The 72,089-nt window shown below is 44.2% G+C and overlaps 1 protein-coding gene across 1 annotated transcript; it reads right to left on the bottom strand.

The window, feature by feature from the left end:
• Positions 1–23,028: 23,028 nt before the first annotated feature.
• Positions 23,029–69,314, bottom strand: LOC147624491 (syntaxin-52-like). Its single transcript, XM_086819499.1, has 6 exons — positions 68,972–69,314; positions 33,118–33,219; positions 32,840–32,949; positions 23,596–23,696; positions 23,455–23,499; positions 23,029–23,335 (listed from the first exon to the last, which is right to left on the bottom strand). The coding sequence occupies exons 1-6, from the start codon at positions 69,187–69,189 to the stop codon at positions 23,204–23,206; spliced, it is 708 nt and encodes a 235-aa protein (XP_086675625.1). The 5' UTR covers positions 69,190–69,314; the 3' UTR covers positions 23,029–23,203.
• Positions 69,315–72,089: the final 2,775 nt, after the last annotated feature.

Raw genomic sequence — 72,089 nt, 5'->3', positions numbered from 1 at the left:
AGAAAGGGTAAATCAAATTGTGTGCCATGATCAAGCTAGGTGTGTTGAATGACCTATTGAACATCGAGAATGCTTTACTACCTTAAAACTTTTGGGAAATGATAAAACCTTTGGGTGGGATGGGATGTCAGTAAAACTCTTCATTAAGTTTTGGGAGAAACTCAAGAACCAAGTTACCAAGATTGTTTCTAAGGATTTTAGGGAAGAGGAGCTTGAAAAAGGAATCAAAGATGGAATTATTAAATCGATCCCTAATCAACTTGCTTGTGATTCCTTTGGGCATTGGAGACCCTATTGGAGTGGAGATAAAGGAAGCAACCCACACCTACATGTAGTAAGCAAGGATAGATAAAGAGAAGCACAACACTCAATGAGTGAAGTACAAATGAAGGGACATGATAAGGTCACACACACACTCATAATAGTGTGTATGCTCAGGGAAAAACCCTCCTAATAAGGAGGGAAAAAGTAGCCTGGCCCATTATTAGCCTACAGTCACACATTACCACCACATAAATGGCCACACACCCATCACTTGCTTAATGTTATTTATAAAGATCTTGCTAAGATGGTTATTTATAAAGATCTTGCTAAGATGGTTATTTATAAAGATCTTGCTAAGATGGTTACAATCAACATCTCTCCCTCTTCTCCAAGATAGTGTGAGCAAGAGACAATTTGGATTTATTAAGTAAAGGTCTATTTTTTAATGACAATATCATGAATGTCTTGGTTGGGAAGGAATGGGTTGTTATCTTTAAGTAAAAATGTATTTTGTTAGCAAGGTTTTGTTAAAAATGGGATTTTCTAGGTAGATTTCTCAATGTGTTTTCACTCTTGGAAGAGGTGCTTGTTCTCATCTTATGATCAATGGCTCCATGGTTGGTTGTCCCTTTGATGAGATATGTAAGATAAGGGTGCCGTCTTGGCTCCTCTGCTCTTTGATGTGGCCACTAAAGTACATAGTAAACTAAAAATTTGGGACTATGTGCTCCTCTACTCTTTGATGTGGCCACTAAAGTACATAGTAAATCAAAAATTTGGGACTATGTGCTCCTCCCCTTTTATGCCATAATTATTGTGATCAACTCTATCATTCTCTTGTTGTAGAATCCGAAAATGCCACTAGCTTAAGCTTTTTGAAGTCTTTTCTTTGGAGAAATAAGATTTACTAAGAAGCCCCAACATTGGATTGCTTAGAACAAGGTCTCTATGCCTAACATCATGGGGGGGTTGTGTAAGATCCTTCTTACCAATAATATAATAAATTGAGTGTGTAAAATATTGTAAATGTGTAAATTCTTTGTAAAATTCTCATAAAAACGGCAAAGGATGTCGCATCTTTTCTATTCTTTCCCTGATCTTTGGAAAGATATGAGTGGGACAAAGGATTTGCATTTAGGTCAAAGGGAAAAATAGTAGAATTAATTTGAAAAGATAATGAAACTCTTCTAAATAAATTAGAAAAAGCCTTTTTGAGTAAAATTAACCAGGTTCATATGCTTAAAGTAATGAGAAAAATCCATGTGTGTACATGTGTGTGCACACTTGCATTTAATTTAGGTCAAAGGAAAAAATGGTAAAATTAATTAGAAAATAAAAATAAAAATTTAATAAAATTTGACAAATACGACTTCTTTGAGAGCTAGTGCAAGTTCAACTAAAGAGTTCTATAGAGAGAGACTTAGAAGGATACATACCACATGATAGTTTTTAAGCTGAAAATATTAGAAAGGGTAAATCAAATTGTGTGCCATGATCAAGTTAGGTGTGTTGAATGACCTATGAATATCGAGAATGCTTTACTACCTTAAAACTTATGGGAAATGATAAATCCTTTGGGTGGGATGGGATGTCAGTAAAATTCTTCATTAAGTTTTGGGAGAAACTCAAGAACCAAGTTACCAAGATTGTTTCTAAGGATTTTAGGGAAGAGGAGCTTGAAAAAGGAATCAAAGATGGAATTATTAAATCGATCCCTAATCAACTTGCCTGTAATTCCTTTAGGCATTGGAGGCCCTATTGGAGTGGAGATAAAGGAAGCAACCCACACCTACGCGCAGTAAGCAAGGATAGATAAAGAGAAGCACAACACTCAAAGTAGATTGATGAGAATGAGTGAAGTACAAATGAAGGGACATGATAAGGTCACACACACACTCATAATAGTGTGTATGCTCAAGGAAAAACCCTCCTAATAAGGAGGGAAAAAGTGGCCTGGCCCATTTTTAGCCTACAGTCACACATTACCACCACATAAATGGCCACACACCCATCACTTGCGTAATGTTATTTATAAAATTCTTGCTAAGGTGGTTACAATCAACATCTCTCCCTCTTCTCCAAGATAGTGTGAGCAAGAGACAATTTGGATTTATTAAGTGAAGGTCTATGTTTTTATGACAATATCATGAATGTCTTGGTTGGGAAGGAATGGGTTGTTATCTTTAAGTAAAAATGTATTTTGTTAGCAAGGTTTTGTTAAAAATGGGATTTTCTAGGTAGATTTCTCAATGTATTTTCACACTTGGAAGAGGTGCTTGTTCTCATCTTATGATCAATGGCTCCATGGTTGGTTGTCCCTTTGATGAGATATGTAAGATAAGGGTGCCGTCTTGGCTCCTCTGCTCTTTGATGTGGCCACTAAAGTACATGGTAAATTAAAAATTTGGGACTATGTGCTCCTCCCCTTTTATGCCATAATTATTGTGATCAACTCTATCATTTCTTTGTTGTAGAATCCAAAAATGCCACTAGCTTAAGCTTTTTGAAGTCTTTTCTTTGGAGAAATAAGATTTACTACTAAGAAGCCCCAACATTGGATTGCTTAGAACAAGGTCTCTATGCCTAACATCATGGGGGGGTTGTGTAAGATCCTTCTTACGAATAATATAATAAATTGAGTGTGTAAAATATTGTAAATGTGTAAATTCGTTGTAAAATTCTCATAAAAACGACAAAGGACGTCGCATCTTTTTTATTCTTTCCCTGATCTTTTGAAAGATATGAGTGGGACCAAAGGATTTGCATTTAGGTCAAAGGGAAAAATAGTAGAATTAATTGGAAAAGATAATAAAACTCTCATAAATAAATTAGAAAAAGCCTTTTTGAGTAAAATTAACCAGGCTCATATGCTTAAAGTAATGAGAAGAATCCATGTGTGTACATGTGTGTGCACACTTGCATTTAATTTAGGTCAAAGGAAAAAATGGTAAAATTAATTGGAAAATCAAAATAAAAAATTAATAAAATTTGACAAATACGATTTCTTTGAGTGCTAGTGCAACTAAAGAGTTCTATAGAGAGAGAATTAGAAGGATACATGATAGTTTTTAGGCTGAAAATATTAGAAAGGGTAAATCAAATTGTGTGCCATGATCAAGTTAGGTGTGTTGAATGACCTATTGAACATTGAGAATGCTTTACTACCTTGCCCCAACATTGGATTACTTAGAACAAGGTCTCTATGCCTAACATCATGGGGAGGTTGTGTAAGATCCTTCTTACCCAATAATATAATAAATTGAGTGTGTAAAATATTATAAATGTGTAAATTCGTTGTAAAATTCTCATAAAAACGACAAAGGACGTCGCATCTTTTTTATTCTTTCCCTGATCTTTGGAAAGATATGAGTGGGACAAAGGATTAGCATTTAGGTCAAAGGAAAAAATAGTAGAATTAATTGGAAAAGATAATAAAACTCTCATAAATAAATTAGAAAAAGCCTTTTTGAGTAAAATTAACCAGGCTCATATGCTTAAAGTAATGAGAAAAATCCATGTGTGTACATGTGTGTGCACACTTGCATTTAACTTAGGTCAAAGGAAAGAATGGTAAAATTAATTGGAAAATAAAAATAGAAAATTAATAAAATTTGACAAATACGATTTCTTTGAGAGCTAGTGCAAGTTCAACTAAAAAGTTCTATAGAGAGAGAATTAGAAAGATACATGATAGTTTTTAGGCTGAAAATATTAGAAAGGGTAAATCAAATTGTGTGCCACGATCAAGTTAGGTGTGTTGAATGACCTATTGAGCATTGAAAATGCAACCCACACCTACATGCAGTAAACAAGGATAGATAAAGAGAAGCACAACACTCAAAGTAGATCGATGAGAATGAGTGAAGTACAAATGAAGGGACATGATAAGGTCACACACGCACTCATAATACTGTGTATGCTCAGGGAAAAACCCTCCTAATAAGGAGGGAAAAAGTGGCCTGGCCCATTATTAGCCTACAGTCACCATTACCACCACATAAATGGCCACACACCCACCCATCACTTGCTTAATGTTATTTATAAAATTCTTGCTAAGGGGTTACAATCAACATCTCTCCCTCTTCTCCAAGATAGTGTGAGCAAGAGACAATTTGAATTTATTAAGTGAAGGTCTATTTTTTTATGAGACAATATCATGAATGTCTTGGTTGGGAAGGAATGCGTTGTTATCTTTAAGTAAAAATGTATTTTGTTAGCAAGGTTTTGTTAAAAATGAGATTTTCTAGGTAGATTTCTCAATGTGTTTTCACACTTGGAAGAGGTGCTTGTTCTCATCTTATGATCAATGGCTCCATGGTTGGTTGTCCCTTTGATGAGATATGTAAGATAAGGGTGCCGTCTTGGCTCCTCTGCTCTTTGATGTGGCCACTAAAGTACATAGTAAATTAAAAATTTGGGACTATGTGCTCCTCCCCTTTTATGCCATAATTATTGTGATCAACTCTATCATTCTCTTGTTGTAGAATCCAAAAATGCCACTAGCTTAAACTTTTTGAAGTCTTTTCTTTGGAGAAATAAGATTTACTAAGAAGCCCCAACATTGGATTACTTAGAACAAGGTCTCTATGCCTAACATCATGGGGGGGTTGTGTAAGATCCTTCTTACCAATAATATAATAAATTGAGTGTGTAAAATATTATAAATGTGTAAATTCTTTGTAAAATTCTCATAAAAACGGCAAAGGACGTCGCATCTTTTTTATTCTTTCCCTGATCTTTGGAAAGATATGAGTGGGACAAAGGATTTGCATTTAGGTCAAAAGGAAAAATAGTAGAATTAATTGGAAAAGATAATAAAACTCTCATAAATAAATTAGAAAAAGCCTTTTTGAGTAAAATTAACCAGGTTCATATGCTTAAAGTAATGAGAAAAATCCATGTGTGTACATGTGTGTGTACACTTGCATTTAATTTAGGTCAAAGGAAAAAATGGTAAAATTAATTGGAAAATAAAAATAGAAAATTAATAAAATTTGACAAATACGATTTCTTTGAGAGCTAGTGCAAGTTCAACTAAAGAGTTCTATAGAGAGAGAATTAGAAGGATACATACCACATGATACTTTTTAGGCTGAAAATATTAGAAAGGGTAAATCAAATTGTGTGCCATGATCAAGTTAGGTGTGTTGAATGACCTATTGAACATCGAGAATGCTTTACTACCTTAAAACTGGGAAATGATAAAACCTTTGGGTGCCGCTGTGCAGAAAATACAGCAGTTTGTGCAAAAAAAAACCAGAGTGCAGTTTCTGGTAAAATTGTGTGTTTGACAAGATGTCTAATGATGGCATAACACAGATTGTGGCTGAGAAGCTGGATAAGAATAACTTCCATGCTTGGAGGTTCAGGTTAACGAATTTCCTGATGGGAAAAGGCTATTGGGACTACATAGAAGGTGAGCATGAAGAGGCACCAGAGATACCGGATATAAATCCGACTGTTGCAGATGTGAAAGAGTTTAAAGACTGGAACCAAGGAGAAAGGAAAGTAATGTATTGGCTTTCCATTAGTATACAGGACACCATGATTGGGCACATTCAGGATGCCAAGTCCCCCAAGGAGGCGTGGGACACCTTGGTAAAGCTTTATGAAACAAATACCAAGGCACGTAAGATACAGTTGAAGAATGAACTTCATACTGTGGAGAAAAAGAGCATGTCTGTGAATGACTATGCATTGAAGATAAAGGGTATTGTGGAATCCCTTGCATCTATTGGTGTGTCAGTAGTAGATGATGATGACAAGGTGGAAGTCTGTCTACGTGGTCTCGGGCCACAATACAAGGCGTTTAAGACGTCTATTCAGACTCGGAAAAACATTCCCAACTTTACAGATTTGGTGTCTATTCTGATTATCGAAGAGAAGAACTTGGGTGAAGACCAACAGTCTTCACAAAGCAAAAACAGTTCAGAGCAACAGGCCTTTTACACGAGTTCAGGAAGAGAACGAGGTAGAGGAGGCCGTGGACGCGGTCAAGGAGGTGGCCGAATAGGTAATCAGAATTATGGCCAGCTGCAGCAGCAGCAGCAGCAACAACAACAGTCCCAGAATCAACAACAACAACAACATGCAGGTGGAAGAGGCAAATTCAGAGGCAGGGGGAGTCAAAGAGGCCGTGGAAATTGGCAAAGGCAATATAATGATGCACGTGAATGCTATTATTGTGGTAAGCCTGGACATGTGCAGTCAGAATGTTATAAGAAGCAGGCTGACATGCAAAATGGGAAAGTGCAGCAAAACAACTATGCATCCTCAAGCAGAAATAATGAGGATAATGAAAGGTTGTTTGTTATGCAGCATGTTGTGAATGCCATGTCTGAAAATGTTGATGCAGCACAAAAAGATAATGTATGGTATGTGGATTCAGGCGCGTCGAACCACATGACGAGTCATGGGGAGTGGTTCAAGGAGATGAAAAACGCGAAAAGACCAGGTTTTGTGGAAACAGGGGATGACACTGCTCATCCAATTGCCCACATTGGAGATGTGCCATTGTCTATGCAGGATGGCAAAGTGAAGTACCTTGCAGATGTACTTCATGTACTGAACATAACAAAGAATCTGGTTTCAGTTGGCCAGATGATTGAGCAGGGTTTGCAGGTTCGGTTTAACCCTGATGGATGTTATGTTGAAGATTTTAAAGACAAGTGCAGATTGGTTGCAAAAGGCAACAGAGTGGGCAAAATGTTTACGTTGGATGTAGACATGCCTGAGATGAGTGCTGCGATGTTTGCAAATGGTTCAGGAATTGTTGCAGACACAGACATATGGCATAAAAGAATCGGACATGTGAATGTGCAGAGATTGAAGTCTATGCAGACAAAAGGAATTGTGACAGGGCTGCCAAAATTTAAAGTGGAAGGTATGCATAAAATCTGTGAAGCATGCCAATTTGGGAAGCAAACAAAGCATGTGTTTCCACGTAACAGATATGTGAGCAGAAATGCACTAGATGTTGTGCATTCAGATGTATGGGGTCCTACGAAGACCATATCTATGGGAGGCTGCAGGTATTATGTGACTTTCATTGATGACCACACAAGGAAAGTGTGGGTATATTTCATGAAGGAGAAGAGTGAGGTGTTCACTCACTTTCAGAATTTTAGAGTTTTGGTTGAAAAGCAAACAGGGAAATATGTAAAGTGCCTGGAGGGGGAGAGTACTTCTCCAATGAGTTCTCTGAATATTTGAAGAAGAATGGTATTCGGAGACAGTATACATGCAGATACACTCCGCAGCAAAATGGAGTTGCTTAGCGGAAAAACAGGCACATTGCTGAGATTGCGCGAGCATTGATGGAAGAGAAGAATATGCCGCATTGCTATTGGGCTGAGGTTGTTTCTACAGTAGTATACATTATGAACAGGACTCCAATTGCAGCCATACATGATGTAACTCCAGAGGAGAGGTTTACTGGCAGAAAACCAGATTTGTCTCATCTGAAAAAGTCTTTGGATGCATTGCATATGTGCATGTGCCAGATGAGCTGAGAACTAAGCTGGACCCGAAAGCTGAAAAATGTGTGTTTACTGGATATTCCCTTGAGCAAAAGGGATACAGGTGTTATAACCCTGCTACACGTGAGCTGAGGGTAAGCAGGGATGTTGTGTTTGATGAGATGAGCAACTGGTATGTTGCTGAAAAAGAAGCTGTTGGGGCTGATGTGAGTGGAAGTGTGGTTGCACAGAATACAGGTCAGCAATCACAGTCTTTGAGTGGACCAGGAGAGTCCTCATCTAGTGGGTGTGTTGATAGACCATGGAGTGGCAGGCTGCGTCATAATACCAGTCCTGCAAATGTGATTACTACATCACGTAAAGGAAAAGAGAAAGTGGTTGAGCCCCTTGGTATGCCTGACATTTCTGCAGGGCATTCTCATGTTGATGGAGAGTCTAGTGGCTCAGATATGAGCCTTGATGAGGAGCTTGGGATCCCAGCCATGAGAACACCTGGTGTAAAGAAGGCTATGGAAGCCATGAATGAAAAGCTACGAAGATCTGGGAGAGTGAAGAACCCTGTGCAGAGATTTACCTATGATGGTTATGTGGCACAACACTATGCATATATGGCAAAGGTTGTGTAGGTTGTTGAGCCCACATGCATTGATGAGGCTGTTGGAAATGTGTGTTGGGAGAAAGCTATGGATGAGGAGATGGATGCACTATATGGAAATGAAACTTGGGATTTAGTGCAATTGCCTGAAGGCAAGAAAGCCATTGGATGCAAGTGGGTGTACAAAGTTAAACATAACAGTGATGGAAGCATAAACAGGTAGAAGGCTAGATTGGAAAGGATATGCGCAGACATATGGGATTGATTATGAGGAAACTTTCAGCCCAGTTGCCAAGATGGCAACGGTGAGAGTTGTGATAGCAGTGGTGGCTGCGTCAAAGCAATGGTCTTTACATCAGATGGATGTAAAGAATGCATTCTTGCATGGGGATTTGCAAGAAGAGGTGTATATGTTACAGCCACCTGGTTATGAGGATGAGGGTCACCCCGAGCATGTTTGCAGGTTGAAGAAAGCCTTGTATGGCTTAAAGCAAGCACCAAGAGCATGGTCTGACAAGATTTCTGAATATCTTGTCACTATTGGCTTTCATGTAGCCAATGCAGATTTCTCATTGTATGTGAGACATGGTGATAGAGGAGTTGTGCTTGTTGTCATCTATGTAGATGACTTGATCATTACGGGGGACCATGATGCAGAGAACTTTGATGTAAGGATCTTGCTTAGACAGAAGTTTGAGATGAAGGATCTAGGGGAGCTCAGATATTTCTTGGGCATTGAGGTGATTAGGTCACCACATTACTGCAGAGACAGTATGGCTTGGACATGTTGTCCAAGTATGGTATGACAGGCTGTAAGCCTATTTCTGTGCCATTGGATCAGAATGGCAAGTTGAGTGCAGATTCAGGAGAGATCTTGGAGGATCCTACTATGTACAGGAGCATAGTAGGAAGTTTGATCTACATGACGATCACCAGACCAGATTTGAGCTATGCTGTTGGGTTGGTGAGTCAGTTTATGCAGGTTCCACGGAAACCGCATTTGGATGCAGTGAGACGCATACTGAGGTATGTGAAGTCTACTTTATATTGTGCACTATTCTATGAGACTGGGACAGAGATATGTGTACATGGGTACACAGATGCTGATTGGGCTGGTAGTATCTCAGATAGAAGATCTACCAGTGGATTCATGTTTTCTTTGGGGAGTGCTGCTGTGACTTGGAGCAGCAAGAAGCAGCCTACGGTTGCTCTATCAAGTACAGAGGCCGAGTACAGAGGAGCTGCTATGGCAGCATGTGAGGTAGCTTGGTTGAGAAAGCTACTTGCAGATTGGGTCTATCAGTGGATAAACAAGTTGTCATTTTCTGTGACAACATTAGCAGTATACAGTTGGCTAGGAACCCAGTCTTTCATGCTCGTACGAAGCACATAGAGGTCCACTACCACTTCGTCAGAGAGAAGGTCTTGGCAGGAGAACTTGACCTTGTTTATGTCAGCACAGAGGATCAGGTAGCTGACATCTTCACCAAAGCATTGGGTACAGAGAAGCTCCGCAGATTCAGGGCTTCGCTTGGTGTACATGAGATGGAGTTGAGCTCGAGGGGGAGTGTTGAGATATCGAGCTCGTCTAGTGAGGCGGTGGCCACTGATGACCCCCGCTTGGGGATAGGCCCCACACTTACACCACTGGCATGGTTGGTGAGATCTTGGGTGATATGCGGCCAGTGGGATAACAGGCTGTGTGACAGCCATTCTAGAGACTGGCATAGTTATAGCGCCAGCTCATTTAGTCGGGTTCACACTATTGTTAACCCGTGTATGTATTGGTTGAGTACCTTTCATATTATGAGTACTCTTATTCTTGTATATGGGTGTTGAGTGTTGAGTAGAGAAGAAGAAGATTTTCAGCCTCTCACCTTGTGTGTTCTCTATTAGGGTTTTGTGAGTGTGTGTGTGTGCTTGCAAGAGCTCAAGCTCTCTTCCCCCTTGCATCTTTTCAAATATGCCCAGGCATTCCATGGCACAATAATCAGTAGAGAACTCCACATGGCGCATGGAAAGGTGGCATTACAATACCACAGCCCTGAGTGCCTCTAGATTTTGGAAGATGCCGAAGTCAAAGACAAGCTGGAGAAGGTGGGCCTCGGCGGACATGGGCCTCGGACAGATGGCACAGATTCTCCCCCAAAATATAGACACAGAGCTATGTGCAGAGTACATAAAGACATACGACAAAGCCACCAAGACGGGGAAAGAAGATGGCACCACGGAGCAAGTGTTGATCACAGAGGACTTGATATGTGAGGCTCTGTAGCTACCACCACCAGTGAAAATATATACACATACCTTTGAAAAGATACCCCTAGATGCAATGCTGAAGAACAACTCGTACAACTTTAATGGAGCAGAATATGAAAATATCAAGGATGCAGTCACATAAAAAGCATGCAGGGCAATGTCACCTAATGATGCAAGTGAAGCCAGTGGACAGGTTCAACAGGGTACCACTAAATAGAATAGCCACAGGTGCATGAGAAAAAAGAGGATGATTGGGCCTACTACATCCACAGAGAGATGGAGAATTATCTAAAGGCCCATCAGTTGAATATCTGCAACCTGTACCTGATGACACACATGTACTAAATCATGTGGCTCAGAGGCCTCTCCCAAATCCAAAACCAGAAGAACGAATGTAACTGGCACTCTTGGTAGAATAACCAACACTAACAACTGCAGAAATGCAAGAAGGACAAGATGTGCTCATGGAGACTAAAGAGATAATGAAGGAGATCAAGAGAGGACGGAAAAAGAAGACTAAAAAAAAGATGAGGGGAATCATACCAAATGTCACTGAAGAAACACAGAGGATTGAGGCCGAATTAACTCAAGAAATAAAGTCATACCAAGAAGCACTAGGACAGCAGGAAGCAAGTATCAGCAGAAGCAGTGAGGCAACACATCAAGAGAGGACGGAAGTACAGCACCTGACTCCTCCTCAAAGCCCGACACAATTAATCTTCAAGAATCTATCTCCCCTAAATAATTCAACAATGTCAAACAAATCTGTGAGGCTGTAGACAGAGCTTGAACCAAAAGCATTACCAGCAAAACAGAGCCCCAAGGACTTGAAGAAGCTACATCGCTCCTAGTGCAATTCATAGAAGAGACACTGGATACAGGAAAACGACCACAGGCTGAAGACACACCAAGTCCCAGCAAAAGGAGACATCTAGAGGGTGAAGAGGTGATACTAGAAACATCCTTCCTACACAATTTGGATTATGAAAGATTCTTTCAAGAAACTATGGAAGCAGGTTCAAGAGAACCAACCAAGTTCAGACATTGCATGAACACCTCACAGCGCTAGAAGCAACCCATAAGGATGTGATCCTAAAGAGCTTAACGGCTACCGAGGCACAGGAAGCCAGATACCAAGTGCTAGAAAACAATAATCTGGTTCTAAGCGAAACAATTGTGCAAAGAATTAAAGAGAATACAGATTTGAAAGCGCAGCTGGAGCAAGCCAAAGAGCAGCGTCAGAAGGAAGTCACACATAACCAAGAGCAAGCAGCTATCCATGCTTAGTAGCTTCTATAGGAGCTCAAGCACACTTCCCTAGCCAAAAAAGAAGAGCTACAAGGCCAACTCCACACACTGTCCTTAACTCTGAAGGAAACAGAAACCAGAGTGAGCCAATTACAATAAGAAAGAGAACAGATCAACAAAGCAAATGCCAAGAAGATTAGGGCACTCAATGAGACCATTAGCACCAATCAGTTTGATATGCAAAGAATGATGATTACACACCAAGAAGCTATGGTGCAAGTCACACAGCAGTTACAAGAAAGAAAGTCAAAAATTGGTTGCAGAAAGACGTCAAAGGATTACAGAGGCTCAGGGAAGAGAGGCTACCGCCAGATGAGCACAAGAAGAAGCAACACGGTGCTTTGAGGAGCTAGATGCTACCAAGATGGTCAGGGAAACAACTATTTCAAACCTTCTCGGCACCAAGGACTCGCGCATCCGAGAGTTGGAACCCAACTGGCGATCCAAGAATGAAGTCAACGACAAGAACCCGCAAACAAGATGCGCATACTCCTCGAGCGAGCCTCGGAGAGATAGGTCAGTTTGCCAGTAACTCCTCGGGCGCCTCCTCAAACTCTGACTCTCTTTTCGTCTACACTAACCCTCCCTTTGCTTCAATATGATATAAACCTTTCTAAGCCTAAGAGAACTAACACTCATTAGACAAAACATCAAACGTGATGCTGATCCCACCATCATCATGGGAATTTTTTGGGGGGACATAGTATTAACTGATCCTCAAGATATTTACTTTTATCCCTTGCACCCAATTGTGCTCAACCTTCGTAGTTGGTGTCGGGTACTCCAGAACTAGCGTCAATAAATTAGACTTGTTTGTTCTAGATGATATTCCTAACACACCGGCCCAACTACAAGGTTATAGCCCAAAGTTATGAATGGATCATAAGCCATGGGTGGCTAGAGGTATATAATACTCACTAGCACTTAAATCTATGTGAATCCTCTTTATATCATCCTTTTAGTATTCTAAAACTATATCAAAATATCTACAAACATCTAGAATCCATGTTAACCAACATCCTTTATACTTTTGATAGAACACATATTGAGTATCCCAACATAAATCTGGAAGATATAACTGAGCTCTGAGACTTTATGAAACTCCACAAACCCAGCCACCCACCCCCAAGTTCAGGCCATGGTCAAGAAGAAACATCAAGTTCATCATTTAACCCTACTTACCCCGTATATTCTAATGTTGCCAGTAAATTACTTACTCCATATCCAAATGCTTTTTTTCTTATTTATTAAAAATTAAAAACAAACAAAACACAAAACACAAAAACAAACAAAAACCGCTCCAGTGTATTTGCGTTTTATAAATTTCTGAAAATATTAGATCTCTCTCTCTGTCATATATATATATATATATATATATATATATATATATATATATCTTAAAAATAACAATTAATCAATCAATTACTTAATTCATTAGTTAACTTATAATAATAATAGTTAAGAAACCTAACGCAGGGTTATTACTATTATTATTAATTTATAATAATAGTAATAATAATATTTTAAAAAACCCTGCTCCTGCGCATAGCCCGTCCACACACGAGCGCCCCTTGCGATCGTCGCCTCTTACTCCTTGTGCCGCCCTCAAGCACGCCCGCCTTGGCCCTGCACACAGCCAGCCCCAGCTCCTCCCACTTGCTGTCGGTGCCGCCTCTCCAGCGCCATTCGCCGCCCCTGCTCCAATATATGGCTTGGCCTCCTTGAACTCTCGGATATGGTGTTCAATCTTTGAGAAGCTCGATCACTCCTCGGTTGTTATTCAATCTGAGGATTGTGGCGGCGCGTGTGATGGTGGCTGCCCTTCCAATGGAGATGCTAGCAGGGAAACCATGGATGGAAGACCCCAACAAGCAGATTGAAAAGGCGGATTTTAGGGCATAGCAGACGAATGGCCCATCATGATTTCGAAGATATGAACCCTAGCAGAGGACGGAATGGTCAGAATTTCCAAGAGGGGACTCCTACCAACAAATGTATTCGCAAGATTTAGAGAGGACAACATTAGCAGGAGGCCACGGATTCAGAAGCTTGGGGATGCTTGAAGGTTGGTCCCTAAAGAGCAACATCAAGTCATTCCAATGGAAACCAACTTCCTTGTGCTAGCAGTGATCAGTCTTCACAGAGTCTTGCAGATCCTGGATCGATGCCTCCTAATACCAAGCTACCAAGCGCAATATGGTTTCTCCATGCATCCCTGGACATAGATCCCAGCCTTGTAGTGGGATTGTTTGAGCTCCCAAGAGATGGAGACATACCCTAAGCATGGCCTTTCTCTCTGTTTCCATCCCTTCTATGACAACGATAAGCAAATGCCAGTATTAATCTTACACTGCTTTGTAGCATACATAAAAGGCACCATTGATCACTGGAAGCAAGTATGAGGTTGGGGATGAATGCAAGTATGTGGTTAGGGATTAGAGCGGGAGAGGGGAGGAAACAATCTATAAAGTCAACAGAGTAAGAGTGGTTGAGCAAGAGAAGAGAGCTAAAGGGTGTGAATGAGTTTGATTCTCAAAGCGGGAGGATGAGAGAGCGAATGAGAGAACGGTCTGGTCTCATTTAGTCTCATTAAATGACATACAATTGTGTGGTTTACATGCTTATTCTTTTTTTCATACTTGTATGTGTGAGACAGCAAGAGTATATTCGAAACGGTATCACAACCATACACAGTCTGTTGCCATGCCTTAAACAATATAATAATCTTGACTCCCCAAGCAAAGGGATGTTGAAGAAAGCAGCAAAGAGAGTCAAAGAAAAAAGCAAAGAGAGTTAAAGAAAGAACTGGAGTTGGAAAAGTCTCTGTTGGAGAAGTGCATCACACAGACACAACTCAAGAAAAAAGCAAAGAGAGTTAAAGAAAGAACTGGAGTTGGAAAAGTCTTTGTGTTTTGGAGAAGTGCAACACACAGACACAACTCCATCCATTGCCCATTGCCCATGTGCATCACATAGGCACACCTTCCGTCTATTGTCCATGCAAATCACCTACAGATTTCACCACGGACATCATAATTTTTTCACTTCTCGTATCTCATGGCACACAAACACACATACCTATAACTAACCTCGTCAACACATCACCTATCACTTTACATGCTACCCTCGATAAGCTACCTGTCATATGGGCTCTCCAAAGCTTCCCACCACTTTGTCCTACATTCGGTTGCAAATCGGTTCCAAACTATAGTAGTTAACCTCAGCTGGCTAACTTTATGATGTATCCTTGGCTATCCACACGTCCAGTGACCTAAGGACGCAATCACCATTAGAAAGGGGGACATATTAACCACTCGATTGGTTAACATGGTTCCATCTGCTCGACCTAGTGTAAGGCACTTTGTCATCAAATTGGCACTTACCTTTTGAAGGCAACACAAAAAAACATATAAAGCAGTCTTACCATGTGCTTAATGTTAAATAGGAAAATTCTATGTACTCCATGGACATAGGTGTTGAAGACTAGTAATAGAGGTCGGACCATTTTTAAGTTTGGCCGACCTAGTTGGAAAACTAGTCACTTGTAAATAAGTCGTTTTTTTATAATAAGCAAGATACAATCATTTCCGTAGAATACTTTAGTGAGCTCTCCTCTTTCCTCTTCTTGCTTGCTTGTATGCCATTGCTTACTTTGATGGATGTTGTTTGACGGATGCATGCTAGATAGGTTTGATTGTAGGTTTTCTTCTTGCATTAGCTTTTTCTCCTTCCCCCACCTTTGTGAGAGAGAACCATTACAAAGATGGGTCTCTTGTTGCCTCCATCAAGGCATAGTGAGTTCTCCTTTCACTTCATTGGCAAAGGAGCATTTTGGTGAGGATGGGATGGGCACGAGCTAGCACACTTACATAGAGAATAGGAAAGTTGTAGTTTGCGGCCCTAAGGTTTGAAAACATTTATGTATTGTCGCATTTGTGTGATTATGAGTTTCCTAGAGCAACTAGACACTTATGGCGTTATTCTAAAGCAAACCATTTATAAGGGAGTCCAGAGTCGTGCATGATTGGTCAACTATGGTTCATGTGTACTTGAGGAAGGAGGGCTAGATATTGAAGGTCGACTTAAATACTTGGAAAACACATGCCATGGGTGGAGGATTGTTTTGAGAAGAATCACACATGACGAATAGGATAGTAGTGAAGCTTATCTAATTGTTTAGATAGTGTGATGACCCAACATGCAAGTAGACCAAAAGAACCTATGTTCACAAATGGCACAAACACAAGAACCTACTTGCGGATCTAAAAAAGTAAAAAGGGAAAGAAAAACAAGTCGTGACTATATGAGATTCTACCCTGAAAAAGAAGGTAGTATCACAAGAACCTACATGTCCTTGCTTCGCAACCTCTCAATAAGTAGAACCATGAGAGCCTTTCTCCAAAAAACAATAAAGATACGAAGAGTCTACCTGCAAACAAAAAAGATACAAAGAACCTACCTACAAAAGAGATGCACCATAATCAAAACCAACTAAGAAATTTCAGGTACTTCTATATGTCTACAACTAGGTACTTCTATAAGGAAAACATGAAAACATGTCTTGCACGAGAGCAAAGCTCCTCCTTCACCAAACATCTGGACACAAAGCTTACTTCTCGGAACCGAATAGAGCACACACAATTACACCAAAGATGGTAGCAATGCAAGTGACTTAGAAATACTCCTCTGATAACGACTCAAGCTTTAGCATGGCTACATAACTCTCACGACCCAATAAAGCCCTTTCTCAATCAACAACACCATGTGACTTGATACCACTATAGGCCAAAAATGTTTTGCCAACCTAAACTAAAGATTGGTTGCAATAAGATTTATTGCAATCAATGTAGAAGTAGATAAAGCTTCACTACTTCATGTCTACTTGACATTGCTACTCTATCGTACATTCTTGAAGGAAAAAGAAATTATAGTGAAAGCACACAAGAACCTTCATCTAAAAACAATGAAGTATACAAGTAGAACTATACAAGCATCTCCCAAAGCAAGATCTTCACTGACAAAATCTCCTCAACTACCACAAGAACCATTATCACATGCAGATCCTTCCCTACTTCTAGATCCACCACCAATCTATGACCTAATGAATCAACCTCTACGAAAGAATCCTATAATCTTTGTCCACCCATGCAACCAAGAACATCGTGAAAAATCATGTTCACAGGAGCTCCATTGACCCAAGAAAAAAACATAATATTTATACATAAATAGCTAAAGAAGCCCAAAGATAATGAGAACACTAGCAATCTCATAGAGAAAGCATCCAACAAGGACAACCAAGTGGTATCTTCATAACAAGTGACGACGACGCTAATAGCTGAACTCTTTGACAAACGACAAAAAATAATTCGGAGTAGCAAAGCACACCAATCTGATGGTTACACCTTGTTCCTCTAAATCTCTCCTGGACTTTTGCTTCACTAACAATTTATTTTACTTGCTATATTAATGACCAATTATTTTACCCCAATGTAGTGTACTATCTACACAAAATAAAAATGCAACCAAAACACACCATAATAATAGTTATTATTATTATTATTACAATTGAGGTCCAGGCCTCATTGCTCTTATCCAGAGCAATCCTACAAGGCTTCTCTCTGAAGTAAACTATGTGAACCTATGACTACCAAGACTCCAACGAACTTTTTTTCATCACAGTTACATCCCCATCGCACTGTAACGTGGGAAAACTATCCAAGGGTCCTTGGTGCCTTGAGGGTATGCTAGCCCGCGTCGAGGAAGTTTGCATCTATATGGGGAGGAGGTGCAAGGAGAGGCAAAGCACGGACCCATGGTAGGCACACCTAGGAACGCACTCACGCACCGGGTAGGCACGTTAGGCCTTCCGGGGTGCGGGTGCGGTTCCATGGGTGCCGAGTTCCCCGGGGGTTGCCCTCCCCACCTTGACGGCGATCGGGCCGAACGTGGAGTTGGGACCGAAAACGGTGGAAACGACGGACCGGCGAACCGGCGAGCCATGCCGTGCCAATGGGCCGAGATACGGCGGGCCGATGGATCATGGATGGAAGGCAAGTCCTGTGACGAGGCCGTGGGAGCCAAGCCGGGCACGAACGCAAGTGATCAGTGAGACCTGCAAGGAAAACGCGCGAAACGCGCTCGACGGGCCAATGGAGCCGTTTCATGAAGCATGGATTGTGGTGGCCGCCCCGCGGCACGTCGGGGGACTGTTCCGCCCAGCCCCCTGACACTTGGTATCAGAGCATGGTTCGTTTTGGAAGCCTATGGGAGGCGTGTGATGCCAGGACGGCAAGAATGGCGGAAACATCGAAAACAGCAAAACAGCAAGTTGGGTTGAGTCCAAGTGACGGCCACAAGCCGAAACAACACAAAAGTTGCCGATTGAGATTTGAGCCTCAAGACGAAGGAATTTGCCCATGGTTGCTTATACCTATATCAAGCAGTGGGAAGCAAGATAGAGGATGTAGAGGATGGTGTGGTTGGTCGAACCCGCCGGGACCCCGAGCTGCCGACGCGAGGCATCCCGAAACAACGCAGCTCCCGACGGGGGCCTGAACGATGGAATTTGGGGACACGCTATACATGAAAAATGATCAATTTTTTGAGGGGATCGCAACCGCGTAGTCCGTTTGAAGAAATTCCAAAGTTGGCGGACATGCCATGAGGCCAGTGGGACAGATGGGTTCGATATGAGGTGAGATTTCCGGGTGCAAGTCCAGCAAAGGATGTTGGCACATGAGCTGAGCAGAGAAGCATGCAACTGGATCCTTGTGGGGCTGTCAGCACTTCAAACAAAGAAGAGCAACGGGCTTAGGATCTTTCAGAGTTACCACCAAGGGAAGGTGATGCTTTGAAGAAAACGGCGAGGCAGGCAACGAGATAAAGTGGCACTTCATAGACCACCTCAGATGGGGACCGCGAGCTGGTAGCCACTCAAAGGTCAAGCAAAGGAGAAAACAAAGGGACCACGCATGCAAAGACAGCGCCGGGAATGGGACCGGGTTTACCTATGCTAAGAAACTGGATGCGGCGGAATGGGACGTCGTGTTGGTGTGGTCCCCAGGAGTCAGAGTAGAATGCAAGCCGCCGAGCCAATCATTTGGGGAATATGCAAGCGGCAAAGGCGTCCGCTAAGGCCATGGTGTGCCTTGTGGCAATGGAGCCACTCCCCTCTCATCACGATGCAAATGGGCTAGGCCGGAGGAGCCGAAGCCCTTCCAGATCATCAAGGATTACGTCTTGGGCAGATGCAGCAAAGCAAAAGCCCCAACTTCTCCACAGTGCGGAGCGAGGGATAGGCCGAAGGAACCCATTCCCTCTTCAGATCACTAAGGATCAAGCCAAAGGGTGAACGAAGCAAAGCGGGAGCCCACACTCCTTCGCAGTGCAGAACACGGGCTAGGCTAAAGGAGCCGAAGCCCTTCTCAAATCATGCAGGATCAACTCAAAGGGCGAACGCAGCAAAGCGAGAGCCCGCACTCCTTCACAGTGCAAGACACGGGTTAGGCCGGAGGAGCTGAAGCCCTTTTTTCAGATCAACCCAGGATCATCTCGGGTGAGGCAGCAAAGCCGAGCCCGCATTCCTTCGCAATGCTAATAAGCAGGGTGAGACAGAAGGTGTTAACATCCCTTTCACGTTTTCAAGAGCCAAGCAATCAACCTTCACAAAGACCACCGCGCTACGGTACGGTAACTAACCCGGAATATGTAATGATGGTGGCACACATCGAGCATGCACGTGAGGGTAAGGCCAAAGACGCCACCAACAAACCCATGACCCCAATGGCAACACCAATTTCTCCGCCTGGGTGAGGGTAAGGCCTATAAGAGGCACCAAGATCCCTAGGCCATGCGGACCGAGAGTGGTCCCCCCTTGTGGCTGTGTAGCCCGCCGAGGTCCACGTGTCACCACCAACCGCAACACCGAAGACTCGCCTGGGTGAAGGTAAGGCCTGGCAAGGCACCAAGAGCCCAGGGCAACCGAAGCAACACAGGACCGAGAGTGGTCCCCATGTGGTCATGTAGCCCGCCGTGGTGCACGCGCTGCCCGAATAAAGCAGCACGAATAAAACCGAACCTGGGTGAGAGCAAGGCCGAGACGACACGGCACCAAGAGCCCTGGGTCTTTGACAGCAATAAAGGAAAGCGGGCCTTGCAATGGTCCAAGGAAGTGGTTGTGCTAGCCGTCAAGCGGAGCACAAGGTCACCGTGCGGGACGTCAAGCGGCGCACGTTTGTTTCACCACCGGCTACACCCATGGGTTCTAAGTGGGGGCCCATGACGGCCCGAACTGGAGCAATCCGGGGAGGGCGATGTTTCTTTGAGCAAGAACGTGCCAAATCAAGTCAGCAAGGGCTGCAGAGGCATAGAGTTGTGTGACTTGGGAAAACAGGTTTGAAGAAGGGGACTACTTGTGAGCTCTCAAGTGCAGCATAACGACCGTAGTGCCGGGCATATAGCACTCTGTATGAGGGGGTAAGCAGGGATAGCTGGATTTGAACAGGTGGACTTGATTGTACGGCTCAGGAATTGAATGGCTTTGGAAAGCAAGTTTGATGAAGGTGACTACTTGCAAGCGCTAAAGCACAAGACATCCAACTGTAGTGCCGAGCACATAGCACTCTGGGTGAGGGTGTGAACAGGTACAATTGGAGTTGGGCAAGTGGACCCGAGTCGCTTGGCTCGCCAGGAACAAGTTTGGCTGGAGCATGGCAAAGCAAGTCTTGGTGTCAAGGCAAGCTAGAGCACTCAAGTCAGGTGAACCAAGGCCAAAGAGGTGCAAAGGTTCGAATGCCAAAGGATCGTGGTGGTTTCACTTGGAGTTAGGTGGGGCCAATGGCACTTTGTCACAGAGGATCAATGCACCTATGTACCGAACAGGTTGAAGCAGGGCATCAAGGTCCACGGCAACCAGGTGCAGAGTTGAAGTGGCACAAGATGGGGCAAACCAAGCTGGAGTCAGTGAGGTGGGCAACTCTTGTCCATAAAGATTTTGCACAAAGAGCTCAAGGGGCATCAGTGAGCAACAAGGCTCAAGACTGCTCCAACGCAAAGGAATGTGACGTCAGATTTGAAGAAAAGATGTTGCAACCAAAGTGGTGTCAACTCGGCAGACAAGTCTCGACTTCCATGAAGGCTTATGCATTTCGGACAAAACTGCATTGCCTCAGGTAATCACTCTTACTCAGCTCAAACAGGAGCTTCGGCAAGACCATGCAGTCACCTCCCCAATTTTGTGGGGATTGGGGGACTCTCAAGCGGGGGCTTGAAGTCCGGGCCTCTGTAAGAAAAGATAAAAATACAAAAACACGCACCGTTTTTTCTTTGTAACAGGTTAGACATTGACCTTGCTAATGGCTATAAAGCAGGGTTAAGACCTCTCGCGAATATCTACTATCTATCACTATGCACATAGGTCATCTTCGAAGGTGCATATATTCAACCTTTGGTTTCAAAAGCAATTGACGAGGGCATCAATTCCATAAAGGAGGGGTGTATGTGACGTGGGAAAACTATCCAAGGGGTCTTGATGCCTTGAGGGTATGCTAGCCCACGCCGAGGAAGTTGCATCTATATGGGGAGGAGGTGCAAGGAGAGGCAAAGCATGGACCCATGGTAGGCACACGTAGGAACGCACTCACGCACCGGGTAGGCACGTTAGGCCTTCCGGGGTGCGGGTGAGGTTCCATGGGTGCCGAGTGCCCCGGGGGTTGCCCTCCCCACCTTGACAACGATCGGGCTGAACGTGGAGTCGGGACCAAAAACGGCGGACCGGCGAGCCGTGTCGTGCCGATGGGCCGAGACGCGGGCGGATCATGGATGGAAGGCAATTCCTGTGACAAGGCCGTGGGAGCCGAGCCGAGCCGGGCACGAACGCAAGTGATCGGTGAGACCCGCAAGGAAAACGCGCGAGACGCGCTCGACGGGCTGATGGAGCCGTTTCATGAAGCATGGATTGTGGATGGCCGCCCTGTGGCGACGTCGGGGACCGTTCCGCCCGGCCCCCTGACACGCACAAGAGACAATGAACCAACCAATCATACATCATCTCTATATAGATGTTGCAATCTCCATAACGTGTGACAAAGTCCCTACCTCCTCGCAATCCATATCTTCAACTCGATCACGAAAATGTTATCAACATCTAAAAATGTAGTTTGCTGATGGATTTCAATTAGTATGAACAAATCATCAAGGATGTCCACACATCTATATAGAAATGACACCTATTCTATGTTGTTCTATCAATCACGGCGGACACTAAAATCATAAAAATGAGAAAATCGACTTATACAGCCAAATGCTTGTAAAAGCCTTGTGACGATCTTGGGCACCTTAAATTACTCGTGAGAGCAACCAAGTGACAAAAGGCAAATCCATTCTCCTGCTTGTAAGGGGCACTTCCATTTGTTGAAGAGAGCCAATGTCTCTTGCAACCCTTTCCTAGATTATGTGAAATTGCTAAATTGGAAGCATGTAATGCTGAAATCAACTTTCCTTCTACTTCTCCTCTCTCTATCTTGAGCGGTTAGGCATATAGCAGAACAATCAATTCTTGGAGCAAGAATCACCACCCTGAGCTTCTAAAAGGACAAATGCAGCAAAATTTGCAAAGGCATGACAATGTGCACAAGAATAACGCAACAAATGAGCTCTTCGCACACAAGTTAAGCTCTTAGAGCTAAGCTCAAGCTTGGCTTGGTGAAAAGTCTTGACAACATATGTCGGAGAGGTAAGCGAACCATCTTCTTAACAGATAGCGAATAGAGATATCAACAAGAATCCTGATAATATAGGTTCCTTAAAAGAATGCCTCTACCTCTTACAACAATAATTTTAAGACTTCACTCCTCTCCTCACCCTTGCTTGCATCTCCTTACATGGCATTTACCGTTTCAATATCTGATTTACTCATATTTCCATTTTCAATAGTGTTTCCTATAACTATGCTTCCACGCAAGCAACGGGAAGTTCAACAACAAATGGCTTGTAGTTCCTTTCTCCTGCACAAGTCTTGCATTCTGACTTTTCATGTCATGGAGGGATTCATGGGCAGGCAAGGGGCAAGGGCAGCTCAATAACATGCACTATGAGTGTTTTCTTCGCAATTAATGGTAGTTCACATTTGTAATTTTACAATTTATTCCTGGTACAAATTTTAGGTACACAAGTTCGTCGGCGAAAAGCCAATGATACATGAAAGCTCCCATGATGAATATAGTATTACAATTTGGCAAATTTCATTCATGCCATCGTTGGCATAAAAGACCCATAGCACATTCCTTCAATGAGTAGAGTCTTATAAATACCTTATAATAGAAAATATAACCAGTACTAGGATGACGATAGCAAGAGCCATTAATAGTAGTGACACAAGTGAACAGTTACTGCTTGCTTTCTTACTTAAAAAGCCGAGCCGCCTCTGCACAACCTGCACAAAAAATTCAAAAATGTTTCACAGTACTCATGTGCCCGCATGCATGTGCCTATGTGTACTCAAGCTCATGTGTGCATGCGATACAACTACAAGCTAATATGCCAACCACTGACCTTTAACCGATTGTTAGTGACATCAACATCCTGGTCCAGCTCATCCTACAAGGAAACAGCCATGCCAAATCATGACACGGATTTTTGAGTCAACCATACAGGAAAATCTTTTTAATTACATTGTTTTAATAAGGGAGTTACCAAAAGCTGCGTGTGCAGATCCAACTCTTCATTCACAGCCAAAGCAATATGCTTTGTGCTCATAACAGTTTCTTCTAGCTTTACGAGATCTTCATCCTGCTCTGTGTCATATTAGAAAGAGAGGAAGTGTCAGTGCAAAAGCCGCCTCAACATCCAGGTATGAAAGAAAACGCATTGCAACTTTCCCCAAAAACCCCACTTCCCTCATTGAGGTTACTTTTGTCACTAATCTATAGAATACATTTTGTCCCCTTCTTGCGGGTGGCCCACATGCCCAATTGTGGACCGAGTCTGCGTGCCCATACTTTGGTTGACCTGCGAGGCCAGTTTCTGTAGTTTGGACCCCAAAACATTCTTGAGACCAGATTGATATAATCTTAAATGAAAATAGGATGCTACCTACAAAACGTATTGGATTTACAACCGGATTCTTCTTACAGTGGATGTATCTCAATCTAAAGACAGCTACCAATCCGGACAAGAGCTGAGCCCCCCCCGTCTGCGCATCTGCCCCCCCTCCCTTTTCGCGCTGCCTCGCCTGTGCGTTTCCACCAACCATCATCCTCTCCCTCCCTCCCCTGTCTTGCACACTGCCCTGTTTGCTCTTCACTGCCTGCCAGCGCCTCCTGTTCACTCAACCTCTTCCTCATTTCCCTCCAGCCTCCAGCCTCCAGCCTCCCGCCTCCCTCGCCCTCTGTTTCTTCCTGTGAGGTGGGAATACTATCCAAGGCCCCATGGTGCCTTGGGGTATGCTGATGGCTATAAAGCAAGGTTAAGACCTCCCGCGGCTATTTACCATCTCTATCACTCAGCACAAGATCATACTTCCAGGTGAATACACTCGACCTTTGGTTTCGAAGGCAATTGACGAGGGTGTCAATTCCATAAAGGGGGGGGTGTATGTGAGGTGGGAATACTATCCAAGGCCCCATGGTGCCTTGGGGGTATGCTAGTCCGCGCCAAGAAATATGCATCTATATGGGGATGAGGTGCAAGGGAGTGGCATAGCACGGACCCATGTTAGGCACACGTAGAAGCACTCACGCACGTTAGGCCTCCCGCATTGCGAGTGAGGTTCTGTGATGCCGAGTGCCTCCAGGGGTTGCCCTCCCCTCTTTGACGGTGAAATTGCCGGAGCGTGGAAACGGCGGACCGGCGAGCCGTGCCCTGCTGATGGGCTGAGATGCGGTTGGGCCGGCAGATCATGGATGGAAGGCAAGTCCCGGTCTAGGCCATGGAGCCGGGCAGGGCATGAAGGCAAGTGAAGGGTGAGACCCCACAAGGTAAACGCGCGATGATGGGCTTGACGGGCCGGTGGAGCCGAGTCATGAAGTGGGTTGGTGGAAAGGCCGCCTCGCGGCTAGATGTCCGAGTCCCGATCCTCCGGGCTTGTGACACTAATGTGAGGTGGAAATACTATCCAAGGCCCCATGGTGCCTTGGGGGTATGCTAGCCTGTGCCAAGAAATATGCATCTATATGGGGATGAGTTGCAAGGGAGCGGCATAGCACGGACATGTTAGGCACACGTAGAAGCCCTCACGCACCGGGTAGGCACATTAGGCCTCCCGCATTGCGAGTGAGGTTCTGTGATGTGGAGTGCCTCTCGGGGTTGCTCTCCCCGCCTTGACAGTGAGATTGTCAAAACGTGGAAATGGGACCGAAACGGTGGAAACGGCGGACAGCAAGCCGTGCCGAGATGCGGCCGAGCCGGCGGATCATGGATGGAAGGCAAGCCGAGTCTAGGCTGTGGAGCCGGACTGGGTATGAAGGCAAGTGAAGGGTGAGACCCCGCAAGGTAAACGCGTGATGACGCGCTCGACGGGCCGGTGGAGCCAAGTCATGAAGTTGGGTTGGTGGAAAGGCCGGTGGAGCCAAGTCATGAAGTTGGGTTGGTGGAAAGGCCGCCTCGCGGCTAGATGTTCGAATCCCGATCCTCCGGGCTTGTGCCACTTCCTTCGCGCCTGCTTTCCCTTTGCACCTCTTTTCGCTCTCTTACCCTGTTCCTCCTCCCGCTCTATTCCGTCCTCCTTTCCACCACTTCTTCCCCCTCGGTTGCCCGCCAACCCGCTCCGCCCTTGGTTTCTTTGCCAGCCTGCTCAAGCTGTCCTGATCCTCTTCATCTCCCTCAGCCCTATCCTCTTCACCCCTTCGTCATGTGTTCTCAGCTTTCAGGCACGTTCTTTCTTCAGCAAGTGTCGGCGACGTCTAGTCCTCTCACCTCCGACCGAGGCCACTGTCCCTTGCCTTTCTTTTCCTGAAGTGGATCTCCAGCTCCTCGCTTCGACAATCGCCTCCTTGGAGGCCTCCACCCTTGATTGCAAGATTGTGGGTAGCTTCCCGCCGGCGCCCAGACAGCTCAGGGTTCTTTTGCAGACGAGGCCTCCACCCTTGTCTACAAGATTGTGGGTAGCCTGGACAATTCAAGGATCTTTTGCAAGCTAGCCTCATTGGCAATCCTGGCAAGATTTTTGATATTCATCCTTCGGGGCGTGATTACTACCAAGTTCAGTTTCATTCGCCTGCAGCATTGGATGGAGTCATGCAACTCAGCCCCATCACACTGCGTATGGCACAGGCCTCTTTGTGAGGTGGCTGCACGGCTTTGACCCAGCATCCGACCATCTAGATGGCGTCTTCCTGGCCTCAAGAAGGAATATCTTTCCCCTCCTCCCAATGATAGGTGGTGTTATTAGAAGAGTGATTGAATCCCCCCCCCCCAAAAAAAAAAAAAAAAAACGTTCTCTCGGTTCTAGCTCAGACAGCAAGGATTCCTTCTCTTCGCATTTGCATAGCCTGTCCGGAGACAACTGTCCGGAGACAATTCCACATGTCATTTTGCTTCCATGCCTTTGTGGCACTCCCTCTTACCCATTAGAGTCCCAAGGGGGCTCGGCCTCAAACCTGAGCCCCCCCTCCCTCGCAAATGAACCCTTCTTCCTCCGAGCTCCCTCCTTAGCCCTCGTCCCCCGTGGCCGCCCCCCCCCCCCCCCCCCCCCCCGACTTTTTCTCTGTGCTTACTCCCATTTGGCTCCTTCCATCTCATCCCCCTCGGCTTCATTTCAACTTCCTCTTCCCCCCCATCCACCTCGTTGGAGCAAACTCGCCAGCTGCACCTGACCCAGAGAGGAGCCAGCAGTCTAGTTCAGTTCGCAGCTTGATCCACCATTTCTCTGAGCCTATAACGATGACCATTGCTGCCTCCCTATCTCTCCGATTTGTTGGGATGACAGAGGATACCCCATACAGGTACTCCGATTTGTCTCATAGGCCGAGTTCGGTCTTTTGGAAGACGTTAATAAAATCTTTCTTTCTTTCTTTCTTTCTCACTATATCCCCCCCCCCGGGATAACCAGTAGACTATAGCTTTTTTCGATCCCTCGCTGTCGAGGGAGCGGGTGTCTTCGAGGAGACGGTTGGCCCCCATCCGTATATATGTGGTTTTGTATCGCTCCAGGCCCTCCACCCCAGAGTCTTCTCCTTCCCTCTATCGATTGCCCCGGGGACGGAATGGAGCACGGAGTTTGTGTCAACCACCATCCACGGGCAAGCAATAGAGCTTTCACACCATCTACATGATCTACGTATCACTAATGTGCTCACTCACTTCCCACCGCTCTTAGTTATGCGAATTGTCTCATGGAACATTTGGGGTTTAGGAAGGCCACAGTGTTTACAGAGGCGCAGGATCCTCAGAGAGGAGCTTCACAGAGCCGTAGTTGGTGGACCCATCGACATTCTCTTCCTCATCTATCTTAGGGCCGTACTTGTTGCATAAAGATTCTTCCAGGCAAGAATCACACCTTTTGGTCCCATGCTTTTGGCCCCTCCGGGACCAAGCGTGGGTTATGCATTTCCATTGGCGAGCAACTCTTACCCGCAGTGATCGATTCAAAGCACCATTGTCACTGGGAGAGCTCAGAGGGTGATTATTAGGATTGGAGAGGACACAGTGGGCTTCCTGAACCTCTATGCACCGAACACCGCAGCAAGCAGAGCCACTTTTTGGAGCACACTTCGTCAGACCCTCCCGCAGGCTGATTTCTGGTACATGGGTGGTGATTTCAAAATCAGCCATCATCATTTTCATACATTTGAGGCATAGCAGATAAGTCATGATGATGAATAGTAGTAATAGCATTAATTTGTGGCCTTCTAGACAAAGCATCAGCCACCACATTCTTCTTTCCAGGTGTATGCATCATCTCAAAATGAAACATGGAAAGAAAATTTCTGAAATCTTTGGTTGTGGGAGGAAATGCGTGAGACTCTGATGATCCGTTTTAACAATGAAATCGGCACTTAATAAGTAGTGCTTCCAGATTTTTAGGGCATGGATCACATCAAGCATCTCTTTCTCATAAAAAACATATGTGAGTTCAACATTTTGCAACCTTCTACTCTCAAAAGCAACGGCATGTCCCTCTTGATTCAAGATTGCTCCAATGCAGTCTCCACATGCATCACATTCTACCACAAAAGGTTTGAAGACTTGTTTAATGCTCTATAGTCAACACACATTCTTCAAGTACCTTCCTTTTTCTAGACAAGTACGACAGGAGAATAGTTTGGCGAAGAACTGGGCTGAATCAACCCTTTTTCCAAGAGTTCATTTACTTGTGTCATGATCTCTTCTTGCTGAGCTGCACTCTATATGGTGGCCTGTTAGGAGGTGAACTCCCGGGTATAAGATCTATATGATGATCTTCAGGCCTTCGGGGAGGTAAGTGACCTGGTATAGAGTCTACAAAACAATCTTGATACTTGATAAGGAAACCGATTCTATCATTATCCAGCATGATACATTTTCTTCACGATTTCTAACAAAAAGCAAGTAACAAGCAATGGATCTCTGTATTTCTTTGCGAACAGCAATATGATTTACAAGGGGGCTAGTAGCACCGGGTGTGCCTACATGTATACATATATCTGTACTCTAATAAGCTAAGTTTCTTATTTATATTGTCAATCTGAGGGTTATGGCGATATCTCCAAGGCCTGCCAAGAATCACATTAGCACACGAGACAGTGCACACTAAGAAATCCTCATGATCAACATAATCCCCAATCTAGATGCGGAGATTTCCAATGATAGGAGACACATGTGCTTTAGTCCTTGGAAAGCAACTTCATCTTGCATGCTTGTACCAATAGAGTCATACTCTATTCCCAATATCAACGGATATGAAATTGCCTATAGATGCACCATCAAAAAGGAACAAGGCATCATGATTATTAACCTTTCTCCATGTTTTGAGCAACTCTCTACTCTTAGGATCTTACACTGTGTTTCCATGCACATCAGAAATAGCATTTGTAGCTGGCTTTGATGCTTATGGGGCACCCTCTTTTTGCAACCGTGGGCAATCCTTCTTCATATGTCCTTTCTGGCCACATTGGAAATATTTGCCCTACTGTTTTACTTGCTGTTTGGGACATTATTCTTACCCCCAGCTTCTTGTCTAAGCCATATCTGGGCCGGAAATCCTTTCTATCTTTATCCTTTGTCTGTTTTTCCTATTGCCCAGCCTTGGACGACAGGTCTTGATTGGCTCTTTGTTTTGCCCTCTATTGACTGAATTCTTATTTACGAGGGGTCCCTTTCTCATGTAACTCCTCTCTTTTGAATAACAGGATGCAAACCAAACTCAAACTTACCCATCTTCTCCTCTTATGTAATCTTCAAGAAGGGAGCAACTTTAAGCATTACCCGAGTGAGCTTGTCCACATGCATTAATAGTTTCATGTTTCAATTGGACAAGCAAGACCCATTTAGCCATCCACCAATCACACACAATGTCTTTGAGATGCATACCCACATGGGGAAGCATAGACTTCTCTGTAAAGTCACCATCAATAAAAGCAACCTCAAGCTATCAAGTGCCTTACTAATGTCTCTCTTGCCATTGTAGATGTCAAATTTCACATCCTTATCACCTTCCTTGAAAGTATGAAGCCTTCTAGATGAAACAGGTTAAACAACACATTCTTTAGCAAGAGATCTATCTCTTTTCCTTTGCGCATGCCAAGAATGGCTCTCTATACATGAGCCTCATATCCTTGTGCATATGTGAAGTAACATGTTGAGATTCTCCATGATGGGAGACAAGTCTGGCTGGCTCATGCATCACACTCTTGCCCTTATCACGGTTTTCAGCACCTCGCATATGCAAGAACCTTGATATCAACATGTCCCATTTGGGCAACAATAAACTCGAAATCCTTTTTCTCTTGAAACTCTTATGTTAAGCCTCTAAGGCCTGTTGAACCATAGGTAGGTTCAAAACATCAACCAAAATTCCCTTTCCTTGACCCCCTCCTCCTCCCCTTTCATCATGTTTTCCCATAGGCATGCGAGTGTTCACTAATCCTTTTTGTCATGCTAACCAACAAATACAGTGCAAACTTCTTGGTGTCCAGGAGTTGTCCTTCTCTTTGGAAGAGTAAGGAAACACGGCTCTGATACCACTGTACCAAAAACCAACAGTATTTGCACTTAAACACTGTAATTAACCATTGAATTCAGCATAAGCACTCATTTCACAAATATACATCAGAAGATTTGCTTCTTTCCATCATGACACATTTGCACAACATTAGGGACCAAAAGATGGGCTGGTCCCCCCTCCCCCTTTTTAAATTGGCATTTTCATTACCATTAAGAAGTGAAATACATCAAGCATCATCACTTGGCAGCCCAAGACCTAGCCTCGACAAACTACCACTTCTTTCCACAATGCAAGTGAAGACAGTAGTAGCAAACAATATCTTCCAACTGACCGGCACCCCTCGGCCCTTCATCACCGTGAGAACACCACGGAATCCCATTCCCCGTGTGATCACGCATGAATCCATCAAACTGAGATGCTTGACCAGTTTTAAATTCATTCACCACCTTGGCCCAGGCAAAGGCTCAAGTGAAGCTTCACACCTATGAACATTCTTGTCATTTGCCCAAAGAACTCTCATAGCTGAGAGAAGAATCATTGTTTTTCCTTCATCAAAAAACTCTCAAAATCAATTTTCTTAGCCAAACGAAAGAGAGATACAAATTTTCTTTTTTCCCTAGAGAGAGGAGAGAGAAAATGAAGTGGTGCCAGCATGAGGTGCTCTCGTGTGGGAAGTAGTGCCATGTGTCCCCTGAGTCATAAGGTGGTTTCCTATGCCAAAAGCCCAAATTTTGGGGCTTTCGAGTTTTGTCCACCTAGGATGGTGGACATTTGGTGTCCGCCCGGACAAAACTTTGGCCGCTCAAAAATTTAGTGTTGTGTGAACCGGCAACCACTCAATATGAATTAAGGTTTTAAACTAAATACTCACCACCAGCAAAACCCATCAAATGTCCCATTAGGCAAACGAGTGACAACACACTTGTCTGTTAGGGCGTCGCCATTGCCTCGACATCACAGGCTTTTTAACCAGGCATTGCCCAAGCATTCAAAACCAGACATACAAATCAAAATATCAAATCACAAGCACTTATCTTTCAATTTGAGCTCATCAAGGAAAGAAGCCCCATCTACTAATGACGCCTCGAAATACATCCTTCCATGTCAATGGGCTCCCGAGGATCCATCCATAGTACGTGTCAACGGAACACCTAGTATGCCATGCACACATGTCAAATGATGACCTCTCCATGGCCATGTACGTGCACATGGTTTAATCTTAAGCCCGAGAAATTAGGGATTTGTGATAGATGAGCAATTCCGCAATGGGTGTCTACCATGGTAGCTAAGCATCCAAAGACAGAGGGGCTAGTTCTAGTGCCCACAGTTCCCAATAAGGCAGTGGCGGAGACATCATTGGAGATAGTCGGTCTAGTAACCATATTATTGGAGTTTGAACCGATGTGTGGAGCAGAGCACAAGTTCGCCAAAAGATCCATACCGGGGTGGAGCGGTGGAGCATCAATTGCACCCGTGCTCCAAGTTACGTAGAAGGGGATGTCACGTGGACATGCTTCTACCCATTGGCCAGCTCAGAGGTCTAGTATGTGGCCAGATTTATGTGTTTGTAAGGGCTATTCTACAAGATTTTCGTAATATTGTCCAGGCACCCAATGGGCAGCCCAATGTGGACAGAGTTACTGGGTTTTTGTGTGGACACACCTAGTTGGATATTATTATTTAATATTAGGGTTGGTAGAGTTGGTAACCAACTCACCAACGTTAAATAGGTGTCTAGGCTTTAGCCATATTCAGTCATTGATCATCATTGAGTCATCGAGCACTCAAGAGTAGTGCTACCATTGAGTATCTCTATTCAGCATTGTATACATTTCATGTTAGTAATACATGGTAGAATAGGTCATCTCTCTCTATTGTGTATTGAGCATGAAGAAGAAGCAGTTTGAACTGGGTTTAAGTCTTTGATTAGGTGCTAATCACAATTAATCAATTCATAAACACGCTTCCCCAAGCACCCATGTTACACCGCATGCGGAAGCGCTGCAAGGCATTCCTGAGGATTTGGCGTCATGGTCCTTTTCTCACTGACCGTGGTAGTGAGCCCACTTGGCATTATAGACCCCTTGTGTGGTTGTTCCCCCCACCCCACCCCTCCCCCCCCACCCCCTCCCCTCCGCCCCAAAATTGTATGAGGTAGCCTTCTCCCCCTAGAGCCGCCAGCTGAGGGAGAAGACCATCCTCTCACCTTTTTTCAGTTCTCTTGATTCTCGCTCCCCTCTATGGAGCTGAGTTTGTACTTGGCCATTATGGCTGTTTTGTTCAGTAACTAAAAGAAGGATCTTTTTCGCGGGGAAAAAAAAAGAGATTGATGTGCATGGGGGAAAGGTGCCTACTCAATTCCATGGAATTCCAGCAAAAGCAGATAGGTCTGCTTATCCTATTATCTTGGGACCGCATGGCTGAGACAGGTGAAGACTACCCAAAGATGGTATATGGGTAATGTTATCTTCCAGGATGGAAGTAAGCTGTGATACAGTTTGACGGCTGGAAAGCATGAATGCTACGTAACATTTACTTCAGAGAGTGACTCAACTGAGACTGAGAGGTATGCACCAGCGCTATTATACGCTAGCCTGGAAGAAGAGAGAAAAGCTTCATGATTGAAGGGTCAAAGACTTCGAAATCAAACCCAAAGACTTAGTGTTGTTCTATGATACATGACACTGAGAGTTCTCTCCTACTAAATTCCAATGATTGGAACTTATCTATTATAGCGATATTTTACACTCTATTCATGAGTACGTACAAAGAAGAAGGAAAGCATCCGAAGCATACCCCTCATAATCTGCCGTTGAAGTCCGATGATACCAGAGTTATTGAGCCCTGATGTCCTGTTGTTTTCTTTGGGCTCTAAATGACCACCATCTTGTCCAAGAAGATTGTTCCTATGACAGGTATAGCCAAGAGTTTTTGAATGGTTATAAGAACATGCTCACAACCAAGGGGGTAAAACAAGTATTGACAAAAATGTTTTCACTGATAAATCCTCTTTTTCCTAGCTTCCGAAACTTCACCTGCTGTTAAATTGTACAGACTAAATAGAGAAGAGTTACCTATTCGAAGCTTGGGAGGAGTTAAGGCTCATAGCCATCTGGTTCATCCTAGCACGGAGGCTTAGAACCATTTCCTGACGCTTATTGAGATCTTTTTCATTCCTGCAAACCATCCGCTATATTAGTGTGCGCAATACATTTTGTAATCCATCTGTGTTGCCACAAAACCAGCTGGCATAATTCAAAGAAACCGCAAGTATCTCACCCATCCATTAGCACAAGAAGCTCAAAAAAACACCATATCTACTGACATGTTTAAAACAAGTGGTCATCCAAAGCCACACTTTTGCACAGCCTTACAGATTATTTCCCTAACTTTGGGAAGGGGAATCTAGAAGGATCTTTTAGTACAACTGTCATGAAAAACAACAGGAGTAACTGCCTCCTACATTGTAAGATTATGTGATCTAGCCATGAGCAGGTTGAATCGAGCTCTCCACAGAGGCCCTAAGTCTTCGAGTCAGCCTATTCTTTAGGTTAGGGCTTTTGCTTTTACATGAAACACACGTGATTGTAAAGTAAATAGAAACAATGGAAGCCGGGGGATCGGCTTCTTGTAGCGTGTAAGGTACCTACATGTCTTACACCTGTCACGTGCGCTGCATGTGGGTGGCATGTGGACATCTGTACTATAACGGCAAGTTTTGGGATAATTTTGGGTTAGAGATGTGCACTAAGCAATTTCGTGACCCCTAGTCCAAGGACATGTTGCCACTTGCCATTACGGTAGGCCAAGGTAGGTCAGTCAATGCGAAGCCCCAGGTGGATCAGTCAATGCAAAGTCTTGCACAGTCAATCAGTGAAAATCAGCACAGGTTTGTAACCCACCTGAAGTTGAACTGTGTACAGTTTTCCGAGCAACTTATTAGGCCAAGAGTCAAGTGCTGGATAGATGTATGGACAAGCTTCAGGCAAACCGGGAAGTGGCCAAACAGGTTTGGAGTATGGACAGGTTGAGCAGATCAGGCAACAGAAGCAGGTTGCATGGCAGGTCAGGCAAGCCGACCAGCTTGCAAAAGGCAATTTGCCCTATAAATAGGCCCCTCCTCTCCCCACTTCAATCATCTCTCAGATCTGCAATCAAGCACCTACAAGAGCATTTGACATCAAGTAATCATCTCAAGAGCAGCCAGAAATCAACGCAAATCAGCCCAACCTCCAGCTAAGTGCTTGCGTTTAACATCCGACCTGTTCAGACCCCTGCTGTTCAGCCTGCATTAGTCACCCAAATCTCCACAGTTCAAAAGGCAGCCTGCTTGTGGACAAAACCTAACGAGTCACCCACGATACCAATTCACTAAGATGGCACGGTAGCATCCGGGCGTCCCCGTTCAAGTCCTAAGGCATTCAGTCTTATTTACCTGACAATGATAACATTTCACCACATAGCCATGACATCCGCTCTCCTCTTAGGCCAGTAAAACATCCATTTTATCAAATCATAAGTTGGTTACCTCTCTGGATGTCCTGCAGTAGGAGTGTCATGATATTCAAATAAGATCTTCCTCCTAATATCAACACTATCCGATGTTCAAACTCTATTATCCCGGCACAACCACCCATTCTAAATAAAGTGTTGATGACTACCAACCACCTTAACAGGTAGTATAATGCCTGAGTCTTGATCTAAAACTACAGAGCTTCTTGCCTAGACCTGCAGCCAATACCGATTGAAATGCGCATCGGTCTCACACAGCTCTCTCAAGGAATCATACAAGTCAGTACTAATCCTGGTGAAAGTCAAAAGATTCACAGCTCTTTCCTGTGCCTGGGCTCCGCCCGCTTCCACACACAAGGCTACAACTTCAGCCGACAGTAATGGACAGCTTCAACAGGTGCATGTGGCAGAAACTAAGAAGCAACTGGTAAAAAGCTTTGGAGAGATGTGTGATAAGCCATCAATGAATGAAAGCGCACGTGGCAGCACAAGAAGACAATGGCAAAGTTGCATAGAAGTGCCGGAAGTAGTAGCGCATAGCTGGAATACTAGCGAAGACCGAGCATTGGAAAAAATGATGTGGCGCTGACAATGAGAAGACCAGTGCAGGCGCATTAGGTCAAGGACTTCAATTCAACAGATGCAGTGAACGCTCCTCTGATACACTGTTGGCTATGGCGGATGGAGAGCTTGGACCGCCATAGCCATGGCTACACACGAAGAGAGAAAGAGACAGATAGAGACTCAATACGGAGAGAGACTCAATGCTAGACTCAATGACAAGAGACTAGATGATTAATGATATTGAGTGAATACAATGGAAGAGACCACACCTCTATATAGGTGCGTATGTACAAAGGATGTGATAGGGAGTCTGACATATCATCGTACAAAGGATGTGATGGGCAGTGTGACACATAATGAGACAAGATAAGCGTGGGCTAAGAGATGGTTCTCACGAGAAGCTACCAATCCCAACAACTTTCAACATGATCAATCCTCCATCCACTCTCTTGTGGATGTTGAGGACTCTTGAATTATGCAGGACTTGATAGTCTTGGCAATGGATTATATAGCTCCTCTCACACTTGAGGACAACTGTTTAGAAGAGAGGAATGATGTCACCATTTTTGGGATTTACCAGCATTTATCACTATTTTACATATTTATGAGGAGTTATGGACTTTTGGACAAGCTTTGGAAATGAGACGTTATCAACCTGGCCATCATGTGGGAACCCAAGATGTTATATAATGTCCACCCTTTAGCTAAACGCAGATGCCCGGACGCTAGTGTATCATCCTAGAGAATTGGTATCGTAGGTGACCCCGCATTAAATACTAGTTACCTAGTGTTATTGATACAGCTCGAGACCATGCTTGATACGTGTATGTTTTTGAGATAAAACAAGTACTATCAAGCTTAACGACTGTGTGTGGTCGAAGTGAAACAAGTGGCCTACGCTAGACAACTGCACACGGTCGAAGCGTAACAAGTGGTTTATGCAATTGATGTGCCATGCTAATTGAAGTGTAACAAGTAGTAATGCACGCCATGCTAGATGATGTGTATAATGATACTCATCGTAGTGTAACAAGTGGTGGGTATATGTTGTGATTGTACCTATCAACGTTTCATATTGAGATTAATTGTTGTGGAGATAGCAATTAATTGAAACATTTGTGAGATAGGTGATAAGCAGTGCGTGTGTCGCACATGGAGGATCTTGTCTATATCATCTCTGATTATTATTATTTCACATTATTTTGTTGGCCATGTACCAAATGATTGTACATATTATTTATGCATGCTTCTGTGTGGCATTGCTATATTATCAACATATATGTTAGAAGAGTTTTGGTTATTTAACACTTAGTGTGTAAACAAGATCTAGTGCTTCAGCTATTTTTATAAAAGTGAAAAAACAAGTCCAAATTTGTACGCATTATTATTAGCTCCTTGGGCTATATATTGAATACAATTCTCAAAATACTCATGTCATGAAAGTGGGAGCTACATACATCAGGAGGAGATTGCACCCAATAGTGTGTTAATAGTAATGTCTGCTCTATTTGATGTTTTTATTTTATGCTCAATCTTGTCAATTTGATTCAAGTCTATGATTTATTCCTTGATGTATATGTGAGTTTGATTAAATTTTCAAGAAGTACATGGGGTCCCGTGACAGTGGTATCAGAGCTATGGTTTATTCCTTGATGTATATGTGAGTTTGATTGAATTTTCAAGAAGTACATGAGGTCCCGTAACAATGGTATCAAAGCTATAGGTAATTGCACTTGAAGAATAGGGAGAAGCTCACAAAAATCCAAAGGATACAAAGACAAAAGCTTAAGGACTCTTGGATAAAGCTTAGAAGGTTTATGAGAATTTTTTGAGCCATAGAATGAAGATCAAAGATCAAGGACTACCAATTTATGTCACCTTTGCCTCCAAAAGCCACCCTTCTTAATGAAAAGTGGTTTTCAGATTTTCTTAACCTCTCCATAATCCGATCGTACGAATGGAATCAGCAATTGAAGGAGACTCAAGCCCAATTTTCAGATTGCTAAACCCTTGTTCATGACAGAAACCTATAATGAAAGGTGGAGAGTTATCCATAAATTAATTTGAAGAAATCGCTTATTGGTTGATTGCATATAATTAAACTTAGATTAAAGCTAAATCAAGAACAAATCAAGGTTATAGAGATTATTAAAGTTAAAATTTTATTTTTCTTTTCGCTCTCCATCCATAGCGATAGTGACGACGGCTCGCTTTTAAAAAAAAGCTTAAACATTAAGTTTTGTAAGCGTAAAAGCTTATTACTTTTAAACAAAGCCTATACTACTATAAGCTTACGCCTCGGTTTCCTCTATGCGTTGGTCGATTCTATAGTCAAGCCATAAAGCCTTGTTTTATTTAAGCTTAAACACTATAAGCTTATAATACTAAAGCTCATCTCCCAAAGCTTTTACAACTCCTCAAGCCCTACAATTTCCCTCTCTCTTACAACATATATTAAAAACCTCAAGCATTTACATCCCCACGTGCTCTCCTTGTCATTTAAAGGATTTCCAATCTCTACTTCTTAAAGGTTTGCAGCACTATTGTTTCACCAAGGGGATTTTCCAAATCGTCATCAAAGCTCTCAACTAAAGGAATTCTAGCAAATTGTGCAACCTGCATTACAAGCCATCGAAAAATTCAAGGTCTGAGTCTCTCGAGCTCCTTAAGTTCATGCCCGCTTTGATACTACTCGACGGTCTCTTAGTCCTTGTCAATTTTTCTTCTCATGGTACGACTTGAACAAGCTTTCACCTTCTTACAAATTACGGATGAAAGCTAAGTATTATTATTATTTCTACATTTAAAATTTCCACATCTCTCTTTCATCATGAATCCTCTACCTCTCATCATTCAAGAGCAAATTCAGTCACTGATTCTAGTTGAGAAGAAGTTGAGAATGGATCTAAGAACACGTTATCCTGCAAGAAGAGGCATAGACATGCTTGTGATACATCTTCAGATTCCGAAGGTGACCAAATTCAAAGAACCATGTAAGCTACTCTTAGAGCTCAGGAGTCTAGAAAAGAGAAAAAAATTAGCTGCAAAGCATTTATCTTTCAAAATTTTGATGGCAAGAAAGATGCTTGCTTGGCTTAGTCAACTTGATGATTGCTTTTCGAGGAGAAAAGTCTCTGAGGACAACAAAATCAAGTGTGCAACCAATCATTTAGTGGACAGTGCAGCATTGTCGTGGAACGTTATTAAAACCAATAAACACAAACCTAAATTTTAGAAGAGATTTAAAAAGCACATTAAGAAAGATTTCTTGCCCTCACAATACAAAGCTAGAGCTAGACAATGATGGTCCATCTTCTGATAACTTGAGAAAGAGAATATATCCACTTATGTGGATAGATTTTGACTTTGCTACAAATACAAGTAATTGAGAAAGTTCGCACTAAGGATCAAAGAAAGAAGTTTATAGAAGGTTTGAAATCCACAATTCGATCAAAAGTAAACATGTTTCGACTGCACTCTCTAAGCTCAGCTATTTTCTTAGCCTTAAATTGTGAAAAGAAAAACAGCATCCCTAAGTAAGCAATGACAACTCAAATCTCAACATCAAAGTTCTTGAAGCCTAAAACCTTTCCAAAAACATTTGATAAACCTCTCAAGGACAATAACACAAGTATTGACACACCAAGGATGATAAATCACAACAAGCTAATAAAAATGATTCAAAGAAGTATTACATGTGCAATGAGATTGGACATATTACATCGAATTGTCCACGAAAATCAAAGTATATTTCACATAGAATAAACATGATCGATGATGATGAAGAAGAATATCCCTAATACAACAAGTATTCCGACTCCTAAGGTAACATATTCATTTCATTTGATTATTTTAACAACAAATTTTATTTCAAAGTTTTAGTAAATTTGAAGGAGAATTTTTATGCATCAAAAGTAGAACTTCTTGAATTTTTCACTATGTATTAGTCTTGTGGTATGAAACACAAAGATTAATCATGTGTGAAAGATTCTGATGCATACTTATCCCTAGATTTATGTGAGATAATTTATGGTAGTATGGGACACTAGAATTTATAAGCAATCCTTAATACCTTATCTATCTGTCATAATTAGAAAAGATACTAGAATTTGTATATTAAAAGATTTTGATCTCCTTTACTCGTTGCTTATCCAAGCAGGAGAGATGATACATAATGTCCATCCTTTAGTTGAACGGGAACGCCAAGATGCTACTGACAACTGTGTCATCCTAGTGAATTGGTATCATGGGTGACCCCACATTAAATACTAGTTATCTAATGTTATTGATATAGCTTGAGACCATGCTTGATGGATGTATGTTGTTGAGGTGTAACAAGTAGTGTCATGCTTGACAACTGTGTGTGATTAAAGTGAAACAAGTGGACTATGCTAGACAACTGCACACGATCGAAGTGTAACAAGTGGTTTATGCAATTGATGTGCCATGCTAATTGAAGTGTAACAAGTGGTAATACACGCCATGCTACATGATGTGTATAATGATACTCTCATCGTAGTATAACAAGTGGCGAGTGTATGTTGTGTTTATGCCTATCGACGTTTCATATTGAGATTAATTGTTGTAGAGATAACAATTAATTGGAACAACTAATGTATTAACGTTTGGATCTTGTCTATATCATCTCGGATTATTATTATTTCGTATTATTTTGTTAGCTATGTGCCTTTATGCACGCTTGTGTGTGGTGTTGCTATATTATTAGCACATATGTTAGAAGATTTTTGGTTATTTACACTTAGTGTGTGAACAAGCTCTAGTCCTTGAGCTATTTTTGTAAAAGTGAAAAAGCAAGTCTAAATTTGTATGCACTATTATTAGCTCCTTAGACTATATATTGAATACAATTCTCAAAATACTCATGTGGTGAAAGTGGAAGCTGCACACATGAGTAGTGTGAGGGCATGCCGAGAATGTACGGCAGCACAAATTAATGACATTGGTATCAGACATTTATGTTGCCGTACATTCTCGGCATGCCCTCACACTACATAGGCAACAACCCTAAAACCGTGTAAAGTGCGAGATGCGAGAGCGTACCCAAGATGTACGACAGTGACAACTAATGACACCAACAATGTACAGAAGGAGGTAGAAACCCTAGATCTATGAGAAGTGCGAGAGCTTACCTAGGATGTATGGCGGCGTAAAATAATGATACTACTGTACCACTTGCTTCACCACAAGCAGCCCGGTACTCTGCCTCTATAGAAGACAAGGCAATAGTTGGTTGCCTCTTACTGCTCCAAGAAATAGCTCCTGAGCCAAGGATAAATCCATAGCTTAATGTAGATCTCCTCGTGTCTGGATCTCCTCCCAATCTGAGTCAATCCAATCTCGGAGTCTGACTCGGTCCATCATTCCCCCTCTAGTGTCATAGAAGAGTACAAGATCCTTCTTACCCTGCAGATACCACAAGATCCGCAATCCTGCGTCCTAATGAGTCTTCAAAGGTGTCTGCATGAATGAGCTCAACAACCCCACTGGAAAGCTCAAGTCCAATTTGGTGTTCAGCAACCAAATCAATGAACCAACAAGCTTCCGATACAAGGAGGCATCAACCTGCTCAAAAGGAACATTAACTCTGAGTTTGGTGTTCGGGTCCATCGGTGAAGAAATAGACTGGCAGTTCTCCATCCCAAAGGTCTCCAGCAACTCATGAACATACTGCTACTACGAAACAAAGAACCCCCTCTAAATCTGCCAAATCTCCAATCCCAAAAAGAAATGGAGTAAGCCTAAGTCGATCATCTCAAACTCCTTTGACAAGGCAGCCTTCGTCAAAGCTATGTAAGCTTAATAATATAATCCACAATATCCATATGGAAAGACTGCTAAACGTGTGCACATAAAGCCAACTCCATACTTCCAAGATAAATTTTGTGAATTCATAAATCCTTAGATCAACAAGCTGTCTACTGCTCATGCTTCATAGGCTCTGAAATGGCTAGCCATGCTTAATAGCAATGATGGTAAATGTGGTCCCCACTTGTGATCTTTTCTCTTCCTTATTGAGAGAAGGAAGCCTCCACTTCCAAGGAAGGCTATGCTCTGATACCAATGTAACTCGCGGCGCCCGGGGGACTAGGACCTTAGACATACTTGTTGATACCATCAATGCATATTAACATTTAAGCATGGCCACAACCTTAACACATATCCATCATCACTTTGCATAAAACATAAAAGCTGGACAAAACATCCACAAATGCTGAAAATGGAGCTTGCCGGAATGGGCCGACCCCCCTCCCCCCCCCCCCCCCCCCTTTGGAGTATTTTATTACCCAAGGAGAATAATATCATGTACAAGCTTTGAGGGCCTTACTCTCCCCACGGGAGATGCCGGATTATCCATATACAAATGCCATAACACAGCCCAACACGAGGCAACCAAGGCAGAACATAGGCTGTAGAAATGCCAAGCCAACAACATAATCCATATACCTCCGTGTGGGTACTGATTCTTTCCCAAAAACCACGGGTCTTCATGCAATAGAGCTGATACAGCAAGTACAACTCTCCATTCAGTTGGTACAGTAGGTACAATGGCTGGTACAGCCGGTACAGTGACTAGTACAGTAAGTACAGTGGTTGGTACAGTCCGTGCACGATGGCTGGTACAACAAATACAGCAAGTACAAATGCTGGTACAGCATGTACAATGATTGATACAGCAGGTATAGTGGCTGGTACAACAAGTACAGAAGTTGGTATAGTCGGTACAATGGGTGGTACAACAAGTACAAGGACTGGTATAGCCAGTACAATGGCTCGTACAACAGGTACAAAGGCTGGTACAACAAGTACAATGGCTAGAAATCATAATAAATGATTAAATACCCTTGCCTTCAGTATTTCTTCGCGATGGAAGCCTCCAAAACAGTCCCCAAGAGCCGGTATTCTTCATGGACAGCCTTCAAGAGAGAGAGAGAAAGAGAGTAGCCATCATTAGGGAAGCCTTCGACGGTGGTAGAGGCTAGTGTGCAACAAGAGAGCCTCTATTAATGAAGAGAGAGGGCTCCAATTTATAGATTTGGGCCTCCCATGAGCTAAAATGGCAAGAGAAGGCTACAATGACAAGTGGAGAGCCACACAATAGTTGAAGTGACAAGTGTGAGGCCACTTGTCTCACTTTGATCCACTTTCTAACAAGTGTCACGCCACTTGTCTCACTTTGGTCCACTTTCTTGCCACATGTCCCAATCCAAGAGATGGGTCCTTCCATAAACTTTCTCTCTAAAAATATCCCAATTGGTAGACATTCTGTCATAGGCACTTTGCCAACTCTTGGTATCTGCTCAATCCCAGATGTAATGACGCGCACAGAATTTCCATTGGAGTCGGGCCAAAAATAGCAGCTTTCCTAAATTTTAGGAGTGTGGTCCTTTGTATTCTAGGATAATCCCCCATTCCCAAAGCTTGTACTTTCCAAATATTTAGACGTCCTGGAGTCCACCAGACTCCTTTCATACTGGGAAATGTCCAGGCTAGTGACATCCTCCCCAACTTCTTAAAAGTTGTCCGCAACTTTAAGCTTCAAGCCATATATTCAAGATAGAATCATGTCCCATCGAGTGGGCGAGACGAGATAGTCTCTAAAATCCAATATAACTAAAGAATCCATGTCCCAAAGAAATGGGTGAGCCTAAATAAGTCTCCATGATAGCAATATTATAATCATGTCCCAAAATAAATGGGCGAGAATTCCGTGGAAGATATGCTAGACACAGGCGCACAAGAGCCAATTGTGTCTCAATCACCAATATCAATGAGATAATCATATGCCAAGAAACTAGTGCCTCGCACAGAAACATGTGCTATGCACACAAACTAGTACCATTCAAGAGCACAAACCATGGTGACAGAAAAGCTGGTTCTCCATAGTTCTGGCAATCCTTTCTCCCAATCCCAACAGTTCCCATGTTCTCCCATACAATCCCAACTCTGATCAACAAGCATGGTGTGGAAACAATGAAATACTCACTCCACAATCGCAACACGAATCCACGTGTATGGTGGAGTGTTCATTGAATTGTCCTCTCACAATCCCAACATGAATCCACATGCATGGTGAGATGAACAATGAACCTCTTGGCCTCTGTATGGGGAGATAGTGATTCCAATAAGTCCAGATATCATAATCATGTCCCAAGTAAATGGGCGAGAAAAATCAGTCCCATAAGTCCAGATATCATAATCCAAGCTCAAAGCACACAAACATGTGCCAATCCACATGACCCTTGGCGTACACATAAGTCCCTTGCTAACCAGGTATCATGTAATATGCGGAAGCTTCGGAGAAGGATCGGTACTTCAAAACTCAGAAAACAGCACTCTTTTCGCGACGGAATTAACGCACAACTGAAAGACGATGTGCAGAAAATAGAGAGAGAAAGGGAAGATGGAGAAGGACACAGTATTGGGTCCCAATTACCCTCTGTAGGGCCCCCACCACGGATGGTGTATTTGCTTTATTAGAATGATGTAAAACTGAAACAAATACAAAGTACTTGACCTTTTCTTGGCTGGAAAACCTGCCCTTGACCTTCAGTCCTTCACCCCTTAGCTTTAGCAAACCCTTGGCTGTCCTGGCCCTTGAATGCTTGAGGCTCTTGGTGAATTGTGAGATGAATAATGGGATTATGGGCTGGGGTATTTATACCCCCCCCTTCATGCAGTCGGCTGGCTTCAGGACAGCCCACGACTGAATTTCATCATTAAATGCTTTCACACTCAATAAAGTGTTTTCACACTGGTTTGATGGCTGTCCAGCCTGCGCACATGTTCTGGGCAGCACCCTGGCTGCTGGGCATGCTGCGCATGGGTGTGGGACTGCCCCCCCACACCTGGCCGCCTGCTGTTAGGGTTTTAGTCTCTGTCGGCTGCCTGTCCAGGAGCTCTGGAGCTGGCCGACTGCCCCTCCAGCCCTTGCCTTGGCTGGTGGGCAATATCTTGGGCCCTCCTGGCCCCTTGGGGGTGGTTCTATACCTCCCCCATGCCCATACTAAGTATGCCAATGCAAAACCTTGCCCTGGGGTAGCCCTATGGGCTGGCCCCATCTCTACATGCAAACTACATGCCTACAGAGGCCTGGCATCCAGTTGCAAAACCAGATACACAGCACATCTGACATCATTCCAGAGGGAGACTCACAGCGCGGACTGGCACTGCTTCATGTGCAGGACAATGCACACCTGACCTTGGACTCATGTGCAGGACAATGCACACCTGACCTCGGACGACTGAGATGGTTCCCTGGCTGACTCGTCCCGGACTGGGCTCACATGGGACCAGTTCACCATCCCAGGTCCTGCACCTACTGTACAGAATGTCTACGTGGCATCCAAGTGCGGGATGCACGTGACATCCCCTTCTGCTTAACTTGACGGAAGCTGCATAGCCTCCAAATAATCCGTCAATAAAGCCGGATAATCTTCGAAAAATTCTTTGTCGAGCCATACCGCTTCATGAGTTCCTCGGTCTTGAAACTTCGTGAGGAACTGTCGTAGTCTTCGGCCTGAGCCATGCTTGAAACGGTGCAGAAGGATCTGTTCTGGAACCATTACTTCTGCTTCATCAATGATGTCTGGTTCCGCTTCGTCTTTGACCTCTGAAGGGGGTGGACCTGCATATGGCTTTAACCAACTGAAATGAAATACATCGTGCATAGTCCAACTCGGTGGTAGCTTTAACTGCATAGACACCTCATTAATCTTTTTCCGGATGGGAAATGGTCCGAAGCTCCTGAAAGACAACTTTGGGCATCGCTTGCCCACCTGCTTCAATCTTTGCTTCATAATCCGAAGATATACCCAATCTCCTTCCGAAAACTTCATGTCCCTTCGGTCTTTATTGGCCTGTCGAGTGTAGGCCTCTTGCGCTTTAGCCAATCTGTCTTTGACGGACTCTAGTATCTCCTGGTAAGACTCCGTCACTCTGTTCGCCTCCGGTACTGAAGACGACGTCCTGGTTAACAACGACTGGAAAGGCCTTCCAAACGCTGCCTCATATGGAGTCCTGCCAATAGCTGAAGAAAAAGAGTCATTCAAAACAGCTTGAACTAAAGGCAAAAACGATTCCCACTTACCTTGCTGATCGTGGACATAACACTTCAGCACATCAAAGGCCAACTGGTTGTATATCTCTGTCTGGCCATCTGTCTGTGGGTGGAATGCACTGGAAAAATTCAACTTAGTACCAAAATTATCAAACAATGCCCTCCAAAAATGACTGGTAAACTTGGCATCTCGGTCTGACACTATGGTCCTAGGAATCCCACCAATCGGGTACCAATGCCGAATGAATAGCTGGGCAACATCCTCGGCGGTCACATTGGCCCTGCAAGGAATAAGCATCACAAATTTGCTGAACCTGTCAACAATAGTCAAACACTGTGTATTACGCTTACTCGGACTGGGAGGCAGATTTGTGACAAAGTCCATCGAAATGTCTTGGAAAGGACCCTCAAGAATTGGCAAAGGCTGTAACAACCCTATCTTCTTTTCATGAGGAGCTTTCACCTTTTGACAAATGTCACAGCGTTGTACATATGTAAACACATCACGCCTCATCTTTGGCCAATAGTATTGCCGTTCTAACTTCTCCAGAGTCGAATTCATGCCCCTATGACCACCTGTAATGGCGTCATGGGCATCATGGAGAAGAGCTGCCCGGAATGATTTCATGACACACAGTCGGCCTTTGTAGTAAAGCCAACCATCGCGTATCAGAAAATGGCATGGTCCTGTGGCATCCAATGCCTGTTCCCACTGTGTACCGAATTCCTCGGAATCCGCGTACGTGTGCTTCATGTCTTCTAGTCCTGTACCAACAAGGTCTAGTCTAGTGGTCTGAATCGTAGATACTTGTCCCTTCCTGCTCAAAGCATCGGCCACTGGATTGGCCTTTCCTGGAAGGTACTCAATCATGCCACCAAACTGCTGGAATATCTGACTCCAGCGGTGTTGTCGATCACTCCACTGTGCACTTGGCATCGTCTGAATCCAGCGCAATGCCTGATGGTCAGTGCGAACCTCGAAGTCACGGCCATACAGGAAATGTTTCCAATGTTTCAAGGCCTGTATAACTGCTAGGAGTTCACGATCATAGACTGAGTAGTTCTTTTCAGCGGGCAGTAACTTACGAGACATGTAAGCTACTGGATGACCATTCTGTTGCAATACACCTCCAATTGCGATGTTACTCGCATCGGTGATCACCTGAAATGGTTCGTCCCACGAGGCAAGGGCTAGACAAGGCGCTTCTGATAAAGCCACCTTGAGGTTCTGGAATGCCTCCAACGCTCGTGGAGTCATTCGAATCTTTTGCCTCCTTGTTTTCACTCCCTTTAGCAGATCGGTGAGATCTGCCGAGAGATCAGAAAACTTGTCAATGTGGGTGGAAGATGCCTGGCATATACCCACAAATGATCTAATGTCATAAGCAGTCTGAGGTACTTCCCAGTTAACAATCTCGGCCACTTTAGCCGGATCAAGTCGAATGCCTTCGGCACTGATTATATATCCCAAGTAATGTACCTGGAACAGATAAAATTCTGACTTCTTTTCATTGATATAGAGCTCGTTGCTTTCCAGCAACTTAAGGACTTTCTCCACATCAATGTCATGCTGCTCAACTGTAGCTGAAAATATGAGTATGTCGTCCAGAAATATGAACACACACACTCCAATCAACTCCCGGAAAATACGCATCATCATGCGGTTAAATGTAGCTGGGGCGTTCGTCAAACCAAATGGCATGACCACAAATTCATAGTGGGCCCGTTCTGTACGGAAAGCTGTCTTGGGGATGTCCCCCTCAACAATCCGAACCTGGTGGTACCCACTCTTTAAATCCAATTTAGAGAACACCTTAGCTCCATTCAGCCTCTCGAGAATATAGTCAATTCGAGGCATCGGGAATCTGCTCTTGATAGTCAGCTTGTTGAGTGCACGATAATCGACACACAACCGAGAAGACCCATCTTTCTTCTTGACAAATAAGATCGGTGCTGCAAATGGCGACACGCTGGGGCGGATGAAGTCAGCTTGCAACAATTCTTGGAGTTGGCGGTCCAACTCCGATTCCATTGCCTTAGAAAGGCGATACGGAAACTTGCTCGGGGGTTCCGAGCCTGGGAGGAGGTCAATCTTGTGATCCTCCGGTCTGGACGGGGGAAGCTGGGGAGGGAGACTGTCCCGAAGAAAAATCTTCTGGAACTTTTCATGGAGAACCGAGTACTTCTCGGAAGCACTGGCCACTGTCTGGGCTGTCTGGACGTAAATCATCGCACACTGTGCGCCTTTCCTGACTGCTCGCTTAGCCTGCAAGTGGCTTATGAGCGGAAAGTTTGGAATACCTGGCTCACACTTAATGGTCACAGGGGTGTTTGACACATTCCGATCGATCTGGAACGTGTGCTTGTCCCACTTGACATCAGGAAGAAACTTGTGAAACCACTGGATACCCAAAATTATGTCTGCTCCTACAAGAGGGGCAACCATAAAATCACGCACAAACTCTATGCCCTGAATGACTAATTTAGCACCTAGAGCTTCATACTTGACGCTCGTAGTCATACCTGTGCTAAAACCCTCAACTTGTTTGTCCACCGGAGTGAGCTCGAAGCGGGCACGCCTAGCGGCCTCTTCCGTGATCACATCCTCCGTGCTGCCGCTGTCAAACAAGACAACGACTCTCTGGCCACCTATGTAGCCAAAGGACTTGAGCAATTCGTTGCACTCATACTCCTGGTCATGGGCGCCCTTCTGCTTATCTTCGAGCTCCCGGCTAATAATTGCTCCAACTGAAGCACCGGGGGTTGAAGAACTAGGGGTAGCCGCTGGGGTCTGTGTGGGAGCTGTGCTCACCACGGAAGCTGTGGAGGCGGCGGCGGGCTTTGGAGGCTTCTTCGGACAATCCCGAGAAGTATGTCCTTTTGTGTGACAAACGTAACATCTACCCTCCTTCCTGTACTGAGCAAGCTCCTCAGCACTCAACTTGCCACCTGTCTTGCCTGCCTCCGCTTTCTGGTCTGGAGTAAGCTTAGACGCATTGTTCGAGTTCTTGGAGCCAGAGGCTCCCGGGCTCTGTCCTGGGGAAGATCCCGTCTGGTTCTGGCTTTTGCCCCCCGAGGCGTTAGCCTTGGGAGAAGCCGGCTGGGAAGTCTTGGGCTTGCCACCATTGTGTTTCATTTCTGCACTCTGCGCAAGCGAGAGTGCGTCCTCAAAGGTGGCTGGCCTAAACATACGCACCTCCCACTGGATTTGCGTGTCCAGGCCATACAAAAACTGCCCTTTCTTGTCCGCATCAGATAAGCCTAATTGTAGACACAAGGTCGAAATTCTATTGGCAAACTGAAGGACTGGTTGCGCATTCTGTCGCGCACCCCTGAACTCGTCTTCGAGTCGCTCAAGGTAGTGGGGCGGTAAAAACCGCTGCTTAAGGTCACGGACGAACTCGTCCCACCCATAAGCTGCCATACCTGATCTGGTGTGGGCATGAGCCCACTGAGTCCACCAAGGAATGGCCTCACCTTCCAAATACCAACTGGCTAAGATCACTTTGTCAATATCTGTTTTCCTAACTGCGGCAAAGTAAGCTTCAAATTGATGTAACCATGAATACAGAGTAGTGGGATCGAGTTTACCATTTTACTTACTGAAGTTCATTTTCTCGGGAAAAGGATTCGAGGGCGCCGCCGGTGTCAATCTGGCGTCCAAAGCTCGGAGGTAACGCTCGTGTTCCACTCGTCGCATGGCTTCGTCTTCTCGTTGTCGAATCTCCAATGCCCGTATCTGCATCTCAAGCAAGGAGCTTGACTGCGGCTGTGACCCCTCAAGAGGGTCCCTGTGACGAGGATCTGGTATCTGGGGTACGGAAGGAGAGGGAGGAGGAGATGGAAAACGCGACGCTGGAGAGCGAGAACGCTCCTCCAGAGCCAAAATCCGCGCCTTCTGCTCGTCCAACTTGGTTGTCTGGTCTGCGATTGCTCGCATCATCTGCTGGAACATGTCTTGTACACTCAAGCCGGGTGCCCTAGCTGGGCTGCCTGGTGCACTCTGGTCCCATGGTTCTGGTTCTCTCTCGTCGCCAAAGCTCGCCATAGCGGGAATATGCAGTTCCTTTCCGGACCGCAATCTGACCATCCACTATCTGTGTGGGAGACTTCCGGAGGCTTCCGGAGGCTAAAAACCAACCGTCCTTCGAGGGACAGGAGTCACTCCGAAAGGGGTAGTCCACCGGCGTCTAAAAACCAACCACACGAGCGAAAAAATTTTCTGGTTTTCTTTGCTGAATCTTTGTCCTTGAAGTAGGCTCTGATACCACTGTAATATGCGGAAGCTTCGGAGAAGGATCGGTACTTCAAAACTCAGAAAACAGCACTCTTTTCGCGACGGAATTAACGCACAACTGAAAGACGATGTGCAGAAAATAGAGAGAGAAAGGGAAGATGGAGAAGGACACAGTATTGGGTCCCAATTACCCTTTGTAGGGCCCCCACCACGGATGGTGTATTTGCTTTATTAGAATGATGTAAAACTGAAACAAATACAAAGTACTTGACCTTTTCTTGGCTGGAAAACCTGCCCTTGACCTTCAGTCCTTCACCCCTTAGCTTTAGCAAACCCTTGGCTGTCCTGGCCCTTGAATGCTTGAGGCTCTTGGTGAATTGTGAGATGAATAATGGGATTATGGGCTGGGGTATTTATACCCCCCCCTTCATGCAGTCGGCTGGCTTCAGGACAGCCCACGACTGAATTTCATCATTAAATGCTTTCACACTCAATAAAGTGTTTTCACACTGGTTTGATGGCTGTCCAGCCTGCGCACATGTTCTGGGCAGCACCCTGGCTGCTGGGCATGCTGCGCATGGGTGTGGGACTGCCCCCCCACACCTGGCCGCCTGCTGTTAGGGTTTTAGTCTCTGTCGGCTGCCTGTCCAGGAGCTCTGGAGCTGGCCGACTGCCCCTCCAGCCCTTGCCTTGGCTGGTGGGCAATATCTTGGGCCCTCCTGGCCCCTTGGGGGTGGTTCTATACCTCCCCCATGCCCATACTAAGTATGCCAATGCAAAACCTTGCCCTGGGGTAGCCCTATGGGCTGGCCCCATCTCTACATGCAAACTACATGCCTACAGAGGCCTGGCATCCAGTTGCAAAACCAGATACACAGCACATCTGACATCATTCCAGAGGGAGACTCACAGCGCGGACTGGCACTGCTTCATGTGCAGGACAATGCACACCTGACCTTGGACTCATGTGCAGGACAATGCACACCTGACCTCGGACGACTGAGATGGTTCCCTGGCTGACTCGTCCCGGACTGGGCTCACATGGGACCAGTTCACCATCCCAGGTCCTGCACCTACTGTACAGAATGTCTACGTGGCATCCAAGTGCGGGATGCACGTGACATATCATGTCCACTTTACCACTTGCACTCCGTGTTGGTACTCTGACCACACACCTTGGATAAGAGGTGGGCTCAAGTAACAAGATAGAACAATCACTCGTAGGCATAGATAGCCTGGTGTTCCATGAGCATTTCTGCTACACATAGTTTATAGGCATTTCGGCCACCAATAGTTTGTAGGCATTTTGGCCACCAACTCACACTACCCTCTCAAGTGCCCATGTTCCCTTCCATCTGCTCTCTATTGTTCCACCCGGATATGGTATAAACAATCTTCAAGAGAGCACGTAGGACAAGAGAACACTACACAGTATGTTGTGTTGACACTACCCTCTGAAGTGCCCACGTTCCCTTCCATCTGCTCTCTATTGTTCCACCCACACATGGTAGAAACAATCTTCAAGAGAGCACGTAGGACAAGAGAACACTACACAGGGTATGTGAACCATGAGTTTCATAAGTCCAATGCATCCCAAATAAAGGGAGCTATAAAGAATAATCCATCCTAGTAAAAGGGAGTCATAAACATAATCCATAAACCTGAGGATGGATCCAAATCCCTAGAAAAGAAGTCCATAGACCTGTATACCATAATCCTTGTATACCATAACTCTTACCACATACTCCGTGCTAACCACACACCTTGGAGTAGAGGTGGACTTTCTCCATAAAAGCATCATATCCATGAGATATCCAAAGATTTTCTTCTCTATAAACTCAGACAGATTCGTCCATAGAAATTGCTTGTGAAGCCCAATATCTATATAAATCTCGTCCAAGAAAGAAATCTCCATAGATATAATCCATCCCAATAAAGGGAGCCATAAACAATGTTTCCCTAAAACCATCTCAAGGTAAACAACAACACCTTTCTCCTTGCATGGCTATACAAGAGTTAGTGAACATCAAAAACACTTCATAGTAAAAGCACTAACTTTGCAAACTCAAAGTATACTTAGCTTTTCTTCGCCAGGTTAGTCATGAAGCCAAAAGAAATATCTCGTCACCATATCCTTAAGATATCCTGAGATATATCTCCATATAGCTTGCGATCCATATGGAAAGAGTGCTAAACATGTGCACATAAAGCCAACTCCATACTTCCAAGATAAATTTTATGAATTCATAAATCCTTAGATCAACAAGCTGTCTACTGCTAATGCTCATGCTTCATAGGCTCTGAAATGGCTGGCCATGCTTAATAGCAATGATGGTAAATGTGGTCCCCACTTGTGATCTTTTCTCTTCCTTATTGATAGAAGGAAGCCTCCACTTCCAAGGAAGGCTATGCTCTCATACCAATGTAACTGAAACCGATCCCCTCAAGTGGGAATAGACTCCATTGGACACCATAGCACAAGTTAAATTTCACAATATAAATGAACAACTCAATAACAATTGAAAACTGAAATGAAATGAAATGTTGATCAATGGACACCAGCACTGGAGCCGGAACGGGCCGACCCCCCCCTCAATATATGATATATTATTGGGAGTATTTAAAAGATACAATGCTCCATGGGTTCAATGAACCAGATGATGTCCATGTACAACTAAGATGAAAACAGTTACCAAACAAGAGACGTGAAGTAGACGTTCGAAGGAGAGCGATCCACTCGAAGAAGTCAGTCTCTACGGTCCTGTGCCTTCACTGGAATCCGCAGAGCGCGCCCCACTGGTGTTCCGGGACCACGCACAAACAGGCGCTCCTGTACTAACGCCTGGCTCTCCCGATCTCGACACCCATGGACCGTGGTTCTCCAAAAGCTTGGACTACCCGGCACCGAACGGGTGTTAGCAGCAGAGAGTATCCCTTATAAGTTTTACATCAAAGACCTTTGCTTAAATCTCCATCCACTTACCTTGCAAAATAATGGATATGGCCTTCAGAAGTAGTAGGCACCCACGTATGAAAGGAGAAGTCTTATTACTGCTGTTGCTACCAGCCCGCAGGTGAGAGAGTCGCATGTAGCTCGCTAGTGGGAGAACAAATATCAGAGGCGCCTAAGTGCAGCTGCATAGGGGCTAGAGAAGGACACCTGGGCGCAGTCGCCTGCTGGCAAGAGAGAGGAGTCCTGTGCGCAGCCGCCTGCTAGCCTGCTAGGTGGAGAGGGTGGCGTCTGGGCGTAGCCGCCTGCTGGCCATAGAGGAGCGAAGTCTGTGCGCAACCGCCAGCAAAGTGGAGAGGGTGGTGTCTGGGCGCATCCGCCTGCTCGCCAGAGAGGAGCAAAGTCAGTGCGCAGCCACCTGCAGGACAAGAGAGGACAACCACCCTGCAGAGCAAGGTGGAGGAGGTGGCGTCTAGGCGTAGCCGCCTGCTGGTCAAAGAGCAGTGATATCTGTGCGCAGCCGCCTGCTGGCCAGAGAGTGGCGTCTGGGCGTAGCCGCCTGCTGGCCAAAGAGTGGCGTCTGGGCGCAGCCGCCTGCTGGCCAGAGAGGAGTGGGAGGACCCACAAGGCAAGAGCACAGCCGCCTGCTGACCAAGAGCAAGGTCGCCTATATGTAAGCAATGGATAGGTCGCCTGTGCAGTCAGATCCGGCCCAAGGTGGCGTCTGCATAGCCGTCTATAAGCAAGAGGAGGATCACCCACGAATGATGGAAAGGGCACACATGCAACTGCTGGCTGGCCCCCCTAGCTTGCATGGAGGCGGCCAGTTCCCAAAGGTTCCAAGGTGGGGGGTGGGTAGGTGGCCATGCACCCACCCCCACTCACATGAGGGGTTCCCTTTCCCACCTTGACTCAAACGTGGGTGCCCAAAATGGGTGCCCACCCTTCTAAAAGTACCATGAAATATTGGGAAAGGTGCCCACTCATTAATGAGTGTGACACTGCAACCTTATAAAAAACAAAGGTTAAAAAGAATACTAAGAAATAAACAAATGCAATACACTTACCACCTGTTCACACGCAATAAAACTCGTCAGAAGACAGAGCAAACTTCACGACTCACTGGCAGGCGTCCCCGCTCAGTAAGTGGCACGACAAACAAGCAAACACAAGAATACAAGTCATGCGAAAATAGTTCCAAACATGCAAAACATGAATGCATGTACAAACAGTATCATGGACATATCTCTCGTTCATGGAACAAGTACTAAACATTTCTATCGAGCACAATAATGGCACGACAGAAAACATAAATCCCGGTCTTCCTATGGAGTGACAATCCCATAGGTAAGACACAGATCCAAGCACGAGGCTCCCTATGGAGTGACAATCCCATAGGCAAGACACGGCACAAATACTGGCTCTTCCATGGCGCGACAATCCCATGGATAGAACACAGTCCAAGTCATACACAGGTGGCACCAGTCTGGCTCCCGTCCATGTTATGCAAAAAAAAAAAATACTGGCCCCTTCACATGAGACACCGGCCTGGCCTCAAGTGAACGAGACACAAATGTGGAGATGGATCAAATGGTCGGCCAATTGGTGACATCCCCTCGGGCTTCTAAAGAGTTGTCCTCAACTGAAAAGCCTCAAGATATACCTGCAACAACAGCTGTGGGTAGTCAACAAAATAATCCTCATTGATCCACTTTGCATCAATGGGCAAATAGTTCTTGAACTTCACAAAGTATCGCCGGGAAAGCTTTCCTACAGGTAGCTTTCTGTCATTGTGAAAGACAATCTGTTCAGGCTGGAGGATCTCCTCAAGCTCATCAATCTTTGGCGGATCTTCTGTGACAGGCTCGTCAGGATCTCGCCCGACATATTTCCGGAAAAGACTCACATGAAATGCATTGTGAATCTTCCAATGACTAGGTAAAGCAAGCCTGTATGACACTTCATTGATCTTTTGAATCACCTTGAAGGGTCCATAATAGCGAGAAGAAAGCTTAGGATATGATCCTTCTTGTCCTGGTCTCTTCCGAAGCCTAGCTTTCTCATATTTCATCAGCAAAACCCAATCACCTTCTTTGACTTCCATGTCCCTTCTATGCTTGTCAGCAACCATTTTATGCTTATCTTGTGACCTTGCAATGGCTGTCCATACCTGAGCAAAGGCTACATCCAAGTCACGAACATACTCATCAGCTAAAAAAATCTCATCCTTTGTACGAAGGATGGGTGGCAATACCACTCTGCCATAAATAATCTCAAACGGGGCCTTTCCCGTGGAGACATGGATCGTATTGTTGTAGGCAAACTCAACAAGTGGAAGATACTTCTCCCATGCAATCTTTTGATCTACCACATAACACTTAACAAATCCAACACGGCTGAATTTGCAGCTTCACTTTGGCCATTCGTTTGGGGATGATAAGCTGATGAAAACTCAAGTTTAGTGACCATGTTATCAAATAAAGCCCTCCAGAAGAGGCTCGTAGTCCTGGGATCTCTATCCCCAACAATGGATTTAGGCATACCATGATGTTTGAAAATATTAGCAAGAAAAAGCTTCACCATATGATCAACTTTAATGGTTTTCTTGACGGGCAAGAAATGAGCTTGCTTGCTAAACCTGTCCACAATGGTCCAAATAGCATCATTCCCATGCTGGGATCTAGGCAAGTCCATAATAAAATCCATAGTAATACTTTCCCATGGCTGCGAGGGAATAGGTAATGGCTGAAGCAAACCTAGAGGTTTTTGCCTGTTGAACTTCACTTTTTGGCAAGTAATACATGCACGTACATATGCCTCAAAGTCTTTACGCATGCTGGGCCAAAATAAATCTCTCTCAATCATGCGTGTAGTAGGCATGATACCTCTATGACCAGCGTAAGGTGGAGCGTGACATCCGTCCATAACTTTTGGACGCATATCCTTCACCACACATAAGCAGTTATCCTTCATAAGATAACCCTCTATGATCACATAAGAAGCATGTGAGTGACCAGCCATCAAATCAGTCCATATATGGCAAAAATCAGCATCCAAATGATACAAATCTGGCATAGCAGATAAGTCCCCATGAGAGGCCACTGAAACTGCAGCCACATAAGGCCTCCTGGATAATGCATCTGCCACCACATTTTTCTTTCCCGGAGTATGCACAATCTGAAAATGAAACATGGAAAGAAAGTTTGCCATTCTCATCTGCTTCTCCGAAAGCTTTGTTTGAGATAGAAAGTATCTCAAGCTTTGATGATCTGTCTGACTACAAATTCAGCCCCAAGAAGATAATGTTTCCATATCTTTAAGGCATGAATTACAGCCAAGAGCTCTTTCTCATAGATATCCATATGAAGCTCAGCATCATGCAAACGACGGCTCTCATATGCAACTGCATGCCCTTCTTGATTTAGAACAGCTCCTATACAGTCGCCACAAGCATCACATTCCACTATGAATGACCTTTGTAAATCGGGAACAATCAATACGGGTCCACATATGATAGCATGCTTGAGTTGCAAGAAGGCATCCTATTCTTTTGGAGTCCATTTGAAAGTGGTTTTCTTCTTTGTGAGATCATGTAGAGGGGTGGCTATCATAGCAAAATGCCTTATGAAACGCCTATAATAAGAACCTAATCCCAGAAAACTACGTACTTGATGTACATTTTGCAACTCTGGCCAATTCCGAATGGTTTCTATCTTTGCACGATCCATTGTTACTCCATCCTTGGATACAATGTGAGCCAAATAATGTATCTCTGAAAGAAAGAACTCACTTTTCTTGGCATTAAGGAAAAGTTTATGCTTCCGCAACTCTTCGACAACTGTGACCAAATGAGTTCTATGTTCCTGCTCATTCTTGGAGAAAACCAAGATGTCATCAAAGAATACACCTGTGAATTTGCGATGGGGTCGGAATATCCTATCCATCATACGATTAAATGTGGCGGGAGCATTGGTGAGACCAAAAGGCATCACCAAAAATTCATATAATCCAAACGCTATCTTGAATGCAGTTTTGTGGACATCTTGTGGCACCACTCGTATTTGGTGATAGCCACTCTTCAAATCAAGACGGCTGAAACAAGCCGAGCCATCAAGCTTATCCAAAATGTCATCAATACGCGGGATTGGAAATCTATTCTTGATGGTGAGCTTATTTAAAGCTCTATAATCCACACACATGCGGAATGACCCGTCTTTCTTTTGAACAAGAAGCACGGGAGAGCAATAAGGTGAGGAACTTGGCTGAACCAAACCTTTCTCTAAAAGCTCATTCACCTACTTCATGATCTCTTCTTGTTGTGCAGCACTCACATGGTATGCGGGTTTGTTAGGTGGAGAACTGCCTGGCACAAGATCTATGCGGGTTTGTTAGGTGGAGAACTGCCTGGCACAAGATCTATGCGATGATCCTCAGGCCTTTGGGGAGGTAATTCACCTGGCAATGCATCAGTAAAACAATCGTTGAATGCATGAAGAAAATTCAGCCTATCATGAGTCAAAGCATCCACATTTTGATGACTTGGTACAATGCTATCACGAACAAAAACCAAGTACGCAGAAAGACTCTTTTTCATTGCTTTATTAATCTGGATGTGAGATACAAGTGGGATGCAATCCCCTTCCTTGCCGGCATCAATGATATGCATGCGGCCTCTATGCATAAAAGAAATCATGTTTGTCTTGTACTCTTTGCGGGGCTCAAGCCTATGATGCCATGGCTTGCCCAGCAATACATCACATCCATTAAGTGGTGCAACTAAGAAATGTTCATGATCAAGGTAACCCTGGATATGTATGCGCAACTTCCCTATTAGTGGGGTAACCTGCACCTCTTTACCAACAAAGGCACCTTCTGCTTCAATTTGAGGTCCCATGTTCTCAACCTCAATACCCAAAGCAACTGCCATCTGAATAGAGATGAAGTTATCGGTTGCACAATCATCAAACATAAATAAGGCGGGCTGATCCTTGATTTGACTCCATGCTTTGCATACCATCCGTTCTTTTGCATCATGTTTTGTGTTTCCCTGCACATCGGGAACTACATGCACATTAGCCTTGTTTTGCTTGTCCTCATGCTTTGGTTTGCGGTCAGGGCATTGTATAAACATGTGCTCTTTGCTGCCACAAGAAAAACATTTTCCCTCCTCACAAGCCCCTTGAGAGGGTGAATGATAGTGATTCAAGGGGACAACTGTCTCGTGGAAAGACAGTTATGCAAGAAGAAGAGCCTGATGCAATGAGGGCTGAATTGGAGCATATGAGAAAGCTTTTGCAAGCACAAGAGCAAGAGCTGAAATTTTTGCATGAAGATCCCCATGTGCAAAGTGCCATTGAAGCAAGGAAAGCAGATGCAATGGTAGACATGACTTTTGAGTCCATGGCACGAGAAGTGGGCAAGAAGCCAAGGGAGTTGGCACTTTCCTACCTCCTCCGCAAAGGTGACATCAAAGAGGGGGAAGATGGAGAGCTGAAATTCAGAAATCCACCTCGCTTGAAGCATGGAGATCCCACATCTCAAAGGTTGAGGTCATTTATGCAAAGGGAAGAGGTGATAGCCACCTCTCGTCATGCATCTTCTCCACAAGGCACAAAGGCTGACAGGTATATGTATACTAGTGCTCATGGAGGGTATGACGGTCACATGTATTCAAAGCATGTATCCCATGGAGGGGGTGACAGGTCTGCCACTAGAAGAGTTGTCTCATGGAGAGACATTGCCTTATGCAGGAAGGTCACATGCATCTTATTCTCATGTTCGTGAAGCACATGCCACCGTGCTTCATGAAACTTCCATGAAGGCCCATAGAGCCCATGCAGATAGGGCTGCCCCGTTGGATAAGGGGAAAAGAAAAAGAGAGGACCATGAGCCTCATGCCAGAAAGCTCAAGGAATTTAAAGCAGGTGACAAGTCCGTTAAGTTTGACGTTTTTCATGGAGAGCATGATGCTTCCAAAGTGTTAGAATTTGTGGCACAGTTTGACATTGCTTTTAGTGATGAGGACTTCACTGAGAAGTCTAAAGTACGCCATGCTAGCATGTTCTTGAAGGGGACCGCTGCTCACTGGTGGATCACTGAAAAGATCACCAAAGACCCCATTTGCACATGGAAAGAGTTTAAGGACAGATTTTATGCCCAGTTCTTGCCACCTAATGCGGAGCAAACTCTCACCCAAAAGTGGGATAGACTTGAGCAAAGAGATAATGAAAGTGTGCAACAAGTTATGTCAATAAGTTTTGGAAAGTATTGCTTGAGGTAACTCCTTTTATGCAAATCACTGAGGATGAAAGAAAGGGAAAGTTTCGCTCCGGATTGCAACCAGCTTATCGTTCGGGCATTGAATTGCACCCGAAACACACTTTGCAACAACTTATAGCCTCTGCTCTTGCTATGGAGCAATTGGTGCTTAAAATTAAGCAAGATCAAGGCTGTTCAAAGGGCAAAGATAAGGCTGTCCCAAATCTGCAAAAAGGTGGACAACCACCTAAAAAGAGCTTCCGGGAGATCCAGAAGGGAGGTAAAGTTGCAAATATCTCATCTAAAGATCATGGCCCAAAGAAGAACAAATTTGGTTTGACCCCTGAGCAAAGGGAGCAATATGCCACCTTCCCTCTAAAGCATCAGAACCACGCGAGGCACTTGATGGGGCCCTCGAATTAGGCACTTCCAAAGGGTTGCCTTGGCTGTCCATTGTGTTAAGTGTGCTAGAAGCGGGGTGTCCAATACACAGGTTTATTTTCTCACTAAGAAGAGGGAAATAACCGTGCTCTGATACCAATGAAACTGATCCCGTCAAGTGGGAATAGACTCCGTTGGACACCCACACGCGTAATAGCACAACTTAAATTTCACAATATAAATGAACAACTCAATAACAATTGAAAACTGAAATGAAATGAAATGTTGATCAATGGACACCAGCATTGGGGCCCGAACGGGCCGACCGCCCCCTCAATATATGATATATTATTGGGAGTATTTAAAAGAAACAATGCTCCATGGGTTCAATAAACCAGATGATGTCCATGTACAACTGAGATGAAAACAGTTACCAAACAAGAGCATGAAGTAGACGTTCGAAGGAGAGCGATCCACTCGAAGAAGTCTAGTCTCTACGGTCCTATGCCTTCACTGGAATCCGCAGAGAGCGCCCCCCACTGGTGTTCTAGGACCACGCACAAACAGGCGCTCCCGTACTAACGCCTGGCTCTCCCGATCTCGGCACCCATGGACCGTGGTTCTCCAGAAGCATATCACCTATTGGTGGCTCCTGTTCCATGCCATAAGGCTGAAAAATCATGCCCGGTATCTCCTCTAACTGTGGTATATCCATAGGGATATCTTCTGCCATCTCTGGCTGTCCATTTGGACCATTTTCAGCACCATTTAAGGGCTGGTTTTGCTGCTGTAATGGCTGATTTACAGCCCTTTGTTGTTGTCCATGATGTGCATCATCATCAAAGATGACTCTGCCAGGCTCCTGTTGCCTTGCAGGCTCCTTATACATGCATGTTTCATCAAAAATGACATCATTGCTGCGTATAATCTTTCTATTCACGGGATCCCAAAGTCTATACCCCATTTCACCTCTATCACCATATCCTAGGAATATGCATTTGTGAGACTTAGGATCAAGTTTGGTGCGCATTTCCCTACGTATGTGCACGTACGCAACGCAACCAAACACTCTCAAGTGCTTGTATGACGGAGGCTTCCCTGTCCATACTTCTTCTGGCACTTTCCCACCAAGCCTCGTATTAGGTGACCTGTTTATAAGATGAACGGCTGTCATAATAGCTTCAGCCCAAAAACCATGAGGTAACGTAGCATGTGACAACATAGAACGGACCCTCTCCTGAATGGTCCTGTTCATCCTCTCTGCTATCCCGTTTTGTGGAGGATCATAAGGAGTAGAGAGCTCCCTCTTGATGCCTTTAGCATCACAAAAGTCCTGAAACTGTTTGGACATATACTCTCCACCATTGTCGGAACGCAAAGCCTTCAGTGTTTTGCCAGTTTGATTCTCAACAAGAGCAACAAACTTCTCAAACACTGAGAATGTATCACTCTTCAAGCGAAGAGGATAAACCCACACCTTGCGTGTGGCATCATCTATAAAAGACACAAAATATTTTGCCCCTCCCAAAGAAAGCTGAGGCATCTCACATACATCTGTATGCACAAGCTCTAACTGAGCATCTTTCTGTCCAAGAGCTTTCTTGTGGGGGCACTGGAGTTGCCTACCATATATACAATGCTCACAAAACTGAAAACTTGAAAACTTTAGAGAAGGCAAGTAACCCAAACGAGACAATTGCTCCATTCCTTGGACACTCATGTGTCCCAACCGGCTATGCCACATAGAGATTTCCGGCAGCTCGGTTGCATTTACATTAGCATGGTGACAAACACCTGCATGCATAAAGTAAAGAGTGTCCACCTTAGAGCCTCTGGCAACAACCAGTGAGCCCTTACTAATCTTCCACTTTCCACGACCAAATGTGGTAACATAATCAGCATCATCAAGCTGTCCAGTAGAAAGCAGGTTCTTCTTGATCTCAAGCACATGCCTGACATCATGGAGCATAAGCTGTGAGCCATCTAAAAATACAAGCCTCACATCACCTCTGCCAAGAATCTTGCATGCATGGTTATCACCCAAATAAACCACTCCTTCATTGCCAGCAGTATACCTGACAAACAAGTCTCTGCAACCTGTGACATGAAAGGAGGCACCTGAATCAATGATCCATGAGTGCATACCATGAAGTGAATGGGCATCAAGTGAAGACGTAAATAGGATCTCATTCTCACTGTCACCTGCGTGTGACACATTGATTTCTTCAATCTTGACTCCACTTTTACCCTTTGGCTTTACATCTTTGGCTTCATCTTTGTCTTTGTCTTTGCCTTTTCCCTTTTCCTTTTGATCATTTTTCCATTTGTAGCATTGCTTTTTGATGTGTCCCTTCTTGCCACAATAATGGCATTCGAAGTCCTTTTTGGAGCGGGACTTGCTCCTTCCCCGTTCTTGGCTTTTACCCCTTTGCTGGGATCTCCCACGTGCATTCATTGCATTGGACTTTCCAACAGAGTTGTTCTTCCTGTTCATCTCCTCTTGAAGGAGAGCACCCTCAACATCTGCATATGACAGCATAGCATTTGAATTGCTAGTGGCTGTCCTGAATGTGTCCCAACTCTCTGGCAAAGTGCATAAGAGAAAAGTGGCTTTGAACTCATCGTCCATTGCCAACTTTTGATTTATAACTTGGCTGACAATACCATTAAACTCATTTAGATGGGCTGCCATAGATGCCCCTTCCTTCATCTGAAGACCTATGAGTTTCTTCAACCAATACACTTTGCTTGAGGCACTTTGCTGGGCATACAAGTCCTGCAATCTCTGCCACATTCCCCAAGCTGTCTTCTCTTCACGAATGCTGAAAAGTAAAGAGTCTGACACAGACAACATGATAGTAGATCTTGCCAGCTCATCCATATCTTCCCACTCTTCAGCAGTAAGAGAAGCGGGCATTACACCCCTTTCTTTGATAGGCTTATGCTGCTTTTTCTGGAGCAACACATTATAGCACTGGGTTTGCCAAATATCATAGTTATGTGAGCCTTCAAGCTTCTTGATGTGAAGCAATGAAGAGCTCTCACCTGTGGTTGCCATAGCAATATGCAACCTGTCAATGCCTGACTCCCTGCAAAATGTGCAAACACTGCACCAAAAGCACATAAAGTGCTCACAGTTGTTCTCCCAAGCTTTATCTCCCACTGCGGAAGCACAAATGCAACTCTACTCCCACTGTATGTGATGAAATCACCAAAATCTGGTTGCTGCAGATTTAGGACAGCACCTTAAATGTGCTCTGCTCCCCTTCCAAAGTACTGTACAGCAGTACTAAGTGCTCACCAATGATGTACCACACCTGTACCGGCAAGTACAGCAGCTGAAATTGAACCTTTTCCTCACTCAAATCAGTGTACAGCCATGCCAAAACTTGCACAAAGCTGTACCAAATCTGTACCAGCAGGTACAGTAGCAATAAATGCTCTCCTGGCTGTCCAAATGAGTGAAAATCAGACTTTTACAGTCCCGAACACTGCATACAACAGTCCCGAACAGAAATTGGGCAAAAACCCCTTGACTGCAAGCTGATTTCTAAGGATTCAAGGCATAAAAGTCTTGCCTGCTGCTTTGCCAAGCTCAACAAGCATAAAATCTTGAAAAGCCCCTTGATTTAAGATCAACTGCTGATCATACATGGCACATTGACGCACATGAAGGCATCCAGAGTCTTCACAGTGCTTCCCCCTGGCTACATATACATCAAATACATGAAAGCCCCTTGATTTACCGGCACATTGAGTGCTTGACAGGCATCAACACGTTGCCCAAAGCATCAACTGCGAGTGCCTGCATGCAAATCAACTTAATCGGCACAAAAGCCCCTTGATTTGCACTCTGCAATTTGCTGCAATTTTGCCCGAATGTGCGATTTCTCACATCATACACCATGTATGAATGCTTAATTGCACAATTACATCAAAAGCCCCAAATTTCGACATCCAATTTCCTGCAAACTGATCTTGATTGTGACCAATGTCACCCAATTTTGCCAATTTTGCTCAGAAATTGAGCAATTCGGCACCTGTACCTGCTCAATTGATTGAATTGATAAGAAATTCCCAAAATTGAAGGCAAATACCTCTTAATTTTTGAATTTCTCTGAGATTTGCAGGCTGAATTTCTGTTGATGCTGTTGCAGAAATCTGATGCAGAAAGGGGGGGGGTGCTTCTTGTTGATGTTGGTGCTGATGCTCCTGCTGCCAGTTCGAACGAATGGTTACATCTACCACCAGCTTGTGTGACCGGCTACACTGCTACAGCTTGTGGATCCCTGCTCCAGGGTGTTGGCTCTTCTCTGCTGCTGCGTATTGGGCTGGAAGTCGTAGGCGGGAAGGACATCATCTACCGAGAAATCGAAGCCCTGCTTGTTGTCGCCCGCGGCTCTGCGCGCATTCGGGTAGGCAGTGACGGCGGCCCTTTGTTACACCTTGGCCAGGACTACGCGCGATGGGCTGAGCGCCGGTGACGAGTTTTGCTATCGCCGGTGACGAGTTTCCAGTTGTGCACGAATGCTCCAGCACGGCGCCCGACTTTTATTTGCCACGTGCTCGCCCAGCGATTACACGCCTGCGTGTGATTCAACGCAGAAATACGCCGCTGCACTCCTTCTTCGCTCGCCTGCCTGCGACCTTCTACGCCATCGCTCCCAGCTGCCTTCGCCGCCTCCGCCTGAGAGCCAGCCGTCTAGCTTCACTGTTCTATGCTGGCCACCCTGCAGCCGTCTAGCTTCACTGTTCTATGCTGGCCGAAGATGCTATCTGTAAGCACCTGCTCCACAGCCTGAAATGCAGCCTGAGATGCTATCAAAAGGGAGGGGAGGGAATGACCAGAGCTCTGATACCAGTTGAATGGGAGAGTTAGTTAGGGTTAGAGTTCATGTGTGGGAGACATACACACAGAGAAGCAAGGGAGAGAGAGAGAGAGAGAGAGTTGTGGGGATAAGTCAACTCATCAAGGTGAGTGTGTGACTCCCCTATCACACATGTATATTGCACTAGTACACACAGTGCACTTAGTACATTAAAAGTACTAAGTGTACTATGTACTATAACTTATGGGCTTGTACACACTATAAGGGTGGGCATAATGCCTTTACCCCAACATCTCTTGCATACCGGCACGTGGGCTACAGCCAGGGATTGCAGCCTACGTGGCACACAGAGGGGCTGGCTTTTCTCATGAAGCAGTCTCTAGGCGGCGCACACGGGCAGACAGACTGTGGGAATGTCTCCCTCTCTCTTGTGCAAACAGGCGGATTGTGGGTGAAGTAGAAGCGTTCAGGTGACGCCCAGGGATACAGGGAGTCTCGCTTTCTCTCTCTCTCTCTCTCTCTCTCTCTCTCTCTCTCTCTCTCTCTCTCTTAAAAAGGGGCGAACTGCCACAGGACTGAACAGAAGCATACATGTGGGGACGGCCGGCAGCCACCGATTTCTCTCTCTCTCACACTCTATGGGATGCACGTGGGCTGGTTGAAGGAGAATAGAGATAGGCTTTTCTCTTTCTCTCAATCATCGTGGATTGCAGGCCTTGTTTTAGAGATTGGAATACAGAGGATCAAGCTACATATACAGAGGATGATGTTCTTCGAAGAGATGTGTTGTTACTCTTCGTCTTGGACTTATGTGTATTTAGGGATTGCTTGACACGTCCTCTATGGTATATGTGTCATGGAAACAGGACATTGGTTTTCGAGAAGAAACAGGACTTTGGTATCGAGGAAACAGGCCTATGGTTTATGGGATACAGGTCTTTGGTTTATCGGATACAGGTCTTGGGTTTCATGTGGAAAGCATGTCTTTGGATTCATGTGAACAGGTTGTAGTTTTCTCGAGGTTACATGCAAGCTGTGACTGTAGGAAAGTTTGGTACAGCCCTACTGCTGTTAGGGAAAGAGAGGGATCCATGGTAGAGATGGAGAAGACCTTTTCAAGCAGGGAGGTGTTGTACAGGTGTACCTTCTCTATGGTATGCTGTGTTGTGATAACGAGAGTTCTCTTTTGGAAGTCTTGGGTGAAACTATAAGGAATCCTATTGGTGGACGATTCTACAAGTTGTACTTTGTACTCAAATTTGATCAAGTAAAGAAATACCGCAAGGGACGCCACTGCGTTTTGGGGCCAATCGGTGTCTGTGTATTGTTTGCAGGAGCACTCTAGCTCCCCCTGTTTGTTTCCTTTTCTAGGTCCCCATGGGTGATGAAGTGTTTTGTGTGCGAGTGTTTGTTTCACCGCCCGTCAAATTTTTGAAGGCCGGTTTCACGAAAGGGCCAGTCTTCTGGTGTCACATGGATGGGAGCCAAATTCGTGCCACCCGTGTGTGACCAGTACTGCGTCACATGAACGGGAACCAGTTTTGTGCCACCCCTGTGTGACCTACTTCGTGTTGTGTGGATGGGAGCCGCCACCCATGTATGGCCAGGATGGCGTCTTACCTATGGGATTGTCACTCCATAGGAAGACCAGGACATACATTCATATTTCTGTCACACCGGTTTTGTGCCCGACAGGAACTTTTTGTACAAGTTTCATGAAAGGGAGATTTCATCCATTACATGTGCACATGCATTTATGACTACATGCATAAACTTGTTTTCCCATGACTGCATGCACAAACTTGTTTTCCCATGATTTGTTTGCGTGTGTTTGCATGTTTTGCCGTGCCAGTACACTGGACGAGGACGCCCCCACTGGACGAGGACGCCCCCATTGTACCGTGGGAGTGTTGCTTGCTAACACATTGGTGTGGTGTGTGAATAGGTGGTAAGTATTACCATTTTAGCCCTTCCAAAGTGTAAAATTCATAAACATTAGTTAACTTTAATGTTTATAAGTAAATGTGTTCACACACATTTTAAAAAAGAAGAGCTGGACATTTATGGTAAAAGGAATGCATCTCCATTGACTCCTACTATAAGCTATACCAGGTGCCTTATATTTCTTATTTGTGTAAACTAAAATTTTCTAAATTAAGTTCAAAGATTTCTTTAAGTTTTATGCAGAGCAAGAACAAAGCATGTTTATGCTAACCATACTTGGGAAACTTTCCTAGTTTAGTTTGTTTTTCCCTGAGTGGTATTGCTAACCATGCCCTCAGAATTCTGAGAGCCAGTGACGATTAGAAACACTAGGGAGTCCGGGAGCAAAGCTTATCTAGGAGAACCAGGCAATGTTCCCTCCGTGGTGTACCCCTTTACCTATGCTAGTACGGGCATGCCTGTTGGTGCACGGTCCCGAAAGACCAGTGAAAGGCAGGTGTGCACCCAGTGGTGGGAGTGTTCCTGTGACTTGGGACTTCTTCGACTGTCCAGAATTCATCGACAAGTACCCAATTGTTTGAGTTGTATTCACTCCATGTGAGGAGAAATCTGACCTATCAGCCCGTGACACTTGTACATATAAATACTCCAAGAAATACAAAAGTATTGAGGGGGAGGCCAACTCTTTCCGGCCCCAGTGTTGGTGTCAAGTGTTCTTGGTCATTTACAGTTTTAATGTTGTTAATAATGTCCATTGTTGGAATTAGTTAAGTGGTCTAAAAAATGTGTATTTTGTCTTCCGATTTGTAGGCCTCCTGTAGGGAGCGGTTACAGCCTCCGCACTCCAATGTACCTGACACCCCGGCCCCCCGACTATCGGCCACGATCACCTCATGAGCTCCAGATCCAAGACATGCTCCACCGCCATCGAGCTACCTTTCCATGTGACATAGTTGAGGGAGACCTCTCGGCCATACTCATTAGGCCCATGCTTGATATTTTGGAGAGTGGTTTACCATCTACTCGGAGCTGATGCTACTCTCATGTTTCTCTGTTCTTAGTATTCCATGATGTGTTTCCATGGGCAGTTTTGTATCACCCCAGTGAGAAAGCTATGTTTATGTTTTCTTTCTGTTTTATTTTCCATTCCATGATGAGATATGCCATGGACATTATTGTATCACTTTGGTCTCATAGGCCCATTGGGTATTTAGTAGATGCTTAATCTCTCTCTCTCTCTCTCTCTCTCTCTCTCTCTCTCTCTGTGTGTTTTGCACCAAGAGTTCCTATCTCGATGTTCAGGGCTGAAAGCAGACAAAGAGCTTCTACATTTGGTGTGCAAACAGAATCCAGAAGTGCTGCCTTCATTATGGATCACTCTAGAAATGCGAGATGACTCCAGAAGTCTTTTAGGCCAAGATTTGAATGTAACTTAGGAGAATGTTCGTTCTCTGCAAACAAGTTGCTTCAACTGAAATGCTCTTCTACGGACCGCACGCTAGAGGCCGACTGGAGGAAATTTCACAATTTGGTCTACCTTGGTGAGGCTTCGGGAGTTCTTTTCTGTTGCAAGCTTTCCTGTTCATGTCTTGGGACCTCCATAACAAACTTTCATGGTAACAGATTCTCTGTGAGGACAGATTCTGGTGAAAGGGAGGAGATCAAGACAAGGAGACAAGGTTGGCAATTCAATCTCTATCGTACCAGAAGCGAGTTGGAGACTTTTCTCAACAGACTTAGGTTAGGGATAGATTGCTTTTTGCATTGCGGGGAAAGCTCCATTAAATCAAAACAAGGGCCTCATGGTAACTATGGCCAATTCTGGTGGACGGGAGGAATATTGGGCTCGTGAGTCGTAACACCTTGCAAGGTAGAGAGGAGAGAAAGGTCACCCCAAAGTTGTCGTGAGCTGTCCAACCAATTGAATAGGCCCTCCCACCCCTACTGACCCTTGTTGGATGAGCTTCTCTTCAGCATGTGCGCAGAGATAACGGTAGCAGTAAAACCATCTCTAACAGTTGCAGCCAGCATTCTGCAATAACAGTTCCTTACAGCCCTCCAGATTCCCTTTTGGACCACAAAAACCGAGCTATCTCCACAATCCCATCCCCTTTTTTCAGAGATGGTGATATTTCTATTTTCAAGCTCAGGTCAACCCTACCTTTCAGGAACATTGCATTAGAATTGCAAGATCACAAGTCCAACCAATAAATCAATCCAAGAAGACTCTGATTCTTGATGAACAGGAACTTGCCCTTTTTATCAAGAACACCTCTGTCTTTGTAAGATGTATCTTGCCTGCTTTTTACAATTGTGCTTATTCTTTCAAAAATAAGCCCCAAAAGAGTTTGAGCATGTACTTGACATACAATTTGTCAAAAATTGGTCAAATATCAGTAAAATTCTCTTCCAAAGTCAATCAACTCAAATCAAAGGCAGTCAACATCGGTTAGCACTGGTGAAATCTAAGTGAATTGGTCAGTTTCGGTCAACAATGCTCCAATTTGGTCAAGTGATCATATCTGGTCAAAAATTGTGAAGGACAGTAAAGTCTGGTCAAAAGGAATTATACCAGTTGCAGAATGCTGTGCTGCGCCCATGTCTACTGACATGGTTCTCCTGATCCTTTAAAAAGCAACCATGGCACGTCTCTGTGTAGTTTTTCCAATAGATAAAACATTTCTTTTTCGTGCTTTAGGATCCACTTTTTCTCCTTTGGCCCTGTTTTTTGGGTTCGCAGCCATGCACATTGAGCTACATTTCTCGCAATCAAGCGAAAATGGACTAAAATCTTCACTTTAGATGATGGTGTCTAAAATTTTCATTCTACAACGAGTCCCATATTTTGTTTAGGGTCAAAAATGCACAGCTAGTCATGTCTAAGAAGCGCCATGGAAGATGATTTGGCCATCTTGACAGAGTGGTGTTTCTGATGGTTCGAAAGAAAAAACAAGGCAAGATAATTTACTGAGCAAAACACATACATACATACATACATATATATATATATATATATGTTTATTTTTTTCCCTGGTTAAATTTTCTCACTTTTTTAGTATGTACCTCCCCTCAGAGTAATCTTTTTTTCTTGCTTTTTTATGTGCTAAATCTAGAAGTCGATTTCTTTTTTTTAGAAAAAAACGTTAGGGAGAGAGAGAGAGAGAGAAGAGCGTACAAGGATTTGGTGAGGGAGGGGTTGCTGAGGAGGGAGTGAAGGCTATCGAGCTTGGTGCCGAGCATGGTGAGTTTACGCCGGATGAGCGAGACGAGGCGGGAGGCGTCGGCGGGCCTTAATACGCCGTTTGAGTTTTGATCCGCGACGCGCACTGCGATGTCGTCAGAGAGCCTCACTGCCTCCTCAAACTCCCGCATCCACGAGTCGATCTGCGCCATCTCTCTCTCTCTCTCTCTCTCTCTCGTTCCTTCAACGACACCACCGCTGCGCTGCGTTTGCGGCGGCTGCTGCTGCTGTGAGCGAAGAGTGATCGCGCCAGGAGGTGATCCCAATAACAATTAAGCCTCAACTTGTAAACGATGATGAACAGCTCTCTCTTAATATAGGGAGACCCGCTAAATCAACAAGTTCCACTAGCAAGTTCTTTTTTTGGGAGTGGTCTAAGTCTGTACTTGATGTAATGTAATTAAGAGAAGGGATGTAGGAAGACTTTTTGTAAAGGGCTCCTTCTGTTTAATCGTAGAAACCCGAGTTCTAACCACTACTCTGTAAAAAAACTGCATTCTAGTGTATTTTTATCAGCAAGAATTGAGTGAAATTGGCATATATTTTAGTTATAACACCGGCATACATTAGAGATTTCGAAAACAAAAGCCAGATAGATTTAAGCATTGTCCTTATTTTGATTGGTCAAAAAATGTATTTTTTTCGAGCACTGGAACTTCGAACCATTCCAGCACCAAACCTCTCAAAAGTAAAGGAGGCCAGCGTTTGTTATCTAGAAAGAGAGTGTGTGTCTATGTGTGTTTGTGTGTGAGAGACAGCTAGAAAATTATGATAATAAAAAATATATTTCATAATGGAACCTTGACATCTAGCTCTTTCCCTAAATATCCTTTTTAAGAGCACCATACATCGTGCTGTAAAAAACAAAATCCAATGCCCCTAACTTGATGGAGCATTTCCAATCATTTGCAAAGGTCTTTGTCTCTTGTAGCTCAATCTCTAATTTGTATATGTACATTGCAATGCCTAATTTTCCACCTCTAGTTATTACAAGACATTAGAGATGTAAGTTGTGTAGTTTGATGACACTAAAACCTCTTTTAAATTCGGGTCTTTAATTTGACCTTTGACATTCAAAAAAACATATCAAACTATCTTGCATATCCAACAAAAAAGTAGAGAGATATAATAAAATGATCTTTGTATCATTTATGATCAACCTACATGTTTCTCTCTATAAATCGCATATAGAAAAAAAATGTGTGTGTGTGTGTGTGTGTGTGAAAGTGCACCACATCGTGTATTATTAGAAATGTAATCTCGCAATCCTTTGTGGTGGAGAGGGAGCATGTTTTCTTTTTAAATTTGTGTGTGTTTGGTTGCAACTCAAATGTTACTTTAGCCAAAGGTTATCTGATTGTTAGAGTTAATGGTAGCCTCGGTGTATCCTCAGCCGGTCGAAAATCCATAGCCGAGTAAGGACATCTCTAAAAGGGAGAATTGAACCAATTAATAAAAAATCACTACTAGTGTAGAAGTACTTTTATTTTCATCCATTTTTAGCTTCATGAAAAATAGCTTCATGAAAAATGAAGAGAAAATGTGTACGCTTCCTAGAAATAAGTTTCCCAAAAATAGCTCTTCCTAAAAATAAGTTTCCCAAATGTTTTTTGCTTCATGAAAAATGAAGAGGAAATGTGTAAGTTTCCTAAAAACAAGTTTCCCAATGCTTTAAGTGTCAATGGTAGAAGTCAAAAGTCTAGGTGTGATTATGAGGCACAGGGTTAGTGTTAAGAACATGCACATGGTACCATGTTGTGTAAAAGTGTAAGGCATTAATGCTCTTGGAGTTATCAAAGACTTTACGTAGATTGTATATAGGGCTCAGTTTGGTGAGAGATTCGCCTTAACCAATGTGCATTTTCACTTTTGCTTTTTCCTAATCTTGTAACATCAAGTTTTAGACATTACTTAAAACCTCCCTAGAACATTAATTTTCAAGTTGGTATTGAAGGCCCTTAGGGCTTTGATAGTGCAAATTAGGGCTTGTGTATTTGCCTTTTCTCTTCTTACATTGGGGTTGAGGTCAGTAGAGATACATTGTCTATGTGAGATCAATAGAGATACATTAGGGCTTGTGTATTTGCCTTTTCTGTTCTTACATTAGTGTTGAGATATGTAGAGATACATTAGGGTTTAGATCAATAGAGATACATTAGGGTTTAGATTAGTAGAGATACATTGTCTATGTGAGATCTAGAGAGTGAGAGAAGGAAGAGATCTTCTCCATTGGGGCAAACAAGTATAGAGAGGAGATTATAGTGACAATAACACCACTTCATCAATTGAAACAATAACCATCAATCTAAAGTATAACAAGTATAGAGAGAAGATTATAGTGACAATAACACCACTTCATCAACTGTAAACAATAACCATCAATCTAAAGTATAACAAAGTAAACATCTAAGCTCCCCTTGGTCATTTTCCCTTTTTTAAGCAGCCCCTTCTCTAACTATGACAATGTAAGAGGGTACATCATGCAGTGTATACAAGAGAATACTCATAAGAAGTAGGATCTTTCACAACACAACTTTAAAACTCAAATTGCACCATAACAGAGATAAAGAAGAATATTGTATTAAGAAAGTGAAACAATAGATGGTAGAGCCCCACACTCGTGTGCTCTTGTGAAGGGAGCTTCAATGGAAAATCTAGAACTGATAAGACATAGGGTTTACACTAGTAGAAGCGAGGGAGTAAACTCACACTGATGAAAACTAATGAACCGTGTAGAGAAGGGGCTAGATGTGTATCTATAAAGGCCGGTATATGCGATCCATATATCTATATAGGCTTGTATATGCAGGGGTGTCCATGACATGACTATGTAGGTCCATAATCATAGTCGATGCCATCATTTGCAACATAGACTTGGCCCATGAAGATGAACTAGACCATGCTAAGAAATCACCCCACCTCCCATTGCCATCCAGACTCATCTTTGGGCCTCGCAATATTAGGATAGCAACATAGACTTGGCCCATAAAGATGAACTAAACCCCATGCTAAGAAATCACCCCACCTCCCATTGCCATCCAGACTCATCTTT

This window comes from Cibotium barometz, chromosome 25, assembly GCF_041138505.1.
Source record: "Cibotium barometz isolate CiBa-2024 chromosome 25, ASM4113850v1, whole genome shotgun sequence".
NCBI classification, from domain to species: Eukaryota; Viridiplantae; Streptophyta; class Polypodiopsida; order Cyatheales; family Cibotiaceae; genus Cibotium; species Cibotium barometz.
The sequence above is the reverse complement of the archived record's forward strand: the minus strand, read 5'-3'. Positions and strand labels throughout refer to the sequence as shown.

Bases quoted from the DNA above. Each gene is read 5' to 3' on its own strand.
- LOC147624491 (XM_086819499.1), bottom strand. From the start codon at position 69,189: ATGGCGCAGATCGACTCGTGGATGCGGGAGTTTGAGGAGGCAGTGAGG. The intron at 33,220-68,971 runs GTACGCTCTTCT...GATGGTTTGCAG, and splicing joins CCCTCCCTCACCAAATCCTT to GAATGAAAAAGATCTCAATA. The intron at 23,336-23,454 runs GTCAGTGGTTGG...TTTTTTGTGCAG, and splicing joins TCACTAACAATCGGTTAAAG to GTTGTGCAGAGGCGGCTCGG.